Here is a 72089-nt window from a genome sequence, read left to right on the forward strand (position 1 = left end):
TGTTTTGACTTGACATAGAGAGGGATGCGATGAACAACACCAAGACACCACTGTTCTGACTTGACATAGAGAGGGATGCAATGAACTACCAGCATAATTGTAACACCTAAAAATTTGCTCCTTTTGAAATAGATGAAAAATGATTTAATTTTGTCTTTTTGTGCTCATGAAATATAGGAAAAAATAATATTTTCATTAAATTAAAATTGATCATAAGGTTTAGCAACTTGTTTGTGCATACATGCTGGTGCATTGGATTTATTGTAATGGGTGGCTTTGAACAAAGTTTAAAAAGATTTCAAATATTTTTGAAATGATTTGAAAAGGGGCTTTTTGAAAAAAAGGGAAAAATAAAAATAGAAAACCCTCTCCTCCCTTTTTGGTCCGAAGGCCTAGCCCTCTCCTCTCTCGGCCTGCTCCCTCTCCATCCCCGCCGGCCCGCTCCTCCCTTCCCTCTCTTCTACAGCCTGGCCTGCTCCCTCTGTTCCCAAGGTCGCAGCCCACTCGGCCTTCTCCACCCCGCAGGCCCAGCTCCCCTCCGCAAAGCCCAGCAAGCAGGCTGAACTCGCAAGCGCGGCTCGTGACTCCCTCCCTCTGTCTCTCTGCCAGTGCGGTCCCGCGTACTCACTCACCGACGACCCGGACCCACACGTCAGTTGTGTCCCTTACCTTCGGCCGTAGGAGAGCCGGACTCTGTCCGGGATGGAGACTCGCCGCCGCACACCTCGATTCTCCCGAGATACGGCATGTTCCCCACGCCACCTGCCCCCATAAATTGTAGCCGAGCTTGCGCCGCCCTCCCTCAACACTAGCATCGCAAGCCGCCGCACCTCTGTCCCCGACGGATCTCACCGAGTTGGGAGCCGACACCACGGCGGCCATGCTCGCCATCTGTCGTCTCTCTACCGTTCGCAAACCTCTTCCGAGCTCCGCATTGAGGTTGCGAAGCTGTCAACTCCTCTCTCTCTTTCTCTCTTGCTATCTGTTGCTCACACGCTGTTGCCGACCTTCACAGAGATCCACCGTCCGCTCCACCAAGCTTCACGCCCTTGTCGTGCCTTCATCGTCGTTCCAAATACCCTAGGTGAGTTTGCCTTCATCCGCTCTCTCGTCCCGTGCAAACCCCGAGCCTAACTGTGGCCTCCAAGGCCGAGTTCGTTCACGCCGTTGAGCTCTTGCCGTTACCCATGGAGGACCGCCACGCCAGCCCTTCTGTTCCGGCGACCGCTTCTCCCTCTCCCTCCATCTCTCTAATCTGAGCCCTCCATTTCAGATCCAAAGGCCGAGGTTGGTCGATACCCTTTCGCCGTGGCCTTTTTGCAAAAGAGTCCTTCAAGTTTCTCAAAATTACGCCCGTGGTCCAAAGTGTATTTTGAGAATACGTTTTCCTATTCTGAAAGCGTTGTTTTTTCTAGTAGATTCAAAATACGCTTTCATATTGCCACTAATCTATGTTTTAGCCATAAAATCTTCGTTTTAACTCCGATTTGATCCGTTCAAGTTGCGTTAGATTCGTAATTACGTAATCTACATGTTCATACTATTATTAAACATGTTTTTAACTTTTGAAATTTGAGGTTAGATTTAATCTATTATTTTATTAAAGGAAATCTTGTTTAATTCATAACTTTTTCGTTATAGCTCCGATTAGTGTGCTTTTTGCGTCTGTGTGTTCGTAGCAACATGTAGAATATTTTTAAAACCTTTTTACTTGCTGTTTATTATGTTTGGTGTACTGTTCTAATTGAGTTCTATTGTTTGCTTCGGGTATGATTGCATGGATGCTTGTGTGGTGCTTTATGATCATGTCCAGTCGGTGAGAAGTACGTTGGTGAAATAGAAGAAGTTGGTGATCTAGAAGAAGTCTTTTGGAGATTATAATTTAGTAGAAGAAGGATCTGAGTTTTAAGAAAAGTATAGCATGGGATCATCCTTGTTGTCCTATTCACCTTAATATCAATTTAATCATATGCATGTATCTACCTTGACAACTGTAGTAATTTTCCTAGCTATTTGATATCCTGGATTCCTTGATACATATGGGGTATTGCATTAGGTAGTATGATGCCAGTGCTCAAACTAAAGCCATGATCTTGTAACTTAACTAATGGATTATGCAATAAACACTAAAAGATGCTTTTTAGCAACATGAAACAAGGGGGCTAGAGCATTGGGCTATTTTATGGTGCTCTAGATTTCTCTCCCTAAGGACTTATTTGTAAGTGATCATCCGAGACTTACAGTACAGCTGTGAGGGCCACATGGCTCTGGCTTTAGCTCAGTATGAGGACCTTTTCTAGCTTGATAGTGGTTACCTTTATGGCGTAAGAATGGCTTGACGAATCGGGTATAGGACAACCTCTACTCTTATGTGTATAGCTGTGATGGAATTGTGTCATTCGACAGGAGGGTTCCTATGTCTGTTTGCCGAGTGAATCTAATGGCCCTAACTTGTTAGACGAACCTTTGAAAAGCTTCATAGTGAACCCTATCGACCTTCCTTGGTAGTGGGTCAAGAGGTTGGCCGCCTCGGGCGAAAGAGTAAATCACGACTCACAATAAAAGTGTACAACCTCTGCAAAGTATAAAACTGGTATATCAGCCGTGCTTACGGTCACGAGCGACCTTGAAACCTTTACAAAATAGATGATGAACACTGATGATACTGATGATGAAGATGCTCACTAATGATTACTGTTTATGCTATTCATTATTCATGTTTAACTGATCATGTGTTTATGTGGGCTTATGAATAAACTTGTTGCTACTCCATTGCTAAAACCATGACCCATTAAAAGCTAATCGCAGTTAAACCAATATCAGCCTTTTGAGCCTCATAAACCCCATGTTATATTTATTGAGTATGACATGTACTTATGCTTGCTTTATTTTTCAATTATTTGGATAAAAATCTCGGATGAGTACCAGATGGCTTGAGTTTGGAGGAATTAGGCTTGTGATCAACCAGTCAGTTGTCCCTGTGGAATTGGAGTCTTCACCCAAAAATTGAAGTTGTCTTTCCGTTGTTTGTTGTCTAAGGTTATATCTTTTATACTAAGTATGTTATATATTGAGCATTGTCTTTCGATATTACCCTTATTTGTAGCTATATGTAAGATTTGACTTTCTAGGCTCACATATGGTGTTTATCTGGTTTTATTCTTAAAATCGGGTGCTACAAAGTGGTATCAAAGCAATGCTAACTGTAGGAAGCAAGCCTAGTAGAAACTGGTTGTTCTAAGGTTTAGAATTTGCTACAAAAACCCTTGCTCTATGAACCTTGATATTTTCTTCTCTACTATATCTCTACCATTGCTATTCATCTCTACCTTTGTGCTTATTTTAAAGTCTTTGTTCTCATCTTCACTCCTTGATTTGATATGCTTTTAGAACTGTTCCTCACCACCTTCTTGCGTAATCTAGAGATGAGTCTTAGAATTAAAACCCCTAGTACAATGAGGACGATAATATCGCAAGTTGAGTCAATGATTGAGTTATGCACCTTTATTACTTTGTTGAATTGTCATGGTGCTTATGCTTCTTTTGAATCTTTGTAATGATTGCAATGATTTTGTTGGGTGTTCCCACAATTTCATTTAGTTTATAAGCCTAAGGTATAAGGATTAATGAAATAAATAGTTGGGTTATGGTTTTCTTCTGATTTTCCAATCCTGCTATATCTCTATCTTTGGAGTATAAAAAATCATAGAGAAATTATGTACAACAGTAGACTTCAACATCTTTCTCTGACTACAAGAATCACCCTGATAGCTATTTTGGTTATGGAGTTATGAAAATCACAAGATGATGCAACCGCGCTGTCTAAAATCTATAGTAGTTTCTGTTGTGTACCGGTTTCAACCACCTGAACTGCAGAATTTAGAAAAGTGTTTTATAAGGAAGTTGTGGAGAATTTGATAAGCTTTCCAATGGTACAAGCTACAACTTCATTGGATTAACAGAATGAGAGTTACAACTATTTATTGCGCTGTTGTTTTTCTGCTCGCAAGGTATTTCAGATTTCTTGTTCTTGCCCATACACAAGAGCATCACTGAGAGGTCAGAATGTCTTGATACTAATTAGCTCATCTAGAAGAAGGTGCAAGCTACCATTTTTGTGTCCCCTAGTTGATCTTTTCTTAAAAGGGTAGTCAAAGTGAAGGTGGTTTTGTAGATTCTAGCTCTCACTAGGAAGGAATCCTGCCAATTCTAATCCACCGTCACCTAATCCTCCATCTATAGAGCAGGCTTTGATGATGCAGACTCAGTTATTATAGACTATTACCCAAAGTGTGTTGAACAACCTGCATTAAGCACCACCTATTGATAAGCATGGTGAATTCATGAAGGGATACCCACCGACATTCTCTCATACAAGCGAACCACTAGAAGCTGATGACTGGCTTAGAGCTGTGGAGCGACAATTGGACATAGCTCAGTGTGATGACCATGAGAAGGTGCTTTTTGTGTCCGGCCAACTCTAGGGCGCAACACAAGACTGGTGGGAGTCTTACTGGTATGGACGTCCCAACAATGCTGGACAGATCACCTGAAAGGAGTTTAGCGAGAGCTTTAGGTCCTACCATATTCCCTTAGGTGAGGTAGAACTTAAGCAAGATGAGTTCCTCAACTTGAAGCAAGGATCTATGTTGGTGTGTGAGTATCGTAATCGGTTCACTCAATTGTCACGCTATGCTCCAAGAGAGGTGGATAGTGATGCTAAGAAGCAAAAATGCTTTTTGAAAGGACTGAATGATGGTTTGCAACTACAACTGATGACCATGGTGTATGCTGACTATTAGATGTTAGTGGACAGAGCAAATGTAATTGAGAACAAGCGTCGAGAGATGAAAGAGAAGAAGAGAAAGCTTGATGTTCGACGCTAGTTAAGAAACACTCGTCTTCATTTTGCAACACAAGCAGAATATCAGTCACGCCCTATGAATCTGCTTGGGAGTACAGATCCGGATTAGGATCAGCAACCCAATGATGAAGTGTAGCGTTTTAGTTCTCATGAGCCATGTATGTCACCTTCTACTATCACCTTGATGAATACAAATACTTCTACTAGTGAGGAAGATTATGATTGTGGTGAAATTGAACACTATAAGAACGATTGTCTTGAAAAGCTTGCTGAGTAATCAAAGCTAGAATCAACAGCAGCAGGAGCCCGAACAGAATGTCCATAAGGAGCAGGTGCAAGGAAATAAGTTAAAGTGAAACTACATTCAAGGCAGGTTGAATAATGTAGATATGATTACCACTCATGGAGCTAAGGAAGTTGTCGTGGGCTTCATTCTAGTAAACTCAGCCCCTGCCATGGTTTTGTTTGACCCCAGTGCGTCACATTCGTTCATATCTAGGGAATGTGTAGAAGATCATAAGATAACTATGCTTCCAATGAGGAAACCCCTGATACTTAACTCTCGAGGAGAAACGAAGGCAAACCGCATATGCCCAAAAGTTAGTCTTGACATAAAGGGGGTAAACTTCGAGGCAAACCCTATAGTTTTGGAGTTAATGGACATTGTTGTTATCCTTGGAAAGGGATGGTTGTCTGCTTGTAAGGGAGTGATTAAGTATGTCCAACGTTCGGTGCTTCTAATAACACCGTCAGGAGAAAGAATTGAGTATGAGGGTATTCATACCTGCACCTGAGGAATATGAGAATGACCTATTAGAAGGTGTATACTCAGAGGATGTATACCACTTAAGGGCTTCCTCATCTAGAGTAAGTATCCGTTGCTTGGTTGATAAGTTATTTGATCATCTACGAGGATGGATGCATTGATCAATATGGCTCTGCAATTCGAGCTATCCTTAGCACGGAGTCCAATCTTCAACATACCTAGGACAAGTAGGCGTTGATGACATAGGAATAAGATATATGATAACTACAGATGGTTCTACGGAGTCTCAAGAAATCCCAATGATATACTAAGCATGACAAGAAGATTTGGATTGAAGAAAGTTAATGATGTGATACTAACCCACTCAAAGATGTGAGAGAAACCCAGAGTTTTAATAATAAGATTTGGTTAGAGGTTCAAGGGAGGTTTATCCTAGATCATCAAGATATTGATAGTGTTACTGGAGAAGGTTTTAAGTTTGCTTGGATCAAAAGACCTCAGCTAAGTATTTGAGGGAGTAAAAAAAGAGAAGTTGAAGTAAAACCTATGTATTAGCTTTGCCAGATTAGGACAAGACTTTTTCTATCTACAATGATGCACCTTGTCAAGGTGTGGGAATTGTCCTTATACAAGAAGAAAAGTAGTGGCTTGTTCATTAAGTCAACTAAGGAAGCGTGAGTTGAACTATATAACATGTTATCTGGAGTTATCCATTGTGGAGCATGGAAGTGCTATCTTCTGGGGCGTAAAAGTGGCATCTAAGTGGACCACAAGAATCAAAAGGACATCTTCACTAAGATGGTTTTGAGCTTGTGACATCATTGTTGGATTGAAGCCTTCAAGGTTTTATGCCCATACACAAGAGTATCACTGAGAGGTCAGAACGTCTTGATACTAATTAGCTCATCTGGAAGAAGGTGCAAGCTACCCTTTTTTGTGTCCCCTAGTTGATCTTTTCTTAAGGGGGTAGTCAAAGTGAAGGTGGTTTTATAGATTCTAGCACTCACTAGGAAGGAATCCTGCCAATTCTAATCCACCATCACCTAATCCTCCATCTATAGAGCAGGCTTTGATGATGCAGACTCAGTTATTATAGACTATTACCCAAAGTGTGTTGAACAACCTACATCAAGCACCACCTATTGATAAGCATGGTGAATTTATGAAGGGATACCCACCGACATTCTCTCATACAAGCGAACCACTAGAAGCTGATGACTGGCTTAGAGCTGTGGAGCGACAATTGGACATAGCTCATTGTGGTGACCATGAGAAGGTGCTTTTTGTGTCCGGCCAACTCTAGGGTGCAACACAAGACTGGTGGGAGTCTTACCTGATGTAGACTAGGCCCCATCTTCCGAAAGATATGATAGCGTCGATTGGTGGAGACTCGACGTTCACGATCTAGGCTTCAAACCAAGATTGATTCAGACCCCCGCAACTGTTACACCACTACTCCGTTGGTTATCAACCACACGAACGCGATTGACCTCGCTGAGAAGACTTTCCTGAAAGCGAATCGAGAACACAAGCAAGAATAGGATGAACGCAATCTGAAATTGCAAATAAATATGAGGCTTATGAAATCAAGGAGTTCAAGTCTTTATTCGAAAGGACTAATTGCCACAGGCGAACAAGATCAAGAACTGGGGCCCTGGTTCACAGCAAGCGACCTTGGCGGCGACAGTTGCAGCAAAACGATGCCTGTTTCACGAGGAAATCAAGAACTAAACAAAACACAAACCCTAAGGAGAGGACGGCTGCTATTTATAGAGTCTTGGGTGTCACTCCCCCTGGACGCACCCCCTAATGGGCCCAAACACGATACACGGTCCAACGGACCAAAAGACGGTGTCGCGGCACCCTGGCAGATTCTGGACGCTGACTTGTTTCGACGATTCCCGTTGATTCCAAAGGTCTTTTGACGTGAAACCACTTGGATTGGCTTCCTTATCAAATTAGCTTTTCAATCATATATGGATCGTCAAAAACGGAGTCCGGATGCATCCTGGGTGACCAGTTTAAGGTAGACTGGTCCTGAAGCCCGAACCAGACTCGAACTTGAGTTGGACTGGGCTTCCACCATGAAAAAGATGAGTTGGACGCCCATGATGGACCTCCTCCTCTACTTGGCTTATATGCGATGAAGTAGTGATGTCCTCATCATCCTCCCTTTCTTGAATTGAAGTTGTCCTCGACTGAAGTAGATCGTCTCCTCCATTGGATGACAGCAACGATGGTTCCGGAAGAAGACGTTCATCTTGGCACCCCATCCTTCACAAAGGTGGCTGCCATGGTGGCTTTTCTGTTGGGAATTCATCCTCCTTCTCCTACAAAAGGTTAGTACCAACAAGAGGCATAGCACTAGGAGTAGAACCAAGTGGACATATAGGCGATGTACAAGTTAGAGCATAACATGGTTCATCATGATCAACAAGAACAGATTTAAGAGCAAATAAAACTTCTTTCATGTTACTTGATGGTTCATTTGTTGGTTTGCTAAAGTCTTTATCATAGCCTTTCTTTTTCTTTTCAGCAAGTTTATTTTCATATTGCACAATTTCAGCAGGTGATAAAGGAAGTAAAGCAATGGTCTTTCCTTTAAACATAAAAGTATATCTATTTTGCCTACCATGATGTACAACATTATTATCATATTGCCAAGGGCAACCTAACAAAAGTGAACAAGCTTGCATAGGTACGACATCAAAATCAGCATAATCATGGTATGACCCGATAGAAAATTACACACAAGCAGATTGTGTTACCTTTGCCTTACCACTATTGTTGAACCACTGAACATGGTATGAATGTGGAAGAGCACGTGTAGATAAACCAAGAGTCTTGACAAGCTCAGAACTTACCAAGTTATTGCTGCTCCCTCCATCAATTATAGCACGAATAAGGAAATTATTGACAATGAGGAACATTTGAAACAAATTATAGCGTTGTAGCTTGTCTACTGGCTCAACTTGTGTACTCAAAACACGTTGAATAAGGATTGATTTGTAGTCTGCAGTGCATGTCACACTATCAATTACCTCATCAGGATCTTCAGCACTATCCACAAATTTATCTGCATAAAGATCAGTTGCAAGTGCAAATTCATTCTTTTCATCACTAGCACTAGCATACCCACCATCATCAGTAGCAATATATGCGTGTTTGCTAGGGCATTCTTTAGCAATATGTCCTATGCCCTTGCAGCGGTGGCACACAACTTTAGAAGAGCTGCTAGAGGAAGGGGTAGCAGATCCACTGGAAGAAGGTGTGATAGGAGAATTCTTCTTTACAGGTGCTGGTGGTGTCTGCACATTAGAAAATTTACTCACCTCGGTTGGACATGAAGGAATGGATGAAGTCGCGGATGGAGTCGTGGATCACCTAGGTTGTCATCCCTGTACTTCCCTTTCAGCTTTAATAGCATAATGGTATAATTGAGAAAATCTAGTCCATTCTTTATAGTCAAGAACGTCCTGTATTTCACGACGTAAACCTCCAAAAAATCTAGAACACTTATCCATATCATCCTCTTGTATGTTACTATGTGCTAGACCAATTAAAAGCTCCTGATAATATTCCTCAACAGTTTTACTACCTTGATTTAAACATTGCAGGTTTAATCGCAGATCACGCTGATAGTATGGAGGAACAAATCTTGATTTCATTTGTCGTTTAAGTACAGTCTAGGTTTGAGGTATTTGAGCATTAGCATTAGCATTATTGCAAATATCATTCCACCAGAAAAGAGCAAAACTAGTAAACTCACTAGTAGCAAGTCTAACTCTATATTCTTCAGGTACTTGATGGGAGCTAAATTTTTTATCTACAGCCATCTCCCAATCTAAATATGCTTCAGGATCAGCAGAACCAGAAAAAGAAGGTATCTTAAACTTGGTTTTAGAGAAAGGATCATTATTACCTTGGTTGTTACCTCCCATACCACGTTGGTTAAAGTTTAACCGATTACGGTCACGTGCATCCTCAGCACATCATTGAGCTTCGGCTTTAGCCTCCGCGTCGTCATCGTCCTCATCAGAGAGATCATCATCATCATCTTCAGGACGTGGTTCAAGATGTCGTTGTTCAACATCTTCAATCCTCTTGGCCAAATTGGTGATTTGTTGAAGGATCTCATTGAACTTGTCATCAAGAATGGCACAAAGCTCATTCTTAGAAACACAGTCATTGAAATCTAAAGGTGCGTCCTCGTTTCCTTTGTCGCTGCCTCCGACTTTTCCTGACATGGTTAGTAGAAAGAAAAAGACAACGCAAATAGTATTATCCCTACCAACTACTTAGGTTGTGGACAAGGAAAAATAAGGCACTCAACTCTCAAGCGTCTTACCACGGTCTTACAAGTGTTCTTACCAAAGCAACAGGCGGTGCAATCGGTCGGTGATTGTGATACCATTGTAACTTGAGTGTAACAGTTGCAAGGCAAACCTGTACTTGGTTAGAAGAAAGTGGAGCTTGGACAGGCACAATATAGTAGCAAGGAATAACAAAATTCGCAACTGAATAGCAAAGCTGAATAAGTATCCCAAGTACTTGTCTTAGTTGCTGGCCTACTCACGTTCCAAGTACCAGATGTATCAAGTGATGTGAACAGCAAGAATATGATTAGGAACAAGGTAAAAATCAGCACACGCAAACATAGCTCAAATGGCACTCTCTATGTGCTCCTCTAGATATTGTTCCACTTTTGCCCCTCTTTCTTCTCTATTTTTGGGCTGTCGTTGTTTTTTTGGGATTCTTTGACTTTTTCTTTTTATTTTTTTGATATTTTTTCTTCACTTAGGAGCACAAAAGAAGTAACCATAGAAAATATGAGCTTAAACAAGTGAAAGACGTGGCCTGTGGAATTTCTAGAAGACGTGCTCAAAATCGACAAAGACCTTGTGACCACGAAAAGAGAATCTTGTGACCACTTTTTGACCAATCTAAAAATTTTGAACCCCGATAAAGCTAGGGATGGACGGATCCGAAATTTTTTTTTGATCGATTTTGATATATGGAACGTCGAAATCCGAGTTCGTATGCGAAAACTAGACCAGTTTTAAAAATGGACTCCGAATTAGAGGACAAAACAGGAACAATATGCGCAAAATTGGTCACGACAGCAAGGATTTGATGAAAACAGTGAAGACAAGTGTAACAAATAAGATGGCGTGGACTAGGGTTTGATGAATACAAAGGAATCACAGTAATACTTGAAGGTGTTCACGGATTATAATGAAAAACAAAGGAGAAAACACAAACTGGACTTAAAAAACGATCTAAAACCAGCAACAAGAACTTGACCTAGGGCACAAACTCAACAACACAAATCAGAGATGAACTTGCGCGGCACAATAAGGCTATAGGACAGGGAATATGTGATGATGTATATTTTTTTTTGGCTTTTTGTGGACCGTAGGTAATGCAAAAACAGTAATAATCTAAAGGGGGAAACAAAGTTATACCTAATGGGCAACAAGGTCTCTGATACCACTTGATGTAGACTAGGCTCGATCTTCCAAAAGGTATGATAGCGTCGATTGGTGGAGACTCGACGTTCACGATCTAGGCTTCGAACCAAGATTGATTCGGACCCCCGCAACCGTTACACCACTGCTCCGTTGGTTATCAACCACACGAACACAATTGACCTCGCCGCGAAGGCTTTCCTGCAAGCGAATCGAGAACACAAGCAAGAACGGGATGAACGCAATCTGAAATTGCAAATAAATATGAGGCTTATGAAATCAAGAAGGAGTTCAAGTCTTTATTCGAAAGGACTAATCGCCACAGGTGAACAAGATCAAGAACTGGGGCCCTGGTTCACAGCAAGCGGCCTTGGCGGCGACAGTTGTAGCAAAACGATGTCTGTTTCACAAGGAAATCAAGAACTAAACAAAACCCAAACCCTAAGGAGAATGATGGCTGCTATTTATAGAGTCTTGGACGTCACCCCCTTGGACGCGCCCCCTAATGGACCCAAACACGATACACGGTCCAACGGACCAAAAGACAGTGTTGCGGCACCCTGGCAGATTCTGGACGCTGACTTGTTTCGACAATTCCCGTTGATTCCGAAGGTCTTTTGACATGAAACCACTTGGATTGGCTTCCTTATCAAATTAGCTTTCCAACCATATATGGATCGTCGAAAACGGAGTCCAGATACGTCCTAGGTGGTTTAAGGCAGACTGGTCCTGGAGCCCGAACCGGACTCGAACTTGAGTTGGACTGGGCTTCCACCATAAAAAAAGATGAGTTGGACGCCCATGCTGGACCTCCTCCTCTACTTAGCTTGTATGCGATGAAGTAGTGATGTCCTCATCATTACCGGTATGGACATCCCAACAATGCTAGACAGATCACCTGAAAGGAGTTTAGCGAGAGCTTTAGGTCCTACCATATTCCCTTAGGTGAGGTAGAACTTAAGGGCCTGTTTGGAACATAGTTTTTTCATAGGAATTTTGGAGGATTTCATTCCTCTGGAAAGAAAGCATGTGACTACGTTTGGAACATAGGATTCGTAGTTTCTGTTCCGGAGGAAAGGCTTCCAGCTACGTGTGTTTCACGGGAAATAAAACATCCACCGTGACCCAAGGGAAAGCTTCTCTCTCTCGTTTTCTCTGTCGCCTCTCTCTCTCTCTGACTCCTCCCTCCTGCCATGGTGATTGAACCCTAGAGAAATTTGGCACGAACAGGTGGAGATGGCAAACCAGCAGCAGCGAATCGGCCCATCCCCACGAAATCCCCCTCTCCCTGCTTCGTCTCTCCCTACAACTCCATCGGTGCAGGGGCTTGATGTCCACCAATCTAGAGGAAGTCAAGAAATCCACGAACCAGGTAGGATTTGATGCAACTCCATGTAGTGTCGCCAGGAGAGAAGGGGGTTTGTTCCACGGCCATGCCTAGGACTACTACTTGCCTGCTTGCTCTGTGCCTTTCAACTACTTTTATTGTGCATGGGTTGCTGTCTTGCCCTTTTTGTTTTTGTCAGCCTGTGTTCCATCGATTATTATTGTTGTACATATAGGTCCTTTCCGGAATTCCGGTGGCTTGCTTCCCCTTCAAAAGTAGTTTTATTTTGCCCTTGTTTTGGATCTGGATCTGAATTTGTGGATCCGGCAACATAGGTTCTATTTAAAGATCTGATCTATGGAGTCCTTTTATCTTTTCCCTAAGTTTCTGTAATAGATGTTATTTTTGTGTGCTTGTAACTAGGAAGCACTCTCTCTAGTTACTTTTATAGCAGTTAGCACAAGGAGATAGCACTTACGTTTTGTATATTATGCCTCTAGATTTTTTTTTTCTCCTGGTAGGATCTCTAGTATCTGTTATTTAACTTATTTTAAAACTGGAATTTTCATCATGTTTGTCATAGTCACCTCAAAGAATAGAGCTAAGTGGAATCACCAGAGGAGGCTATATCTTATTGAACTCTTAAAAATCCATGATGTGCCTAGATTTTGGACACACAATGCATGGAGTAAGGATGCTTGGACTAGTATTGTGGCTCAGTTCAATCAGAAATTTTCTTTGTCGTTCTCTATTGGACAAGTGAAACAAAAGGAGTAGGATATGAAAAAAGAATTTCGTACCATAAAAGATTTCGGTGGCAGAAAGTGGTTTTGGCTAGGATTCCGATAGAATGATGGTGACGGCACCACCAGATGTTTGGGCAGCAATGGAGGCACGCAAGAATAAGGACGCTCTGTTTTGGCGAGACAAGTCATTTCCGTACTATGATGATCTGTTTGCTTTATATGATGGTGAGTTGATATGAGCCTGATTAGTTATTATTTTCACTGGATGTGATTACAGTACTTACGACCACTCTAAAATATTGTCATAATTTTTATAGGGCGTTATGCCGAAGGAAGAAGTTGTCGTGGTATGGATCATTATGCCAATAAGGCAATATCGCCTTCACAAGTTTCTCCTGATGTGCACCTGCAGTCACCTTCAGCTAGTATACCTGCTCCTGGTTCTTTCAGTTTTGATATTGAAGAGGACAGGGATGATACTAATTGGTTTGGTAATGATGCATTTACTCAAGAAACACTAGATGGACCATCTTCCATAAATATAGCACCACATGTTCCTGAACAATTTGAAGAAACTCTTCGTCACAGTGCCCGGCCATCTAGTTCAACTCTGGAGGCAGTTGATGGTAAGCGTGATAAAAGGCAAAAGACCAAGCACACTATTACAACTGAACATTTTCATGAGAAGTACTTGAAGCTGAAAAAAGAAGAGATTGAACGATTCGCTGCCATAGAGGAGAAGAAGCTAGATGATCCTTTCAATATCAAAAAATGCATCACTGTACTTGAGGGGCTTAGTGAGCTACAAACTGGAGATATGCTAAAAGCAGCAGACATCTTCAAAGACAATCCGTCAAATAGGGAAGTTTTTCTCTCATTTGGTTGTGATGCATTACGAGTAGGATGGTTGCTTAGACAAATTTAGATTACCTAAGCAAACTGATATTTTGGTACACTTTTGGTTCATGTGCATATATGCTCACATGATTAGGATTAGCATCCTGTAGTGACTGGTTTACAGTACCTGTCAGTGGTCTTTTGTAAAGTACTAAACTGCAGTACTAATAATTACCTAAGAAATTTTAGTACAAGCTAACTAGGTATGCTAATGCATAGGGATGTTTAGGATTAGCATCCTGTAGTGACTAGTTTACAGTACCTGTCACTGTCTTTTGTAAAGTACTGAACTGTAGTACAAGCTAACTAGGTATTCTAATGCCTAGGAATGTTAAGTTACATGGTAGTACATCATTATCGCTGAACTGTACGTCTTGCAATGTAATCTTCCCACATCCTGTTTGCTATGTGATCTCGCATCTCATTTCCAGCTTGTCGCAAGTTGTTAAATGCTGGCACATCATTACTATATTGGTCATCGCCTTCTGGTACATCAGGTCATGTTGCTTTGATTGATATCTGTGGTAGCACCATGTACCAAACTAGCATCTCCATTGTGTAACCGAATGAAATTGTGTGTTAAACAACAAGCTACAGAGATATCAACCTGTGTGTCTATGGCATATGCTGAAGCAGCTTTTAGTATAGGGTACCTCATTTTTAATACACCAATAGCTCTCCTCTATATGATTCCATAGTTGTGCATGCCGAAGGTTGAATAATTCCTTTGGATTTTGTGGTTTTTGACCTGCTCTTCCTTGTTCTTGTAAGTGATATCTAGTCCCACGGTATGGAGCAAGAAATTGTGGTGTATTTGCATAGCCTGCATCTACAAGGTAGAATTTACCAGGGGGGACACTAAATCCATGGTTAAGTGCATCCTGTAGAACTCTTGCATCAGAAGCAGACCCCTCCCAACCGGCATGGACATGCACAAATTTTAGATCGAAGTCACATGCAACCATCATGTTCTATGATAGACCTTGCTTTCTATTTCTATATGGTTCTTGTTTTGCAACAGGAATAGTCATTGGAATATGAGTGCCATCGATAGCTCCAATACAGTTCTGTATATATATTAATGAAGTCAATATAAAAGGCCCACTTTACATGTATTAAATATAATTAAATTGACATGAAAGTGAACTAGTTTTTTTTATTACCTGAAAGTATGGAGAAAATTTAGGCTGCCTTAATATACGATGTGGGTGTGGAGAAGGCAAGCATATGTAGTGGCATGTGAGTTGTGTAAGTGCATTGAGCACTGCTGCAAAGTGACGGCTAATTGTTTCCCCACTATGTTGGAATTGATCTTGTAATACTCGATTGCTTGCATTTTTTGATACTGCATAAAGGAATATAGCTAATTGCTCTTCCACCGAGACATACCTTGAATCAACAAGTCCTTTTTCACGCAATCTTCGAACTAGAGCTCAGAAAATCTCTCTCTCCATACGGAATCGCCTTTGGCATAAGACTTCATGCCCATTTAGTGTTTCATCAATAAATGTGGCTCCATTCCGGACTGATGTATGTATGGCTTGCCTTTGTGATGATTGGGATGAACTAGCTTCTTGTAAGGTAGGGAGTACGAAGAGAAAAAATTCCTCTTCATTTTTTGATCTACGCTGGTAGCTTGAATCCATAGAAAGAAATGCTATTGTCTGTGATGGATGGATGAGAGAATGGCAAAGTTATTATATTGCTGGACAACACACAATGCTGACCCGACAAGCTTATATATAGCAGGAGCAGCAGGGTGATGTAGCAATGCCAGGGTAAAAAAAATACAGACCAGCAACGCCACTTGCAGGGCTCCAACGGCTAACTTAGCCAACGGCTATTTCCTCCTTGCATGGGAAAACATGAATGTTCAAAATTTTCCTGCAATCCAAACAACAAACTTCAAGTATTCCTCTGTTTTAGATTCCTGCATTTTTTTTGCTTTATACTACATCCTATTCCTGTGTTTTTCTATTCCTCTATTTTCCATTCCTGCGTTCCAAATAGGCCCTAAGCAAGATGAGTTCCTCAACTTGAAGCAAGGATCTATGTCGGTGTGTGAGTATCGTAATCGGTTCACTCAATTGTCACGCTATGCTCCAAGAGAGGTGGATAGTGATGCTAAGAAGCAAAAACGCTTTTTGAAAGGACTGAATGATGGTTTGCAACTACAGCTGGTGACCGTGGTGTATGTTGACTATCAGACATTGGTGGACAGAGCAAATGTAATTGAGAACAAGCGTTGAGAGATGAAAGAGAAGAAGAGAAAGCTTGACGTTCGGCGCTAGTTAAGAAACACTCGTCTTCGTTTTGCTACACAAGCAGAATATTAGTCATGTCCTATGAATCTGCTTGGGAGTATAGATCCGGATCAGGATCAGCAACCCAATGATGAAGTGCAGCATTTTAGTTCTCATGAGCCATGTATGTCACCTTCTACTATCACCTTGATGAAGACAAATACTTCTACTAGTGAGGAAGATTATGGTTGTGGTGAAATTAAACACTATAAGAACGATTGTCTTGAAAAGCTTGCTGAGTAATCAAAGCTAGAATCTACAGCAGCAGGAGCCAGAATAGAATGTCCATAAGGAGCAGGTGCAAGGAAATAAGTTAAAGTGAAACTACATTCAAGGCAGGTTGAATAATGTAGATATGATTACCACTCATGGAGCTAAGGAAGTTGTCGTGGGGTTCATTCTAGTAAACTCAGCCCCTGCCATGGTTTTGTGTTGACCCCAGTGCGTCACATTCGTTCATATCTAGGGAATGTGTAGAAGATCATAAGATAACTATGCTTCCAATGAGGAAACCCCTGATACTTAACTCTCGAGGAGAAACGAAGGCAAACCGCATATGCCCAAAAGTTAGTCTTGACATAAAGGGGATAAACTTCGAGGCAAACCCTATAGTTTTGGAGTTAATGGACATTGTTGTTATCCTTGGAAAGGGATGGTTGTCTGCTTGTAAGGGAGTGATTAAGTATGTCCAACGTTCGGTGCTTCTAATAACACCGTCAAGAGAAAGAATTGAGTATGAGGGTATTCAACCTGCACCTGAGGAATATGAGAATGACCTATTAGAAGGTGTATACTCAGAGGATGTATACCACTTAAGGGCTTCCTCATCCAGAGTAAGTATTTGTTGCTCGGTTGATAAGTTATTTGATCATCTACGAGGAATGGATGCATTTGTCAATATGGCTCTGCAATTCGAGCTATCCTTAGCAGGGAGTCCAATCTTCAACATACCTAGGACAAGTAAGCGTTGATGACATAGGAATGAGATATCTGATAACTACAGATGGTTCTACGGAGTCTCAGGAAATCCCAATGATATACTAAGCATCTTCATTAGAATGGCTAGATTTAACGTTGGCTCACCACGCCTAACACAACCCTCCTCCTTTACCAGGGCTTGGGACCTACTATGTTGAGACAACATAGGCAGAGTTCAATGATATACTAAGCATGACAAGAAGATTTGGATTGAAGAAAGTTAATGATGTGATAGGAACCCACTCAAAGATGTGAGAGAAACCCAGAGTTTTAATAATAAGATTTGGTTAGAGGTTCAAGGAAGGTTTATCCCAGATCATCAAGATATTGATAGTGTTACTAGAGAAGGTTTTAAGTTTGCTTGGATCAAAAGACCTCAGCTAAGTATTTGAGGGAGTAAAAAAAGAGAAGTTAAAGTAAAACCTATGTATTAGCTTTGCCAGATTAGGACAAGACTTTTTCTATCTACAATGATGCACCTTGTCAAGGTGTGGAATGTGTCCTTATACAAGAAGAAAAGTAGTGGCTTGTTCATTAAGTCAACTAAGGAAGCGTGAGTTGAACTACATAACATGTTATCTGGAGTTATCCATTGTGGAGCATGGAAGTGCTATCTTTTGGGGCGTAAAAGTGACATCTAAGTGGACCACAAGAATCTAAAGGACATCAGTTTTGAGCTTGTGACATCATTGTTGGATTGAAGCCTTCAAGGTTTTATGACTTGGAAAAGTGCTATCATTTAGAGAAGCAAAAGTCGTTGCCGATACCCTTAGCAAAGGAGAGACTAGCTAAGAAGATTCGGACGACACCATGGGCTTAGAATTGTGTTTGAGAGTTGAGCAACTTGACCTAAGCATATAAAGTTATTAATATTTTGAAGTTGGTGATAGAACCTATTTTGGATCTAGAAAGTAAGGAGGCTCCGTTGGAAGGTGAATATTTTAAGAAAGAGAATTGATAGTATGGAGTAAAAAGGAAAGGTGGCCTAGTAATTGGAGTTACTTGAGGGGTGTTTGGAGTACCTATCAGAATCTTGGAATTAGTTGGACAAGTTACTTAGAGTAAGGTTAACAGGTATGCAAAGTAAAGTGGGATCCTTATCAAGAAGATGGAACTATACGAGGAAGTAAAGAAGGATCCAAAGGCAGAACGCCTACATCTCATTTATCACCATCTTCGAAATCTCGAGGACGAGATTCATCTTAACGGGGTAGAATTGTAACACCCAAAAATTTGCACCTTTTGAAATAGATGAAAAATGATTTAATTTTGCCTTTTTGTGCTCATGAAATATAGGAAAAAATAATATTTTCATTAAATTAAAATTGATCATAAGACTTAGCAACATGTTTGTATGCATTGGATTTATTGTAATGGGTGGCTTTGACCAAAGTTTAAAAAGATTTCAAATATTTTTGAAATGATTTGAAAAGGGACTTTTAAAAAAAGGCAAAAAAAAAAATAGAAAACCCTCTCCTCCCTTTTTGGCCCGAAGGCCTAGCCGTCTCCTCTCTCGGCGAGCTCCCTCTCCATCCCCGCCGGCCCGCTCCTCCCTTCCCTCTCTTCTACAGCCCAGCCTGCTCCCTTTGTTCCCAAGGTCGCAGCCCACTCGGCCTTCTCCACCCCGCAGGCCCAGCGCCCCTCAGCAAAGCCCAGCAAGCAGGCTGAAGCTCGCAAGCGTGGCTCGTGACTCCCTCCCTCTGTCTCCCTGCCAGAGCGGTCCCGCGTACTCACTCACCAACAACCTGGACCCACACGTCAGTTGTGTCCCTTAGCTTCGGCCGTAGGAGAGCCGGACTCTGTCCAGGATGGAGACCCGCCGCCGCATGCCTTGATTCTCCTGGGATACAGCGTGTTCCCCACGCCACCTGCCCCATAAATAGTAGCTGAGCTTGTGCCGCCCTCCCTCAACCCTAGCATCACAAGCCGCCGCACCTCTGCCCCCGATGGATCTTGTCGAGTTGGGAGCCGACGCCGCAGCGGCCGTGCTCGCCATCTGCCATCTCGCTGCCGTTCGCGAACCTCTTTCGAGCTCCACGTTGAGGTTATGAAGCTGTCGAGTCCTCTCTCTCTCTCTCTCTCTCTCTCTCTCTCTCTTGCTCTCTGTTGCTCACACACTGTTGCCGACCTTCACAGAGATCCATCGTCCACTCCACCAAGCTTCACGCCCTCGCTGTGCCTTCATCGTCATTCCAAATACCCTAGGTGAGTTCGCCTTCATCCGCTCACTCGTCCCGTGCAAACCCCGAGCCTAACCGTGGCCTCCAAGGTCGAGTTCGTTCACGCTGGTGAGCTCTCGCCGTTACCCATGTTGGACCGCCGCGCCGGCCCTTCTGTTTCGACGGCCGCTTCTCCCTCTCCCTCCATCCCTCTAATCTGAGCCCTCCGTTTCAGATCCAAAGGCCGAGGTTGGCCGATACCCTTTCGCCGAGGCCTTTTTGCAAAAGAGTCCTTCAAGTTTCTCAAAATTACGCCCGCGGTCCAAAGTGTATTTCTAGAATAAGTTTTTCAATTCTAAAAGCGTAGTTTCTTTCTAGTAGATTCAAAATATGCTTTCATCTATTTACAGTATTGCCACTAATCTTGTTTTAGCCATAAAATCTTCGTTTTAACTCCGATTTGATCTGTTCAAGTTGCGTTAGATTCGTAATTGCGTAATCTACATGTTCATACTATTATCAAACATGTTTTAACTTTTGAAATTCGAGGTTAGATTTAATCTATTATTTTATTAAAGGAAATCTTGTTTAATTCATAATTTTTTGTTATAGCTCTGATTAGTGTGCTTTTTGCGTCTGCGTGTTCGTAGCAACGTGTAGAACATTTTTAAAACATTTTTACTTGATGATTATTATGTTTGGTGTACTGTTCTAATTGAGTTCTATTGTTTGCTTCGGGTATGATTGCGTAGATGCTTGTGTGGTACTTTATGATCATGTCTAGTCGGTGAGAAGTACGTTGATGAAATAGAAGAAGTTGATGATCCAGAATAAGTCTTTTGGAGGTTCCAATTCTGTAGAAGATCTGAGTTTTAAGGCAAGTATAGCATGAGATTATCCTTGTTGTCCTATTCACCTTAATATCATTTTAATCATATGCATGTGTCTATCTTGACAACCGTAGTAATTTTCCTAGCTATTTTATATCCTAGATTCCTTGGTACCTATGGGATATTGCATTGGGTAGTATAATGCTAGTGCTCAAACTAAAGCCATGATCTTGTAACTTGACTAGTGAATTATGCAATAAACACTAAAAGATGCCTTTTAGCAACATGGAACAAGGGGCTAGAGCATTGGGCTATTTTATGGTGCTCTAGATTTCTCTCACTAAGGACTTATCTGTAAGTGATCATCCGGGACTTATAGTACAACTGTGAGGGCCACATGGCTCTGACTTTAGCTCAGTATGAGGATCTTTTCTAGCTTGTTAGTGGTTACCTTTATGGCGTAAGAATGGCTTGACGAATCGGGTATAGGACAACCTCTACTCTTATGTGTATAGCCGTGATGGAATTATGCCATTCGATAGGGGGTTTCCATGTCTGTTTGCCGAGTGAATCTAATGGGCCTAACTTGTTAGAAGAACCTTTGAAAAGCTTCATAGTGAACCCTGCCGACCTTCCTTGATAGTGAGTCAAGAGGTTGGCCGCCATGGGCGAAAAGGTAAATTATGACTCACAGTGAAAGTGTACAACCTCTGCAGAGTGTAAAACTGGTATATCAGTCGTGCTCACGGTTACGAGCGGCCTTAAAACCCTTACGGTATAGATGATGAACACTGATGATACAAATGATGAAGATGCTCACTAATGATTATTGTTTATGCTATTCATTATTCATGTTTATCTGATCATATGTTTATATGGGCTTGTGAATAAACTTGTTGCTACTCCATTGCTAAACCATGACTCATTAAAAGTTAATCGCAGTTAAACCAGTATCAGCCTTTTGAGCCTCATAAACCCCATGTTATATTTGTTGAGTACGACATATACTTACGTTTGCTTTATTTTTTCAATTATTTGGATAAAAATCTCGAATGGGTACCAGATGGCTAGAGTTTAGAGGAATTATGCTTGTGATGAACCAGTCAGTTGTCACTGTGGAATTGAAGTCTTCATCCGAAGATCGGAGTTGTCTTTTCGCTATTTGCTGTCTAAGGTTATATCCTTTATACTAAGTACGTTATATATTGAGCACTGTCTTTTGATATTACCCTTTTTATAGCTATACGTGAGATTTGACTTTCTGGGCTTATTTATAGCTATACGTGAGATTTAACTTTCTGAGCTCACATATGGTATGTATCTGGTTATGTTCTTAAAACCAAGTGCTACAATAATCTCTGGCATGACACCAGGTTCTCGCACCCAAGAACCCTAGCTAGAACTGAGCAGGGGAAGGAAAAGGTGGGCAGTGCATTCCCGGCGACAAGGCGGCTGGAGAAGATAGACACGGAGTGCAGAGCACCGAGTCGCCGTCGTGGATCTGCTGCAGCGCCGCCACACATCCCGCACCGTTGCTTCACCTATCACTCGGGGATTCCTTCCAAGTGGTACGACTCGAGGGTCAGTTCCTAGGCCGGGGTGAAGGGGAATCGCCAGGATAGGCCGGGGCAGAACCCGATTGGCTTAAACAAATGCGTCTACAAGGCCTTAATGTTCTACATCAGCAAAACTACGATCCGCAGCCTATCGCGTATTCTCAATCGAGAAGATGGGTATCCATATTGTCTTGGTTTACAACATGAGATCCACTACTTGTGAGTTTACAAAATGTACAAATATTGCCACTAACTGAGCTGAGAAGGAGATGGGTATTTTAACGAAAGCAATAGCGAAAGCACATGCAAGGAAGGAATTACCATGCTGTTTCAGATTAAAAGTAATTCTCACGATTCTTTTCAATGGCAACAGCATCCTCTGACATGTAGAAATTCATTATTCCAATTCCGATAGCTCTAGCCACAACGTTGCAAGACATCTGATTTTGGCTGTGGCAGAACATTCACGACAATGCCATACTGAGATGCCAGGATCACTCATCATCATGACCAGTTTTCTGCTTCTTCCATTTGTAAGCAGCTTCAAGGATCTTCACGTTTGGTGCTACAGCAACTTCATCAGGGAAAATGTAATCTATATACTCCTCATACCTGAAGGATTAAGCAAATTTCATGTCAGAAAATTTATTCCACTGCTCCAGGAAAAGAAAGGAAAAAGATATATTGCAAACTTTTCGAGAAGTGTTAAAAGGGAAAATTGAGTAAAGAGCATACGCTATAGTGGAGCCATCTTCTGTAGGGATTGGTCTCTTCCGCTTGACTCTTCTGGGCGCCTTCTTTTGCACTAAGCTGACATCCCCAAGATCACCAAAGCTCACCTCCTTATTAAGCCACTCTTCAAGAAGCATAGCTCTTTCCTCCTTCAACTCTGGGGCACTGGTTCTAAAGTAGTCGAATGCCCTTTCAAAGATAGCTGATCATCAAAACACAAAGATGTTATTTCTAGTCCACAACGAGTCAATACATGCAAAAACATATATGGTTGGACAATGTAAGATTGATCTCTAACTCATTATTTACCTCTACATTTTTGGACCCGCTCCATCTGCTGTTCCTGGTAACCAACTTCATTCTTTTTCTCCTCACTTTCACTGTCTTCACCGCCCAAGCCAGCAGAGGCCTCAAACTCAGCATAACTGATCCATACCTTCAAATGCTTTGTCCTATAAAGCAGTCTTTCATATAGTTGCCTTGTCCTCTCAAATTCATTTTCATCAATTTCAAACTGCAAGTACTCTTGTGCGTTAAAGAGCAGGACATGAGTTGGTAAGCATCCATATATATAAAAAAATCTTAAACAAATTTAGAAGTACTTACACAAAAGACAAATCAACTACAGCATCCTAGGCAAGCATGTGTAGATTGCAAAATGCAATTAAAGCAAAACAACTCATGATCACATAAACTAAGGAATTCCAAGACTGATATAGCAGGGCAAAAGTTCTTTCATAAACTAGCTCTGATAACACAGATTTCAATGTAGAAGCATTGATGAAAAGTTGTGCCAAGAAAAAAAAAGGATTTTGGTTCAGGAACAGTAAAAATGTATAGCATTTTAGCTTCAGACAAATTAATTTTAGGATGATACAACCCAATGTACAGATCTCTAAAATCCAAGAAAGGACAAAGTCTCATCATCATGGCATTGATATAGGAATGAACATGATCAACTAATATCTTACAAAGTTTTTCATGTCTGAACAATTCATGGTCAGATTCAATGCTTTCCTGTTCAATTAGAATACTACCAAGAGATGTGTTGAATTTAGGCTACAAATCCGAAACTACATTGAGCAACGATCAAACAGTCCAATGACATTTGTGACTATTCACCTCCATGGGAAAGGCATATAGAGAACAGGGGCTAAAATGACACTTAAAAATACAAGCAAACAACAAATAAATGTTTCTGTAGCCTGAATAGTTTCACAAACTTTCAGAGTGTTAGCGTTTAAACGGACTAAATGGTCACCTATTGTTTAGCTATTTATTAGGGCTAAACAGCCATTTAAACAGACTAAACAGTGATTAAACGGGATAAACGGCTGATTAAACGGACAGGGCAAGCCACTGTGTAGCGTTTACACGGCGTGTAAACGGGCTAAACGGCCGTGTAGGCGAACAGTGAGATAAAATAGGTAACATTGCAAACAAATTAGCAAATCAGACATTTGTACAGTAACTTATTCTTATCAGAAGGATGGTACCTCTTAAAGACCTCTAAAGAGCAATGGATTGTTCACAAGAAATGGGCTCTGGTGATTTTAGTAACTAGGGCAACGTACTCCCTCTGTTCCAAATTATAAGACGTTTTGGCTTTTCTAGATTCATAGCTTTTGTAGATATATGTTATGTCTAGATACAAAGTAAAAACTATGAATCTAGAAATGCCAAAACGTCTTATAATTTGGGTTGGAGGAAGTAATAGCTATTTACAACACCATTCATACTCTGTCATTTGGTTTAGGAATAATAATAAAACAAATGCACCTATTATACACCACAATACAAACCATATAATGTATGTGCATAAGCTAAGAATACAAACACAGCTCTGCAAGACAACATACCTTCCACAGAACCTCTGGCGTATCAAGGGCTGGCTGCACAATAGCAAGTTCATATATTGATCGAGCACGATCAGTCTCACTAAGGTTCTTCTCCAATTCGGCACACTTCCTCCAGACATAACAGTTTGCTGGGGACCATTCAATATATTTCTCATAAAGAGTCCTACAGCGGTCAAAGTTGCCCAGATAAAGCTCGATTTCAATATATTTCTTGAATATCTTGCCCTTTGGGGCCATTCCAATTGCATTCCCAAGAATTTTTCTTGCAGCCGTTAGATTTATCTGCCTTATCTCAAACTGGGCCGCCATGAGCCACATCTTTGCGAACGTGAATTTCTTGTGAGGAATCAACCTCAGGCATTCCTTGTAAACCTCCCTGGTCCGTTCTATATCTTGTGCGTCTAGCTCCTCATAAAGTGCATAGTTAATCCAGAGGTATATGTACCTCTGCCAATATCGCTTCTCCTCTGCAGGGGGCACATTGGCGATGGCCCTCTCGTACACCTCCCTGATCCTGTCCTTATTCCCAACACTCTCCTCTAGCCTGATATAATCAAACCATGAGTCATAGTTTAGTGGGTTCTTCCTAACCTCATCCTCGTACTGAAATCTTCTCTTGCCCACAATGGCATCCTCAATTCCCTCACGGCCACCAAATTGCTTCTCAAATGCCAGAAACTTCCTATACAGTTCCTCAGCACGACCCTTGGGCACCCTTTCCCGAGCATACTTGTATATTGCACGTGCACGCTCAACCTCACGGCACCTCTCCTCAAACTCTGCAAATGCCACAAATAACACCTCTGCATCCTCATCATCCGCAAGCAGGTCTGCTGCACGCTCATACACCCGCCGTGCCCGCTCTACTTCGCCACGCTTCATCTCAAACTTAGCATAGCAGATGAAGGTATCTGGCCGTGGGTGCTCAGCTACAAACCGCTCATAGATAGCCCTGGCACGCTCGACCTCCCCATACCGCAGCTCAAATTTGATGTAAGAATTCCAGCCAGCTGTGTCAGGTCGCCAAGACATCCAGCGCTCAAACACCTGGCGTGCATTGGCAACTGCACCAAGCAGCTCCTCCATGTGGATGTACTTGTACCAGAGCTGATCCACCCGGGGAGGAGCGACACCGCACGGTCCCAGACATTCCGGGCGTGGTTGACAAACCGGTTCCGCATCTCGAATTCGGCATACTTGAGCCAGAGCGTGTGGTCGCGGTGGGCGACGTCGAGCGCGCGCTCGTAGACGGACCGCGCACGCGCGAAGTCTCCCTGCTGCTGTTCCCACCGCGCGTACTTGACCCACGCCGAGACGCTCCACCGCACGCGGCGGATGACGTCATCGAACTTGCGGACGCGGTAATCGGAGAGCTCATGGGAGTCTGTGATCTTCTGCTTGGGCGGGCGGATCTCAGGCTCCTGCCGCTCCCTGGCCTCCCGAAGGATCTGCTCGGCCGTAATCTGGATCGACGCGGGGGTCTTGTTCTTGACTCGCGTGGCGCGGGGCAGCTTGACCTCGGTGTCGCGCTTGGTAAGGAAGCCAAGACTGGGGTGGAGGCGGACGGCGCCTTCGCCGGATCCCCGCCGGCGGCGCCGCCCCGTGTAGTGAGCGCCATGACCGGTATTAGGGTTAGGGTTTGGGTAATGGGGAGGAGGACGACGACTAGACAGGGACAACGGAATTGGGGATTGGGAGGGAGAACCTGAGAGGCGTGGTCTCCGGGAGAGACGGGCTCTGTGCCTCCTGATTGATTGGGCTTGGGCCTGCTTGAAAGTTTTTCTTTAAGGTGAAACTTTGGTTAAGATTTTTCTTTTTTTTTAGATTTAGACAAAAGAAATTTTATTGCCGACTCTACACGAGCCATAAGCATGAACCTAGGCCATCCGTATTACAATCTTAGATTTTAGTTGAATCCAGCCTTTAATCATGCGGGAGATAGCTTTGTACACGCGGGAATTCAATAGATTAGGAAAGAGTAAATTTTACTAACGGTCCTTGATCCAAGTTCTCATTTAGATCTCGATATTTTTAAATTATACATTCGGATTTTTAAACTTGTCCTAAGTTCTTATCCCAATCTGAATACTTGCAAATTGCACACATGGCTCCCTAAACTTGTGCTTCAGCTTCCTAATCTTGTGCTAAGTTCTCATCCTAATATCAATACTTGCAAAATACTCAACCAGCTTCTTAAACTTATATTACTGTACCATCCCGATCCACCCGCTCTCCCACATTGCATAGTATGTGCCCACCACACATGCGGCCACGCCACGTTGCACCGTGTTTGTTCACCCACACAGGGGGTCGGGATGTATAGCGGGAGCTAAGGCGGGATGTGCATATCTAGTGCCTGTTTAGTTGCACTTTACTTTGCAAAATTTTTCAAGATTTCTCGTCACATTAAATCTTTGGACGCATACATGAAGCATTAAATATAAATAAAAAATAAAACTAATTACACAGTTTAGACGAAATTCACGAGACGAATCTTTTAAACCTAATTAGACTATGATTGGACACTAATTACCAAATAACAACGAAAGTGCTACAGTGCCATTTCACCGAAAAATTTGCAAACTAAACACGGCCCTAGCTTTCTAGGACATGCTTTCATGACAAAAATGCCCCTACAGATATCTATATAGAAGTAAAAAAAATATATGAATTGAGTAGGGATGCAAGTCGACAACCCACTTAAAATGGCACATTTCGGACTCGTGGACAAGTCCACTTGCACTCCACTGAGAGGCCACGTACATCCTCACCATACTCGTACCATATCATATTCAGAAAATGAATATATAATTTGGATACTTCATACATATCTCCATCCATGTGATTTTTATATCTATGTACTAATGTTCCATCTTTGTGGCAGAATTTCCAGACATCACTACACTGCATCAGAAGCTGTAATAAAAGAGGCTGATTAATGTGGTTTTCTCGTAACAGTTATAAGTTTCAACTCTTAGTCCTAAGTCCTAACAGCATAAACTTCCTAATGACATATGTGAAGTTCTAACAAAGTGCATTGATATTTCTAAAAATTTGATACGAACTTCGAGGCACTAAATTAGTTCTACTACAAAGCTAAGCCTCCAAGTTGTGCTCATGACATCAAAGGGACCTTTTCTTGACCCTTCCCATCTGTTTCACACAAGAACGGTGGCCTTGATGCTTTATAGTAGAAGAACGCCATCATCCTCGACCATGCCTCCGCCGACCGGACAACTAGCACCAGAGATTAAGGTCAGACAACTTCACGACACAGTTGATCGAATGCAAGTCAAATCAGTTAAGTGTTTGTTGTGGACTCCTTCATTGGGCAGCAGTATAATATAGGAAGAAGAAGAAGAAAGGGTCGGCTGCCTCTAGTGGCTAGAAACATGCAGGAATAATAGGAATACCACAGGCTAGAATTAGTCCAAGCTAGAGGCAGCCGACCCTTTCTTCTTCTTCTTCCTATTATACTACTGCCCAATGAAGGAGTCCACAGCAGTGTTTCTCTATGATGACAACTCATACAACCAACCTTTCTCACGGTGTATTATCCTCCCCGCGTTGGTGAAGAGAATCTCAGGGAAACCAGAAACTTTCAGAGCATCCACGAGGTCAGGCTCGGCACAGGCATCTACAGCCACACACTGTAGAAAATATATGCATAGTCAGAACTTGAAACGCTCCTTGAAGCGCCAGTTACCAAGGGAATTATTGAAAGGATGTTGCAACGAACTCTATACCCTTGGTGACGGCAGATTGTGTTCCCAAAACATCTCAATTGCCTTAGTAAGCTCAACCCTCGCCATCTCATTCTCCTGCGGTCTGCAAGAATGGACATCATGCTTTGTCGAACTAACTTGGTTAAATGGGTCCTTAACAAATTCACAACCTATTCATTGATAATTGAAACAAGGCAATGCAGTAAATCCCTTGCAATTTAAACAGAAACATTCAGCATATATCAGGTCTATTCAGCTGCAATGTGCAAGCACTCATAAACCAATATGGCCTTCTAATCAGAACAGACACATCATGCAGACCTTCTAGCCATAGAGATAAATTACTTGAGAAACGAGAAAGCACTTAGCAAGAGCAAGGAATGAATCATACCTCTTATACCTGCTATGCACAAGCACAATCATCGGCCCAAAATCGGTGAACACGGAGGCATCCCAGTCCTGTGTCCTGACATCCCTCACCGGCTTGATGTAATTGTCATCCTCCCAAACAATCTCCTTGTCGCTCTGATACCCCGAGTCATCCTCCTCGGCGTCGTCCTTCTTCTCGGCCTTGATGGTGATCTTGTCGAAGAACTGGCCGAGGCTGAAGCCCATCCCATCCTCGGCGTCCTCGGGCCAGTCCGGGTCCTCCTCCTCTATCACCAGCTCGTACTTGGTCAGCAGCTCCCGCATCTTGGCCCTCCGCTCCTCCGGGTCCGTCAGCTCCGCCGTTTCAGGGACCCGATCCATCATCTCCCGTATCTTCCGGCGCAGCGTCCTCCGCTCCTCGTCCGTCATGCGATCCTGGACGTCCTCGTCATCGCTGGAGTCGGAGTCAGTGTCGCCATCGTCGCCGCGCGCACGGCCGCCCAGCACCAGCTGCACGGCCTTAGAGTCGCTCGTCCCCGCCCGCGCGCAGCCGGTGTGCACGAGCCTCCGGTGGAACGGGCGAGAAAGAGCTAGGCCGACGAGGCGCGCGTGCGAGCTCGGACAGCGGGCGTCGGGCCGCGCCGCTGCTCGCAGGCACAACGTCGAACAGGTCGCGGGCAGGGAACAGTGCAGCGGCATCGTGCTGCTGAGCGCGCACTCGCGCAGGGCGTATCCCTCACCTCTTGGTCCCGAGCCAAGCTGTGAGATTGGAGACGCCGACCACGGCCACGGGCGCGGGCGCCAGTCCAAGCCGCGGGGGCGTGAGGGCGCCGGCCGCGGTCGCGGGAGCTTGGCGGAGCGGGGAATCGTGGGCTGCGCGCGTGTGGGTAGGGACAGAGGATAAGGAAAGGGAGAAGAAAAAATATCTGATGGATGGATCCCGGTGCCTGTTGAGTTCCCAAAATTTTGCAAAATTTTTTAAGATTTTTGTCACATCAAATTTTTAGACGCATACATGAAGCATTAAATATAAATAAAAAATAAAACTAATAGTTTAGACGAAATTCACGAGACGAATCTTTTAAGCCAAATTAAATTATGATTGGACACTAATTGCCAAATAACAACGAAAGTACTATAATACCATTTTTTAAAAAATTTCGCCAATTAAGGCCCTAGTAGACGTCAACTTCTTATTCCACGTACACATACACATACACATACACATACACGTAGGCAGAGCAAAGAGGAATACTACACCAGTGAAGATCCAGGAACCAGGGCATCTCAAGAAAATGGAGCGAGTACCATGGGAGGAGCTTATCTTCGTGGGCAACAGCAATTAGGATGCGAAGGGCAGGGCGTTCATCAGCGCGCGTCGGGAAGGCTAGTAGCACAGAATTTTTTTTTAATTTTAACACTTTTTTAAAACTAATTTTAAATATAACACTATCGGTATTTTTTTAAACTAATATTTTTGGCCGCGCCTATTGTCCTGCCGTGACCAAATGCCTGTGCCGCGCCATGCATAGTGGCGTGGCAGCGGGCTGACGTAGCGACGACCGGAATCGCGACCGGTGACGTGGCAGGGCTCTGCAGCGCCCTAATCCGTGGCGCGGTAGAGCCGAATAAAACCCCGCCGTGGCCCGCGTCTGCCAGTGCCCGAGCAGCCACCGTTGCCCAAGCAGCGCAGCAAGGTCGCCAGGCCGCCGCGCCGCCGAGCACACCGGCCGCCGCGGTCGCGTTCGCCCGCGCCAGCCAGCCAGCCAGCCGCGTTCGTCCGCGCCAGCCCGCCCACGCCAGCCAGCCCGTCGTCAAGCACGGCACGGCCACCAGCCACCCGGTGCGGCCGTCGTGCCCGGTGCGGCCGTCGTGCCCGCACGTCGACGCACCACCCCTCCGGCCACGCACGGCGGCTGCCCGCCGAGGCCTGCGCCCACGCCTCCCTACCAGGTCTAGCGCGCTGCAACGAGGTACTCCCCTAATGTAGTTAGTATAGTTAATAAAGTTAGTAAAATTATTAAAGTATAGTTAGTATAGTTAGTAAAGTTAGTTAGTTTAGTGAGTATAGATAGTTTAGTTAGTAAAGTTATTGAGTCTAGTTATACATTGGATTTAGTCTAATTAGTTGTTGTAGTTAGCCTTGTATAGATGTTAATATTAGATTAGTTAGTATAGTTAGACGATTTCGACGATTTGATGAAGTTTGTTGAAATGCTTTTGTAGATGGATTGTTGTGTTAGAGTTTTATACGGAGGAAGTGTTAGAAGAGAAGATGGTGTGTTTGAGGATATGGAAGAAGAATTGGAACGGTTTGATGAACCTTATAGCTTCAACGACCTCTGTGTCCGTTTGAATGCAAAGTTTAGCGGTGATTTCACAATGAAGGGAAGGTTTGATACTGGGAAGACTAGGGCACACTATGTCCTCATGCCCTTGCGCGACCCTGCTCACTGGTCCCGCTACACTAGGGTTCTCCAAGGTTCCAATGTGCCCATGGCTAAGGTGGTGGTGGAGAATGGGTACAGGATGCCTGGTGGTCAGGACGGCCCGTCCATTGATGGTTTTAGAGGCAATGAACAAGAATTAGGGGTCGAAGGGGAAGCAACTCAGGATAATATAGATTTGGACGGTCAGTTGACGCAGGAGCAGTTTCATTTAACTGCAGTAGGCTGTATAAGCAATGACTTCGATGTGAATGAGTTCGAACGAGAAGAGGAGGAGTAGGAGGAGGAGGACAGGATCGGTGATGTAGTTAGTAGTGATTCAGACGATTCTGAGGAGGTACAGATGCTGACTAAGGAGGTACAGATGCTATGCCAATAATGGCTGATGCCATGCCAGTACCGGTTCATATTATGCCATTACCAGTACCAATTGAGGTTTTGCATGGTGTCCAGGCTCAGGGTAGATTAGTCACAAATTAGGTTGCAGATGATACCCTCCTATGATTAATGGGTCAGAATTAGCGAAGCGCAGCAGTATATTCCACCACCACCTTACACAGCGACTGAGCTTGAGCAACTAAGGTCCAAGAACGTACCTTTCAGGGGCATTATGAGCTATAGGGATGTCAGCATGACGGATATGACAGTTTATGACACCGGTCTCCAGATGTGTAGGAATTCATTGTATGACCATGTGAAAGGATCTAACAATGCCTAGAGGAGGGGTGTCGATGTTTTACCACCGATAGCCTGCCATGGGGGTACCCGGGGTAGTTTGTTTGGGCTTCAGCGTATGTAGAACTCGACGGTAAATACAAGAGATAGTCGATTTATCCTGGTTCGGGCCCTCGACCATGATCGAGTAATAGCCCTACGTCCAGTCGGCGTTAGCCTTTGCATTGTATTAATTGTAAAGTGTTGTGTTGCGTTGTCTGTTTTTTTTCTCTAGGAACTCTGCCCTCCTTTATATAGTCAGAAGGCCAGAGTCCTAGTCGGTTTACAATAAGAGTTCCTAGTAGGATTATAGAATAATACTGCTACTACTAAGATTACATGGAAAGAATCCTAGTTAGACTAGGTTTTCTCCCTTCCTTGTGAGGTATCCCGTGGGTCCCATATCGACAAGCCCCTGAGCACTTCATGGTTGAGCTCTGGAAGCCTCATCTTGTTCCTTCAGGTCTTGCCGAGCAGGAACAAGCGTCGTTCGAGTGTTTTCTTGAGTGAAACCGTGTAGCGCTTCTTGGGATCTTCGTGTGGTGTGTGCTTTTTAAAGAAAAAAGTATTCCCATCTAGGTGTAGCCCCCGAGCCTCTTGCTATTTGGAACAAGGAGCTAGAGGGTCATGTCTTGAAATTACTCTGATTCTTCGTCGAAGGGCTTCCGAGCATACACCCGGGTTCTTTATCAAAAAGAACTCGGATATAGCTCGGTCTAGGTTCTTTTTGTCATGAGTCCTTGAAGAGGTTTGCCTTAAAGAAGTCTTCTTGGTGACGTGCGCTTTTTTCAAGAAAAAAATTGCACTCACTTAGTGTAGCCCCCGAGCCTCTTGCTATTTGGAACAAGGAGCTGGAGGGTCTTGTCTTGAAATTGCTCTGATTCTTCGTCGAAGGGCTTCCGAGCATACACCCGGGTTCTTTATCAAAAAGAACTCAGATATAGCTCGGTTCGGGTTCCTTTTGTCGTGAGTCCTTGAAGAGGTTTGCCTTGAAGAAGTCTTCTTGGTGACGTGCGCTTTTTTCAAGGAAAAAAGTGCACTCACTGAGTGTAGCCCCCGAGCCTCTTACTATTTGGAACAAGGAGCTGGAGGGTCTTGTCTTGAAATTGCTCTGATTCTTTGTCGAAGGGCTTCCGAGCATACACCCAGGTTCTTTATCAAAAAGAACTCAGATATAGCTCGGTCCGGATTCCTTTTGTTGTGAGTCCTTGAAGAGGTTTGCCTTGAAGAAGTCTTCTTGGTGACGTGCGCTTTTTTCAAGGAAAAAAAGTGCACTCACTGAGTATAGCCCCCGTGCCTCTTGCTATTTGGAACAAGGAGATGGAGGGTCTTGAATCTTATGTTGTTCAAAAGAGCTAAAAACCCTCTTCTATCGCAGCCCCCGAGTGTATATACGGGTTCTTTGACCCAAAAAGAACTCGGGTGCAGGGTCTTGGCATATTCTCTGGTAGTCTGTTGTTGTCAGATGTGGTTGTATGGTAGTGGTTGAGTGTAAATGCCATTTGTTCACGAGTTGTACAGTGTTGGCATATCCTTTCGAATATGCTTGTCCTTTGAGTACTGTTCCTTCACGCCTGAGTCCTCTTTCATTGAATTCTGTCTTTTCATTGTGCCCTTTGTTATGTCTGTTTCTGTTGGTGCTCCTGGTCCATGTGCACCACTTCTTTGGTCTATAAATATCCTCCTGGTGTGCTGTTTTGATTCATCGAGCATTTTGTTGCGTGGTCTGAAATTTTCGTATCCATGAATATAATAGTTTCTAAAGTAGAGCAGCCCCCGAGCGTATCTTGTAGTTCTTGTATATCTTGTCGTAGCTGAAGGGAATCTTGTGATAGAGATTAGAGGTCGACTAATCTCGTATCGGCATTGTACCAGGAGGTTGTCAATGTTTGACCACCGATAGCCTGCCACGGGGGTACCCGGGGTAGTATGTTCGGGCTTCAGCGTATGCAGAACTCGACGGTTAACGCAAGGGACAGTCAATTTATCTTGGTTCGGGTCCTCGATCATAGATCGAGTAATAGCCCTACGTCCAGTCGACGTTAGCCTTTGCGTTGGATTGATCGTACAGTGTTGTATTGTGTTGTACAATTGTTGTCTTGAACTCCCCATCCAAGGAGCCCTGCCCTCCTTTATATAGTCAGGAGGCCAGAGTCCTAGTCGGTTTACAATGAGAGTTCCTAGTAGGATTACAGAATAATACTACCACTAAGATTACAGGGGAAGAATCCTAGTTAGGCTAGTTCTTCTCCCTTCCTTGTGGGGTATCCCGTGGGTCTCGCACCGACAAGCCCTCGAGCACTTCATGGTTGAGTTCTGGAAGCCTCGTCTTGTTCCTTCAAGTCTTGTCGAGCAGGAACAAGCATCGTCCGAGTGCTTTCTTGAGCAAAACCATGCAGCGCTTCGTGAGATCTTCGCATGGTGTGTACCTTTTTGAAGAAAAAAGTACCCCCATTTGGATGTAGCCCCCGAGCCTCTTGCTGTTTGGCACAAGGAGCTTGAGGGTCTTTTCTTGAAATCTTCCTAATTCTTCATTGAAAGGTTCTCCGGTTTCCTTGTTGAAAAGAGCTCTGATTTAGCTGTGTTCGGGTTCTTTTGTCGGAAAGAGCTCGGATATAGCTATGTCCGAGTTCTTTTATCTTGTGGCCTTGAAGTCGTCTGTCTTGAAGAAGTGTTCTGAGCGACGTGCACTTTTTTGATGGAAAAAGTGCACTCACTGAGTGTAGCCCCCGAGCCTCTTGCTATTTGGAACAAAAAGTTGGAGGGTCTTGAATCTGAGTTGTTCGAAAGAACTGTATACCTCTCCTTTTGCAGCCCCTGAGCATATATCCGGGTTGTTTTGTTCAGGAAAAACTCGGATATAGAGTCTTGGCGTATTCTCTGGTAGTCTGCTGTTGTCAGATGTAGTTGTATGGTGGTGGTTGAGTGTAAATGCCTTTTGTTCATGGGTTGTACTGTGTTGGTATATTCTTCCGAATATGCTCGTCTTCGAGTACTGTTTCCTCTCGCCTGAGTCTTCCATTATTGAGCCCTGTCTTTTCACTATGTCCTTTATTAGGCTTATTTCGTTGGTACTCCTAGTCCATGTGCACCACTCCTTTGATCTATAAATACCCTCCCGGAGTGCTTGTTTTCATCCATTGAACATTTTGTTGAAACCTTCGTAGTTATGAATATGGTAGTTTGTGAAGTAGAGCAGCCCCCGGGCATGTTTTGTAGTTCTTGTGTGTCTTGTCGTAGCTGGAGGAAGTCTTGTGATAGGGATTAGAGGTAGGCTAATCCCACAGCAGCAATGTACCAGGATGTACGTGGCAGTAGTTGGAGGACGTCTTGTGATGTGGGCTTCGTTCCTTCATCTGGCAGTTCTGGGTTGATCCTCGCCGCTTGTCTTGAGACTGTCCAGTGCAGATCAACATCATATCCAGCATCACATCGAACTTGGGTAGACAGATGCCTGCCGGCCTTCTCTGCTCCATGTTGTCCCGCCGTTCTGCTAATTTCTGCCTTGGGTGCACTGCGTCCGTCCTTTGAAGAAAACAGTGTAGCCGAGTGCGGTTTGTTCTACCGAGTAGCGATTTGGGACACATAGTCATTCCAGAGCCTAGCCGTGTCCGGGTTCCTCTTTGCTACTTTGCTTTTCGTGGTACCGAGTTCATTGGGTCTTGTAAGATTTGTAATCTTCTATTTCTGAAGTCGCTTGTAATGGAAAGAATCTTGTCTTCTGAGTTGTCATTTATTTTTCTGCTATAGCCCTAGTTGTTCATGAGATTCCTGAGTTCTTTCCGTAAGAACCGAGTTCTTATGTTCCTTGTGAGGTAGCCCTTCTTTTCTTCATGGTTGACGGGTTGTTTTTTGCAGTAATCTGATAACTCCACCGTAGTGCGGGATGGATAAGTCTGAAATTTGCCCGTTGAATTGTACCGTTGTGTGGATTTGTGCCCTCCGTCATTTTAGCTGTGTCAGTAAATAGACCGTTGCATTCTCACACGGTGCTTTAACGGGCCTGGTGGGCCATTTTTATCGCTGTAAAATCTATTTAAAGACCCTTCATCTTCTTTTTCTTTACTACCCTTCTCTTGCCTTGAAACCCTAGCTTTCAGAAATCCGCCGTCGCCATTGCCGCCGCCATCTTAGCGCCGCCATCCAAACCTTCTCTTCCCCTAGTTCCTTCTTGCCTCCATTAGTACATGGGTAGGAAGAAAGCTGCGAGCAAGTCCCAGGCAACCTTTGTGGACAAGGAGTCGTCTCTTTTCGTGATCGAGAACCAGGAGTTCATGGCCATGAGGGCTGCCCTGAAAGCTTGGCTGGCTCCGACAACAACTGAAGACCAGCTCCGCGAGCTTGCTAGCGATGGTCTGATCCAGAGCAAGGGCATTGCTGAATGGAGAGTCCCAGGCGAGCATCAGGTCCCTGCTCTAGGTCCTGGTGAGATCATCCTTTTCGTCTCTTTTATCCATGCCGGTCTTTGCCTTCCTACTTCCGCCTTCCTTCATCAATTTCTTGGTTATTTTGGGGTTAGTCTGAACCATCTAACTCCCAATGCCGTCCTCCATCTTTCTATTTTCATACATCTCTGTGAAGCTTTCCTTGGAATTCCTCCTTCTCTCTCTTTTCCGTCACTTCTTTCGTCTGAAGCCTCAACCCCGCCGTGAAGATACCAACGTTCTTGGCGGCTGTGGGATTTAGTTTCGCCAGGGTCTGAAAAGCAAGTTCTTTGACTATGACCTGGTTGATTCTGTGAGGGATTGGCGCGCTGATTGGTTCTATGCCGCCAATTTGATTCCTTCTCTTGCTGTGCATTCTAGATCTGGTCCCTCGGTTAACGACCGGTGGGAAAAGAACTCCCTGACTCCAGTCGAGCTCCAGGCGATCCAGCCATTCCTTGAGCAGATAAGCACTCTAAAATAGCAGGGCTTGACTAGTTTCAGAATCGTCTCAAGTTTTCTTCACCGTCATGTCCAGCCTCTGAAGGAGCGAGAGAACTTTGGCTTCGAGTACTCTGGGGCTGAGGATCCTTCGCGAATGGTCCCTACTCTTGAGTTGACTGATGAGGAGGTTCTCGAGCATCTCCAGAAGATGCTAAAGGGGGCAAGCGTTGTCCCGCTTACTGTCTCTGAGTTCTCTGCCAACAACCCGCCTCCAGCTGTGAGTAGTTTTCTCTTCATGCGGGTACTTTCTGTATTTCTTTTGTTGTATCCATTTTTGCTTAATTTTCCTTGTCTTGTTGTTTTATTCTTTCCATAGGAATTGGGGCACAACTTTGTTGACCTGATCCCTCTTGATGCCCCCTGCCGTGGTGAATATTGGGGAGAACCTTGCTGGGGCTTCTGTAACCAGTAAGTTCCCAATCACCACTGTGTTTCCTGGAGTTTCTTCCAGAGTTGTTGATGTATATGAAGAATATGTTCCTCATCCAGTCCCTCGAGGTCCTCGTAGTGTCTCGAAGAGGGGGCGAGCGGATGGTTCTTCATCTGGTTTACCTGCTTCCAAGAAGTCTCGCCAGCCAAGTACTCGTCTAGGTACTCCAGTTGTAGCTAGCATGCTCTTAGGTGAGCATATTAATACACTCTGTCCCTTTGTCTTCTTGTTTTTGTCTTGAATCGAGTACTTTTGTTCTTTTTTTAGCTGGTACTATGGTGGCCTTGGTCGAGACTAAGGAAGAAGAGGGCGATGATGCACCCCTTATCACGCGGCGGTGAGTTATATTCTTGTTCTGCTGCTGCTGAATCCCTCCTCTTTGTTTTGACTTTGGTCTTGATCTTTTTGTAGTAAGCGGTTGTCGGGCACTAGTTCTTCTAAGGCTCCTGCACTAGGTTCTTCTATGGCTCCGGTGCTGAGTTCTTCCGTAGCTCTAGTACCGGGTTCTTCTGGGGCTCTGGTACTGGCTATACCGCTCCTGCCGCCTAGTGGCAGGGATGTTTTTGCTGCCGTGGTTCCTCCTGCGAGGTCTTCTTTTTGTTTTGCAAAGAAGAAGGTAGCTAGGTGAGTGGATTCTGGTTTCGTCTCTTTGCTTCTGTTCTCCTTTTCTCTGGTTCTCATTGGCGAGTTCTTTTATCAACTTTCAGGCCTTTGTCTTCTCTCATCTCTCCATCGACTTCTTGCTAGCCCTCTATTGTGCCACCGAGTACTAAGCCTCAGGACTCACAGCGCACTATTAGTGAAGTGGTTGTGGGGGTGACAAGGCCTTCTGGTGACGATGCTGCTGCTGTCTTGGTTGCCCCGGAGGTGACCGTGGCCATTGCGGTGGACTTATCTAGGGAGGCAGCTGAGACTTCCCATGATGTGTCTTTGGCCTTGTCTTCTCTGCATCAGCCATCTTCTTCGTCCGCTCCTCTTTCTGCTAAAGATGTGGTTCATCAATTTGATGCCACTCATCGGTTGTCAGAGTTGACAGCTTCTTGGGGAGAGTTCGCGACCTTTGCGACTTCTTTTGGAGAAAAACTCCAAGTAAGTTTTCTGAAGTTGTTTCTTTGGGTTTTCGTCTTTCTCCTGTTCTTATGCCTTTTTTCTCTCTTTCTTTTTGTTCAGTCCTCTCGGGACCATACCGGCTTCTTCTTCTCGTCGGAAACCGAGAAGAAGTTGTCTTCTAAGTTGAGCGCCCTGAAGGCAGAGCTGGGTCTCTGCCATGCCGAGATGGAGGCTGAGCGTCAAATGCATCAGAATGAGGAACAAGGTCTTCATGCTCGGGTTGTTGAGGCCGAGAAGCAGGGGGATGCCGCTATCCAGGAGGCCTTAAAGAATTCGGAGGCCATGAAGAACTTGGAGGCTGTGAAGAAGGAGTGCAACGGTATTGCGGGTTCTTTTTGTGTCCTTCCGCATTCAAACTCTCCTCTCTGCTGACTTGTTGTTTGTTGCCTTGTCCAGCTCTCCAGGTCAAAAAGCAGAAGCTCTCGGAGGGCGTTGATGAAATGAAGACTCTTGTTCGTACGAGTCACAACAAGGCTGAGGAGGTAATTACTCATGCTGAGGAGGAACTTGTGCTTGCTAAGTTGATTAGGCGTGGAGCTGATAGAGATCTTGTGCAGGCCCAAAAAACTATTGAAGACTTGTTTGGCAAGTTGGCGACGGCTACTGAAAACTGGAAAGCTTTGTGGAAATCCTTTTGTTCGGTAGCCGACGTTCTCCGAACTCCAGCGGATGATGGGCAATCTTGGGCTCAATTGATTCCTCGAATTCTAACTCGTTTCTAAGAGTTCGTGAAGAGGTGCACCCAACTATGTACCAAGAATGTCCTGGCCTAGGTTCGAGGTCTTGCTCCAGTGGCTCCTTTGTCTAAGATAGTAGAGGAAGCTGACAGTCAAGAATACATTGATGCCGTTGAGAGGATGGAGCCTGAGGTTGAAGACTTAGCTAGTAGAATAGTAGATAATCTTAATATTGTTATCTCTTCTCCTGATGATGACGTTTGATGTATTTGACCTTTATTCCCGTGCCTTGTAATATGACATTATACTTCTTTTTGAATGAAGATTTTTTTTGATGCCTTCTTTGCCTAGATGCCTTGTTTATTCCTTGGGTGATTTGTCCAATTGGTCAGAATTACTTGACTTGCCGAGTACTTTGTCTTGTAAACAATTCTGCGCGCTATCTTAACAAACTTTCTTGATTTGTCAAGTACTTTTCTGTCCCATGTAAACAACTTGTTATATAGATCTTTGTGTTGACAACCTTTCTTGATCTGTCGAGTGCTTGTCTGGCCTTCTTTTGTGTCATGTAAACAACTCGTTATATGTAGATCTTTGTGTTCTTGGGTATTTGTGCCATGTAAACAACTCATTATATGTAGATCTTTGTGTTCTTGGGTATCTCTAGTGTAGCCCCCAAGCCTCTTGCTATTTGGAACAAGTAGCTGGAGGGTCTTGTCTTGAAATTGTTGTGGTCTATGCTCAGGCTTAGTTTCAGTCGTTTTGCTTTTTGTTTTGGGTGTTAGCTTGTTAGCTACCCTCATCGGCGGGCTCAAGCGTCTTTTCAGCTATTTTGCTCTCGGCCAAGATGCTCCGGCGTCTTTTCAGCCATTTTGCTTTTTAGAAACAACTCGGGGAAAGCCATGATGAGACATATGATTGTCGAGAAAGAATCATCTTTATTGATCATTAATATTGATATGTCGTAATGGTACATATGTTTTTGGTGGGCGCTATCTTTGTTGATCATGAACGTTGATCTCTGGTGTCTTGTATACATATTTTCCCTTGAGTTGTTTTCATGCGTAGAATCTTCATAGCTGACTGATGTGCCATGTATTGTTGACTTCTTTTCCGTCTTTAGTTATGAGCTTGTATGTGCCCAGTCCAATGACTTTTTTGACGATAAAAGGACCTTCCCATGGACTGAGTAGTTTGTGGCGTCCGTCGATTTTTTGTATTCTTCTTAGTACTAGGTCTCCGACTTGTTATGATCGAGACTGGGTATTCTTGTTGTAGTGGCACCTTAGTCCTTGGAGGTATCTTGCTGATTGTAGGGTAGCGTTTATTCTAACTTCTTCTGTACTATCGAGTTCTAATCTTCTGGTGTGTTCTGCTTCTCCTTCGTCATACTGTTCTATCCTTAGTGACGTCCAAATCAAGTCGGCAGGTAGTACGGCTTCTGATCCATAAACTAGGAAGAAAGGCGAGTATCCGGTGGCTCTGTTTATTTGAGTTCGTAGCCCCCATACTACTTTGGGTAATTCTTCAATCCATTTTGATCCATAGTCTGCTAGCTCTTCATATAGTCTTGGTTTCAATCCAGCTAGTATGAGTCCATTAGCCCTTTCTACCTGTCTGTTGGCTTCTGGATGTGCGACTGATGCGTAATCTATGCTGAAGCCACAATCCTGTGCCCAACTTTTGAATTCTGTAGCTGTGAAGAGAGAACCCAAGTCTATGATGATTCGATTGGGCATGCCGAAGTGGTGCATAATGTCTTGGATGAACTCAACTACTTTGGTTGCGCTATATTTTGCGAGTGGTTTGTATTCGATCCACTTGGTGAACTTGTCGATTGATACAAAGATGTACTCAAAACCGCCCTTTGCTTTCTTGAGAGGTCCTACTTGATCCAGCCCCCAGCAGGAGAAAGGCCAAGCGGGTGGGATGTAGATGAGGTTGTGGGCTGGCACATGAGCCTGTCTTGCGAACATTTGACAACTTTTGCATCTTCTGACGAGTTCTTTTGCGTCTTTCAAAGCGGTTGGCCAGTAGAAACCAGTGCAAAATGCTTTGCCGACTAGTGTTATTGAAGCGATGTGATTTCCACAGCAACCTGAGTGTATTTCATCTAGGATTTGTTTGCCTTCTTCAAATGAGACGCATTTTAGGAGTACTCCTAATGATGCGGCTCTTCTGTATAGCTTGTCTCCTACTAGGACGTAATTCTTGCTTCTGCGAACGACTCGTGTGGCTTCCTGTTTTTCCGCTGGCAACTTATTTTCTTTGATGTAATCAATAAAAACCTGGGTCCATGAAGTGGTGATTACCAAGATCTGGGTGCCTTTGGCTGAGATTTGAGGGATTATTTCACCGGGTTGTTTGATAGAGGGGGTTGATAACTCCTCTATGAACACACCGGGTGGGACCTCTGCCCTATCTGATCCAAGCTTGGCAAGGACATCTGCTGCAATGTTGGAATCCCATAGGACATGTAGAATTTCTAATCCTTGGAAATGTTTTTTGAGTTTTTGGATTTCAGCACAGTAAGCACCCATGTTTTCTTTGGTGCAATCCCAATCTTTGTTGACTTGGTTGATGACTACTACCGAATCGCCATATACGAGTAATCGCTTGATTCCGAGGGTAATTGCCACTCGTAGCCCGTGGATGAGAGCTTCATATTCTGCTTCATTGTTGGTAGCTTGCCATAATATCTGAAGGACATACTTGAGTTGTTTTCCGTCCAGGTCGTAAGAGTAGATTCTTTGATTATGATTTGGTTGATTCTGTGAGGGATTAGCGTGCCGACTGGTTTTATGCCGCCGATATGATCCCTCCTCTTGCTGTCCATTCTTCTTCTGGTCCCGTGGTTAACGACCGATGGGAGAATAATCCCATGACAGTGGATGAGCTCCAGGCAATCAAGCCATTTTTGGATAGGATATGTGTTCTGAAACAGCAAGGCTTGACTGGCTTTGGTATCATCTCCAGTTTTCTTCGTCGCCGTGTTCAACCACTGAAGGAGCGAGAAAACTATGGTTTTGAATACTCTGGAGTGGAGGACCCTTCTCGTATGGTCCCTGCCCTTGAGTTGACTAGTGAGGAGGTGCTCGAGCGCCTTCAGAAGATGTTGAAGGGAGTGAGCGTCATCCCGCATACTGTCCCTGAGTACTGTGCTAACAACCCACCTCCTGCTGTGAGTTGTTTTTCCTTATGCTGGTACTTTTCGTATTTCCTTTGCTGTCTCCACTTTTTGCTTAATAGTTCTCATCTAGTTGTTTTACTCTTTTATAGGAATTGGGGCATAATTTTGTTGACCCGATCCCCCTTGACGACTGCCCCGCCATTGTGGAGCTTGGGGAGAATCTTGCTGGGGCATCTTTAACCAGTAAGTTTCAAACCACTACGATGTTTCCTGATGTTTCTTCCGCAATTCTTGACACATATGTAGAGTATGTTCCTCGTCCAGTTCCTCGAGCTCCCCGTAGTGTCGGAAAAAGGGGGTGAGCAGATTGTTCTTCTTCCAGTTTGTCTGCCGCCAAGAAGTCTCGTCAATCGAGTACTCGTCCAAGTACTCAAGTTATAGGTAGCGTGCTCCTAGGTGAGCATATTGATATGTTTTGTCTTTTTGTTGTTTGCTTTTGCCTCTTAACCGAGTACTTTTCTTCTTTTACAGATGGCGCTGTGGCTGCCATGCTTGAGAGTGAGGAAGAGGAGGATGATGATGCGGCCCTTGTTACGCGTCGGTGAGTTGTTTTCCTGTTTTTTTGCTGTTGAATACTTCTTTTTGTTCTGACTTTGACCTTGTTCTCTTGTAGCAAGCGGTCGTCGACCTTGAGTTCTTCTAGAGCTCCGGTTCCGACCACGCCACTCCCGTTGTAAGGTGGCGGTGATAGTTTTGCTTCTATAGTTCCCCCTCTAAGGTCTTCTGTTGGTCTTAGGGGTTTTATGAAGAAGAAGATAGCTAAGTGAGTGAATTCTGGTTATTTTTCTCTGCTTCTGTTTTCCCCTTCTCTGATTCATATTCTTATCGTCGATTTTCTTTATCATCTTGCAGGCCTTCGCCTTCCCTCAACCCTCAGTCGACTTCTTTTCAGTCTTCTAGTGCACCCCTGCGTTCTGAGTCTCTGGACTCGGAATGTGCGGTCGGCGAGGTTGTCGTGAGGGTGACAGGGTTCTCCGGTGATCCTGATTTGCTGACTCCGGAGGTGACCATGGCCGCGGTGGCGGAGCCATCTGTTAAGGTAGCTGGGGCTTCCCAGGGTATGGCTCTGGTCTTGTCTTCTTTGCCTTAGCCGGCTTCTCCCTCTGCTCCTCTTCCTAGTGGCGTTCAGCGTCTAGATGATGATGTGGTGCAACAATTCGATGCCACTCATCGGTTGTCAGAGCTGACCGCAGCCTGGGGGACCTTCGTGACTTCTTTTGGTGAAAAACTCTAGGTAAGTCTTTTATGAAGTTCTTTCTTTGGATGTTCGTCTTTCTTCTGTTCTTATGTCTTGTTTTTCTCTTTCTCTTTTTGCTCAGTCTTTTTCTTGGGATCATACCGGCTTCTTTTTCTCGTCTGAAGCCGAGAAAAAGTTGTCTTCTGAGGTTAGTGCTCTAAAAACAGAGCTTGATCACTATTGAGTCGAGATGGAGACCGAGCGTCAAATGCACCAAAAGGAGGAGAAAGCTCTCCGTGCCTAGGTGGTTGAGGTAGGAAAGCAGAGGGATGCAGCTGTGGAGGCCATGAAGAATGAGTGCAATGGTATTGCAGGTTCTTTTTGTTTCCTCTTATATTCGAATTTTCCTTTCTGATGACTTGTTTTTGGTGCCTGGTTTAGCTCTCCGAGTTGAAAAGCAAAAGCTTTTGGAGGGTATTGAGAAAATGAAGACACTCGCTCGCAATAACCACAATAGGGCTGAAGAGGTAATTATTCGTGCTGAGGAAGAACTCGCGCTTGCCAAGTTGATTAGGCGTGGAGCTGACAGGGATCTTGTGCAGGCCTAAAAAATAGTTGAAGTCTTGACTGGTAAGTTGGCGACTGCTACTGAGAACTGGAATGCTTTGTGGAAATCATTTCGGTCAGTAGCTGATCTTCTCCGGACTCCGTCAGATGACGGTCAATCTTAGGCTCAGTTTATTCCCCAAGTTCTGACCCATTTCCAGGAGTTCATGAAGAGATGCACCCAACTATGTACCAAAAATGTTCTTGCTCAGGTCTTGGTTCTTGCTCCAGAGATGCCCCTATCCAAGATTGCGGAGGAAGCCGAGAGTCAAGAATATCTTGATGCTATTGAAAAGATGGAGCCTGAGGTCGAAGATTTGGCTAGGAGGATTGTAGACAATCTTAATATTGATATTTCTTCTCCTGATGGCGATGCTTGATGTATTTTGACTTTAGTACTCCAGCCTCTGTAATAAGGATATTTATACTTCTTTTTTGAATGAAAATCCTTTATTTTTTGTTGATGTCTTCTTTGCCTGGATGTCTTTGATTTAGTCAAGTGTTTGTCATGCTTTTGACCACACTGTGTAAACAAGTCAGTATTTGTAGATCATTGTCTTGACAAACTTTCTTGATTTGTCAAGTGCTTGTCTAGCTACCATATGCGCCGTGTAAACAACTCAGTTTTAGTAGATCGTTGTCTTGACAAACTTTCTTGATTTGTCGAGTGCTTGTCTGGCTTTCATATGTGCCGTGTAAACAACTTGGTATTTGTAGATCATTGTCTTGACAAACTTTCTTGATTTGTCGAGTGCTTGTCTGGCTTTCATATGCGCCGTGTAAACAACTCAGTATTTGTAGATCATTGTCTTGACAAACTTTCTTGACTTGTCGAGTGCTTGTCTGGCTTTGTTCTAGTTGTAGAAACGTCTTAGGATTGGTTCGGGTGTTAGCTTATTAGCTACCCTCATCGGCGGGCTCAAGCATCTTTTGAGCTCTTTTGCTCTCAGCCAGTATGCTTAGGTGTGATTTTAGCCATTTTGCTTTTTGGATCGGGTGTCAGCTTATTAGCTACCCTCATCGGCGGGCTCAAGCATCTTTTCAGCTCTTTTGCTCTTAGCCGGTATGCTCAGGCGTGATTTCAGCCATTTTGCTTTTTGGATCGGGTGTCAGCTTATTAGCTACCCTCATCGGCGGGCTCAAGCATCTTTTTAGCTCTTTTGCTCTCAGCCGGTATGCTCAGGCATGATTTTAGCTATTTTGCTTTTTGGATCGGGTGTCAGCTTATTAGCTACCCTCATCGGCGGGCTCAAGCATCTTTTCAGCTCTTTTGCTCTCAGTCGGTATGCTCAGGCATGATTTCAGCCATTTTGCTTTTTGGATCGGGTGTCAGCTTATTAGCTACCCTCATCGGCGGGCTCAAGCATCATTTCTGCTCTTTTGCTCTCAGCCGGTATGCTCAGGCGTGATTTCAGCCATTTTGCTTTTTGGATCGGGTGTCAGCTTATTAGCTACCCTCATCGGCGGGCTCAAGCATCTTTTCAGCTCTTTTGCTCTCAGCCGGTATTCTTAGTGAAAACAACTCAGGAAGATTCGTAATAAGATATCTGTTGTCGAGGAGAACCATCTTTATTGATCATGATCGTTTACATGGTTATTCAAAACAACTGGGGGAAATCCATAGTAATACACGTATTGTCACGGAACACCATCTTTATTGATCATGAACGTTGATCTCTTGTGGCTTGTACGTGTATTCTTTCTTGATTTGTTTTTCACGCGTAGAATGTTCTTAGTTGGCTGATGTGCCATGTATTGTTGACTTCTTTTCCATCTTTATTTATCAACTTGTACGTGCCTGGTCCGGTGACTTTTGTGACAATGAAAGGACCTTCCCATGGACTGAGTAGTTTATGGCGTCCGTCAGTTTTTTGTATTCTTCTTAGTACTAGATCTCCGATTTGGAGTGATCGAGGTTGGGTATTCTTGTTGTAGTGGCGTCTTAAACCTTGGAGGTATCTGGCTGATTGAAGGGTAGCATTTACTCTGATTTCTTTCATACTGTTGAGTTCTAATCTCCGGGTGTGTTCTGCTTCTCCTTTGTCGTATTGTTCTATCCTTGGTGACATCCAGATTAAGTCGGCCGATAGTACTGCTTCTGATCCATAAACTAGGAAGAAAGGTGAGTATCCGGTGGCTCTGCTTATTTGAGTCCGTAGCCCCCATACTACATTGGGCAATTCTTCAATCCATTTGGATCCATAGTCCACTAGTTCTTCGTATAATCTTGGTTTTAATCCGGCTAGTATAAGTCCATTAGCCCTTTCCACCTGTCCGTTGGCTTCTGGATGTGCGACCGATGCGTAATCTATGCTAAAACCGCAATCCTGTGCCCAACTTTGGAATTCTATAGCTGTAAAGGGAGAACCCAAATCTGTTATGATTCGATTGGGCATGCCGAAGCGGTGTATAATGTCTTAGATGAACTCTACTGCTTTGGCTGCGCTGTATTTTGCGAGTGGTTTGTATTCAATCCACTTGGTGAACTTGTCAATTGCTACGAAGATGTACTCGAAACCGCCTTTTGCTTTCTTGAGAGGTCCTACTTGATCTAGCCCCCAGTAGGAGAAAGGCCAAGGGGGAGGGATGCAGATGAGATTATGAGCTTGTACATGAGCTTGTCTTGCGAACATTTGACAACCTTTGCATTTTCTGATGAGTTCTTCTGCGTCTTTCAAAGCGGTTGGCCAGTAGAATCCGGTGTGGAATGCTTTGCCGACTAGTGTTCTTGAAGCGGCATGATTCCCACAGCACCCTGAGTATATTTCAACTAAGATCTCTTTGCCTTCTTCAAACGAGACACATTTTAGGAGTACTCCTGATGATGCGGCTCTTCTGTATAGCTTGTCCCCTACTAGGACGTAGTTCTTGCTTCTGCGAACAACTCGGGTAGCTTCTGCTTTATCTGCTGGTAACTTATTCTCTTTGATATAATCGATGAAAACTTGGGTCCATGAGGTGGTGATTACCAAAATCTGGGTGCCTTTTGTTGGGAGTTCAGGGGTTATCTCACTGGGTTATTTGATAGAGGGAGCTGATAACTCCTCTATGAATACACCGGGTGGGACCTTTGCCCTGTCCGATCCAAGCTTGGCGAGGTGTGGTAGAACCTCCTAAATTATAGGACCCACATGCACTTGTCACTGTCCAACGACCTTTGACAACTATGCATATGTTCCTAGTAACTTAAGAAGTCTATCGGGTGTCCTCGGGGAACCCCGAATCATCCACGATTTCCGAGCAGGATCACATTACAGAGTCATTGCAGTATTACAACATTTATTCAAATATATACATCAGAGTAAAATAGCGGAAGTCTTACGATAACTTAGTTTACAAACCAGTTATTTCAAACCTTACAAACTAAGTTCAGTAATTATTACAAACCATAGTAGTAGTGGAGTGGCATAATTAACATAAACATAACACACAAAATAAGCATCCTGCCTAAGGATCACACATTCACTTATCGTCATCGACAGGAACAACAGTCATGCAGCAAGGTCCAAAACAGACCTGCTCATGAGGCTCACCTACAACAAGGGTCAACGAACACTGAGTACAAAAGTACTCAACAAGACTTAACTGAAATAAAAACTGAGAAGACTCAGGAATGCAGGCTCAGGGATTCAAGGTTTGGCTTTAGCAATAATCAAAGTTCTTTTTGCATAAAAGCTCTTTACAAAATTTCAATATTTCAATATTTAAACTTCATAAGAACAATATATGAATCTGCCATGATCCGTAATGAGATCATGAACTTCATATCAAACTCTTTCTCAAATCCAGCTCAAGTTTCAGTTATTAACTACGATGATGAACAGTGAGTTGAGTCTCCATAACCGAGGAGCAACGACCATTCGAACCGATTCAAACCCAGCTGGGGATTCCAGACCACACGACATATGCAGGTCCCCAACTTACATATATCAACCTACCCTCGGATCTTCTAAAACAAGAACGGGTCCACGCCACCCGAGAATATAGTACTCCACCAATCCGGCCCATTGCCACGTGGGTACATGCTATTCCCGCCATCTCTCCACTCCCAGTGCGCGAGTAGCCATTCTCGTAATAGAATAGCCGAGTTAAGGCTTACTGGAGTATGTGGTTAGTACTACAAAGTCTCATCTCATGCAATTCAACAACGGACGGACCTTAATCGACACAGGTGGAAAGAAGCCGCTCACAAGACCTCCATGTCTTGTGGCTCTCACACACCGAGTCCGCCTAGTCTAGATTTATTACTTCACATGCTCATATTTCATGATAACATAAGTAACCAAAGATCCATTTAAAACTCACAGGTGACAAGTAATCACCCGACTAAGCATGACTAAGCATAACTAGACATTTACGAATAAAACAGGTAATCAAGATAGATATGGAAAAACAAGGTTGGTGATGCACCAATTAGGTTTCCACTTGACTCCTAATCACTTAATGCAGTATATAAAAGCAAAAGCGATAAAATTTGTAAAACACAAGGTAGGGTTAAATGCATCCGGGACTTGCCTTCGTTGATGGAAAAGTTAGGTTCCTGCGACGTTCCACAAGTATCTAATCCGACCTCAACAGACGGATTAACCTCCTCTATAACTTGATTAACTACCACGTGCTCACCTTCGTTCACTACACGTAGTAACAATGCCATGTTTAACATGATGCGGAATACGAAACATGATGCTTGATGATGGATGTAAAATTAACAAATCGAATACAACTTTCCTTCGCGGTACAGTTGCAAGTGAAACGAACTAGATCTTTTTCGTAACACATACATCAATTGCCAAGGATCATTACCAACTAATGATTCTAGGTCATCACTCAATCCAAAATTTCACACAAAACCTAAATTATTAAAGGTTACTATTTGCTTTTATGAATTAATTATTTAATTCAAAATTATGAAATAAATCAACTTATTCCAATTGTGCACAAAATTTTTGTAAATGTTCATCACATGATAACTAAGTGGCAAAACAATTTTCATAATTTTTGGATAATTAATTCAGCCTAGAAAAATCATGGAAACCCATTTATTAATTAATTGAGCAATTTTTATCACATTCAAAAAGTATTGTAAATCAATATTTCATATTGTCCTAAATAAAATTCATCACAGAGAGGTCACACAAAAATTTTCATAATTTTTGGAGCTCTAAATAAATCTACACAAAAATAACAAAAATAGACACTATTCATTCAATTCTGAAAAAGGAAAAATCATTTTCAAACTGCTGAGTCACTGACATCGGGTCCCACTTGTCATCTTCAACCTCTAGCTTTGTCCATGACTGCGATGGCGCTGATCGACGCTTCCTCGCCGACGGTGAGACCAACAGCGACAGCGAAGACACCAACAAATCACCATGACTAGGCGCATCGATTGAAGGCACTAGCTCAAGCGATTACAGCATGATTCAAGGCTGACGCCGGCCATGGCGGATGCAACAGCACAGCGGCGCTACGCCGACAATAGGAGACCGGTAGCAGTCAAACAAAGGGTCCAGGAAGCATCAGTAGCTCACCCCGAATGTGTTGAAGCAAAGAGCGAGACCGGAGAAGCAACGGTGACGCAGTTCGACGTCCACGGTGGTCACGGCGAAGCAAAGCTCGTCGATGGCGGTGTTTCGGCGATTGTAGTGGGCAGAACAACCAAGCAACAAGGGATTAAGCACCACGGCATCGAGACGGAGCTGTAGGTACACAAAGCAAGGGCAACGGCTCACCGGAGAGCGCTGGCCACGACGGCGCAGCCACGACACAAAAGTTACCGGCCGCGAGGAAGAAAAGTGGCTAGCGATGATTCCCGGCGAAATCAGACGACCACAGTTGGATGGCTAGGTGCGCAAGGAGTAGGCCAAGCTATTGGGCGCTTTGCTGCGATGGCACAAGCGCTGGTTCGACGACGAGGGCTCGCCGGAGATGAGCAAGGGCGACGGGAAAAAACAGAGCAGCGCAGGGAAGGTCGACGACGGCGTCTGAGCTTTATAGAGCGGCCGAGAGAGCAAGGAGGCAACATGCAGTGGCCTTCTCCCCGCCAGCGCGAAGCCAAGGGTGGCCACAGGCACGTCTGGAACCGAGCAGAAGGTCACCGGCGGTGGGGCGGTGGTCGTGACACTGTTCACCATATTTACAGAAATGCCATTCGTTTTAAAATCCAAATTACTCCCAAATTTGTATAACAACTCAAAAATCTCCAAAAATAAAAGTTGCTCAAAATCTAAAGTTCTACAACTTTTCTTTTATAACCATCCCCTAATTCGGTCTACATTTTGAAATGAACTTTTGAATTCAAATAGGGGACACTTAACGTATTACGCCTTTTCAAATTACTTCAATTTTTTCATAACAACTTTGAAAACTCCAAAAACAAACTTTGTATAACTTGACAAGCTCTACACTTTTGCTTTTAGGCTCAACCCCAAAATATGCTTAGATTTTGAAATGAGTTTTCAGGGTACGATTTAAATGCTGAAAATCAGGGTTTTCTTGAAAATTCAAATCCAAACCAAATTTTGAACTTGATTCAAATAATACAATTCAACACATACCACATAAAGGTAAACTTGTTTTAGTGTATGCATATCAAAATTTTCACTAAATGCCAAATGCTTTGCAATGCATATGATGACATGGCAGGTTTTAGTATTTAAACACTTGAGGTGTTACAATCCTTCCCCCTAAAAGAAATCTCGTCCCGAGATTCAAAGCCATAGGGTAAGTAATGGAAAAGGAAACGTGTCAGTCCAAAAACATCCAAAACTTGTCCATAAAACAGCTGAGGTCCCTTTACAAAACACAACTTGCAACAACCGAGCTCAACTAACGTTACTCTATAATGACGCAAGAAACTCTAGAAATTTTTCTAACAAGTAATCTTCGGATTCCCAAGTAACTTCTTCTTCGAAATGTTGATTCCATTGTATCTTGTAGAACTTGATTGTCCTCCTTCGAGTAACATGATCTTTCTGATCCAGAACTCAGATAGGATATTCGGAATAGGTCAAATCAGGTTCAAGTTCCACTCCTTCAACCTCAACATTCTGATCAGGCACTCGGAGACACTTCTTTAATTGAGAAACATGGAATACATCATGCACGACTGAGATATGTTCTAGTAGTTTCAAGCGATATGCCACTTTTCCATACCTCTCTAAAATTTGAAATGGCCCAATATATCGAGGTGCCAACTTGCCTTTTACACCAAAACGGGTAACTCCCTTCATTGGTGATACCTTTAGATATACAAAATCTCCTTTGTTAAACACCAATGGTCTACGTCGTTTATCTGCATAACTCTTTTGTCGAGACTGAGCTATCTTCAAATTACTTTGTATTTGCCTAACCTTGTCTTCTGTTTCTTTCACAAGGTCAACTCCAAAGAATCTTCTCTCTCCGGGCTCAGACCAACTCAGTGATGTTCTGCATCTACGACCATATAGTGCTTCAAATGGAGCCATTCTAATGCTCTCTTGATAACTATTATTGTATGAGAACTCAGCCAAAGGCAGACATTTGTCCAACTTCTTGGAATAGTTAAGGACACAACACCTTAACATATCTTCAAGTACTTGATTGACCCTTTCAGTCTGACCATCGATTTGTGGATAATAAGCTGTACTATACAGTAGTTTGGTACCTAACAAAGTATGCAAGTGTTTCCAAAAGCTAGAGACAAACTGTGTACCCCGATCTGACACTATGGTCCTTGGTACTCCATGTAGACTCATGATTCTTGCTAGATACATCTTGGCATACAGGATAGTAGGATATATACCCATATTGAATCAAAACCTTTTGATGTCTTAGGTAGACCAACAATAAAGTCCATGCTAATATCCTCCCACTTCCAAGCTAGAATAGGTAATGGCTGTAACTCTCCAGCAGATCTCAAATGTATAGCTTTCACCTTTTGACAAGTATCACACTTGGCTATATACCGGGCAATTTCTATCTTCATTTTGGTCCACCAAAACCTTTGTTTCAAGTCATGGTACATCTTATTACTTCCCGGATGAATTGATAACCTAGTGGCATGGGCTTCTTCAAGAATTGACTGTCACAACTCCGAAACCTTTGGTACCACTAAGCGATCCTTGAACCATAACACACCTTCATCATCTACTTTGAAGCATTCCGCTTTCCCATTCTTGATTCTTTCTTTGATATGGACTATACCCTTGTTTTCTTTCTGAGCAGCAATAATCTGATCTTGAATAGTGGCTTCAACAGTTATATTGGTCAAACTACCTTGTTGAATTACCTCTATACTCAACTTTTCCATCTCTTGGCATAAAGTCAAACCCATTGTTCTTACTATCAGACAATTGCAATGGCTCTTTCGACTGAGGGCATCTGCAACTACATTTGCTTTACCAGGATGGTAATGTACTTCCAAGTCATAATCCTTAATCAATTCTAACCATCTTCTCTGTCGCATGTTCAATTCTAACCAAGCAGGTAATGCTGCCAAATCTTCAGAGCATGGACAACTGCTGCTAACTCTAGATCATGAGTGGGATAGTGCTCTTCATGTTGCTTGAGTTGTTTGGAAGCAGAGGCAATGACTCGGCCTTCTTGCATCAATACACATCCAATGCCAATACTCGAAGCATCACAATAAACATCAAATGACTTCTCGATATCAGGTTGGGCTAATACTGGTGCAGTGGTTAACAATCTCTTCAAAGTCTGGAAAGCTTCTTCACATTCAGATGACCAGACAAACTTGGCTTGGTTCTTCAACAACCCAGTGATGGACTTGGATACTCTAGAGAAATCTGGAATAAAACGACGGTAATACCCCGCCATTCCTAGAAAACTCCGAACCTGATGAATAGTGGTTGGCGGTTTCCAATCAAGCACATCCTTAACTTTGCTTGGATCAATAGCAACTCCTTCAGCTGATAAGACATGTCCAAGAAATTGTACTTCCTTAAGCCAGAAGTCACACTTACTAAATTTGGCATATAGTTGATGTTCTCTTAAGCAGGTCAGGACAATTCTGAGATGTTCCGCATGTTCCTTCTTGTTCTTGGAATAAACTTGGATGTCGTCAATAAACATCACCACAAACTTGTCTAGCTTAGGCATGAACACTGAATTCATTAGATACATGAAATGAGCTGGGGCATTTGTCAAACCAAAAGACATTACCAAGTATTCATATAATCCATATCTCGTGGTAATTGCCATTTTGGGAATATCTTCAGGTTTAATCTTGATTTGGTGATAGCCTGACCTTAAATCAATCTTGGAGAAAACTTTGGCTTCGGCCAGTTGATCAAAAAGCAAGTCTATCTGAGGTAAGGGATACTTATTCTTAATGGTCACTTTATTCAACGGATGATAGTCAACACATAACCTCAGGGTCTCATCTTTCTTTTTCACAAAAATCGCAAGACATCCCTAAGGTGATGAACTAGGTTGAATAAATCCTTTCTCAATAAACTCTTGCAACTGAGTCTTCAACTCGGCTAATTCCTTGGGAGGCATCCTATAAGCTCTTTGAGAGATCAGAGCTGTTCCAGGCTTTAACTCTATGTTAAACTGAACATCCCTATCTGGTGGTAGACCGAGTAAATCCTCAGGAAAAACATCAGGGAATTCACAAACTATCAGGATATCTCTAATCTCCTTAACAAAAGTTGCACAAACTCTTTCCACTGATCTCCGTAAGGTTGGAAGTTGGATAAGAAGCTGAGAACTACTATCAGGCAAACTCACCCTTATTGTCGTATTCAAAGCATCTATAACAGCCTTATGCTGATACATCCAATTCATTCCCAAGATCACATCTATATCTTGATCCTTGAGAATAATCATGGTAGTGGGAAAAATATGCCCACCCAGGTTTATGGGTACCTAGTATACCATTTCCTTAGTACATAGACATCCCTCGGACGACTGTATAAAGAAACTTTTCTTTGTTTCCCCAATTGGAATTGCATGCTTTACGACAAAGGTTCTATTGATGAATGAATGAGATGCACCAGAATCAAAAAGCATAACAGCAGGGTGATCAGCGACAGGAAACATACCCATCATCACTGGCTCTCCTTCCAGAATTTCTCCAGCTTAAATATAGAACACCCGTCCTATCTTCCTTTCATCTTTGCCCTTCTGAGCATTCTGATTGTGGTTCTTGTTCTGTGCTTGACCCTATTGTTGATTAGCAGGGGCCTTCTGATAATTTTGATTAGCCTGCCTAGGATACGGACATTCCCTAGAGAAATGATCGGTCCTTCCACAATTGTAACATAGATAATTGTGACCCTAGGATGTTGGAGCATTGCCACCAGAAGCATTTGTCTGTTGGGAATTCGGGTAGGTTATAGCAGGATGGACATTTGACTATTGCTCGGCTTGGAATTGCGGCGGACGATAAGGAGGACGATAATGGTTGACTGGATGATAGATTATCTTTTGCCTCTTTTGATTTCCACCAAAAGATCCAGACGGCACACTCTTCTTTTTCTTGATCTCCTTATGCTGCCGATACTTTTCCTCAGAAGCAATTGCAATATTCACTGCCTCATGATAAGTAACATTGGCACATGCAGTCATCATTGTCTGTAATTTGGTATTCAGTCCCCTCATGAACCATTTCTTTTTCTTGGCATCTGTATTGACATGTTCAGATGCATACTATGACAGGTGATTGAATCTACCCACATATTGCATAACCGTTTGATCCCCTTGCTTCAAAGCAAGGAACTCATCCAGCTTCATGGCCATCACCCCTTCTGGAATATAATGAGCTCTGAAGGCAGTACGGAACTCAGCCCAAGTTATTGGAATGCCAGCTGGTTGCATAGCCACTAGATTTGCCCACCAGACACCTGCTGCACCTCTAAGTTGCTGGGCAACAAACATAGGTTTCTACATCTCTGTGCATTTAATAAGATCAAATTTCTGCTCCATGGTCCGAAGCCAATTATCAGCCTCTAGTGGTTCATCTACCTTAGTGAACACTGGGGGTCTTGTATCTATAAAATCAACATACGTAGCCTCCTGCCTGTTATGATTGCGGCCATGGTTTCCTTGCACCATATTCTGATTACTCTGAGCTATCTCTCGAAGCAATCGAGCATTTTCTACGGTCACATGGACCAGTGCTGCTATAGCATCAGCTAAAGTTGGTGGAACTGGTGGTGGATCGGGAACACCACCCTCTTCATGCGAAGAACCAGGAATATCCGAAGCACAAGTATAAGGCATCTGTTCATAACAAACCAAACTTTACTCACAAGCTTTTATTGAGATATAAAAGAGCTCACTGCAAACATATTACATTGGGTTTACTTATTTAAGCACAAACCCGCACCTAAACAAGACTACTTAACTTAACTAGATCTCCTATTTTACAACTCTACTCTTCTCCTCGACCACATCAAACCTCGTGATCGATATCCATTCCAGAAACATTTCCGCCTTCATTATCACTTTCATCAACCATCACTAATTCTTCTGGATCTTCTTCTTCTTCTTCCTCTTCAAGTTCATCATCATCAGCAATGATGACACCGGGGTCCATTGCATCAGCTTGAGGTTCATGATTTGGATCCAAGAGGTTGCTCAGCCTATGGACTTCTTCATGCAAAGTAGTATTATGTTCTTCTAAATCTTCTACATAAAATTCTAGTTCATGCGTTCTAGCTCTAGCTATATCTTCCCTATGCCAAGCCTCATTTCTCCCTTCCACCATACGAACTAACATACGCTCGTAGTTCTTATGAGCGGTGATGCTACACTTCAGTTGCTCCTTTAACTTGCCTAGCCAGATAGTATCCAAGGCTCTATCCCTAGTAGCCTATGCTAACTCTGTTGAAAGCCTCTGTATCTCTACCTAGGGATCAGGCCTAGAGCTGCTACTGCTAGCACCGTCATTTCTAGGGGCAAGCTGGTGATGAGGAACTCCTTTAGGTCCAACGGACTTACGGGGCGTTACCTTGGTGCGAGCCATACTGTAGGAAGCAAGATTAATCCAATTAAGACCATCAGATCAAAATCTAAAGAGCAGCCAGGATGGATTACATAACTCAACCCAAACTCACTACCCAACCCAGACTCAAGGTGAAGGAAGTAACAAGTGAATTAATCATGATGCATGAATCGTTCTTACGAACAAAAACATCAAAGCTTATAAGGTACATAACCACAGTTATTTTTATATAGGGCATAATAAGATTACTACTCCACCACACAAACCCTTTTTAATCAATTAAGAAATGGTGAGAATGAAATAAGATAAGCCAGAAGCAATTTGGACCAAATTAACAAGTTATATCTATTTGTCCCAAATCATTTTGAAGTTTTTGTAAAACAATACAACAAAGACTTTGTAACGATCTCTCTGATACCATTCTATGGCAGAACCTCCTAAATTATAGAACCCACATGCACTTGTCACTGTCCAACGACCTTTGACAACTATGCATATGTTCCTGGTAACTTAAGAAGTCTGTCGGGTGTCCTCGGGGAACCCCAAATCATCCACGATTTCTGAGCAGGATCACATTACAGAGTCATTGCAGTATTACAACATTTATTCAAATATATACATCAGAGTAAAATAGTGGAAGTCTTATGATAACTTAGTTTACAAACCAGTTGTTTCAAACCTTACAAACTAAGTTCAGTAATTATTACAAACCATAGTAGTAGTGGAGTGGCATAATTAACATAAACATAACACACAAAATAAGTATCCTGCCCAAGGATCACACATTCACTTATCGTCATCGACAGGAACAACAGTCATGCAGCAAGGTCCAAAATAGACCTGCTTATGAGGCTCACCTGCAACAAGGGTCAACAAACCCTGAGTATAAAAGTACTCAACAAGACTTAACCGAAATAAAAACTGAGAAGACTTAGGAATGCAGGCTCAGGGATACAAGGTTTGGCTTTAGCAATAATCAAAGTTCTTTTTGCGTAAAAGCTCTTTACAAAATTTCAATATTTCAATATTTAAACTTCATAAGAACAATATATGAATCTGCCATGATCCATAATGAGATCATGAACTTCATATCAAACTCTTTCTCAAATCCAGCTCAAGTTTCAGTTATTAACTACGATGATGAACAGTGAGTTGAGTCTCCATAACCGAGGAGCAACGATGATTCGAACCGATTCAAACCCAGCTGGGGATTCCAGACCACACGACATATGCAGGTCCTCGACTTACATATATCAACCTACCCCTGGATCTTCTAAAATAAGAACGGGTCCACGCCACCCGAGAAGACAGTACTCCACCAATCCGGCCTATTGCCACGTGGGTACATGCTATTCCCGCCATCTCTCCACTCCCAGTGCGCGAGTAGCCATTCTCATAATAGAATAGCCGAGTTAAGGCTTACCAGAGTATGTGGTTAGTACTACAAAGTCTCATCTCATGCAATTCAACAACGGACGGACCTTAATCGACACAGGTGGAAAGAAGCCGCTCACAAGACCTCCATGTCTTGTGGCTCTCACATACCGAGTCCGCCCGGTCTAGATTTATTACTTCACATGCTCATATTTCATGATAACACAAGTAACCAAAGATCCATTTAAAACTCACAGGTGACAGGTAATCACCCGACTAAGCATGACTAAGCATAACTAGACATTTACGAATAAAACAGGTAATCAAGGTAGATATGGAAAAACAAGGTTAGTGATGCACCAATTAGGTTTCCACTTGACTCCTAATCACTTAATGCAGTATATAAAAGCAAAAGCGATAAAATTTGTAAAACACAAGGTAGGGTTAAATGCATCCGGGGCTTGCCTTCGTTGACGGAAAAGTTAGGTTCCTACGACGTTCCACAAGTATCCGATCCGACCTCAACAGACGGATTAACCTCCTCCGCAACTTGATTAACTACCACGTGCTCACCTTTGTTCACTACACGTAGTAACAATGCCATGTTTAACATGATGCGGAATACGGAACATGATGCTTGATGATGGATGTAAAATTAACAAATCGAATACAACTTTCCTTCGTGGTACAGTTGCAAGTCAAACGAACTAGATCTTTTTCGTAACACATACATCAATTGTCAAGGATCATTACCAACTAATGATTCAAGGTCATCACTCAATCCAAAATTTCAAACAAAACCTAAATTATTAAAGGTTACTATTTGCTTTTATGAATTAATTATTTAATTCAAAATTATGAAATAAATAAACTTATTCCAATTGAGCTCAAAATTTTTGTAAATGTTCATCACATGATAACTAAGTGGCAAAACAATTTTCATATTTTTTGGATAATTAATTAAGCCTAGAAAAATCATGGAAACCCATTTATTAATTAATTGAGCAATTTTTATCACATTCAAAAAGTACTGTAAATGAATATTTCATATTTTTCGTAAATAATATTCATCATAGAGAGGTCACACAAAAATTTTCATAATTTTTGGAGCTCTAAATAAATCTACACAAAAATAACAAAAATAGACACTATTCATTCAATTCTGAAAAAGGAAAAATCATTTTCAAACTGCTGAGTCACTGACATCGGGTCCCACTTGTCATCTTCAACCTCTAGCTTTGACCACGACTGCGACGGCGCTGACCGACGCTTCCTCGCCGACGGTGAGACCAACAGCGACAGCGAAGACACCAACACAATCACCATGACTAGGCGCATCGATTAAAGGCACTAGCTCAAGCGATTACAGCATAATTCAAGGCTGACGCCGGCCATGGCGGATGCGACAGCATGGCGGCGCTACGCCGGCAACAGGAGACCGGTAGTAGTCAAACAAAGGGTCTAGGAAGCATCAGTAGCTCACCCCGAACGTGTTGAAGCAAAGAGCGATACCGGAGAAGCAACGGTGACGCGGTTCGACGTCCATGGTGGTCACAGCGAAGCAAAGCTCGTCGGTGGCAGTGTTCTGGCGACTGTAGTGGGCAAAACGACTAAGCAACAAGGGATTAAGCACCATGGCATCGAGACAGAGCTGTAGGTACACAAAGCAAGGGCAACGGCTCACCGGAGAGCGCTGGCCACGACGGCGCAGCCACGACAGAGAAGTTACCGGCCGCGAGGAAGAAAAGTGGCTAGCGACGATTCCCAGTGAAATCAGACGACCACAGTTGGATGGCTAGGCACGCAAGGAGTAGGCGAAGCTATTGGGTGCTTTACTATGATAGCACATGCGCTGGTTCAACGACGACGGCTCACCGGAGATGAGCAAGGGCGACAGGAAAAAACAGAGCAGCGAAGGGAAGGTCGACGACGGCGTCTGAGCTTTATAGAGCGGCCGAGAGAGCAAGGAGGCGACACGCAGTGGCCTTCTCCACGCCAGCACGAAGCCAAGGGCGGCCACAGGCGCATCTGTAACCGAGCAGAAGGTCGCCGGCGGTGGGGCGGTGGTCGTGACACTGTTCACCATATTTACAGAAATGCCATTCATTTTAAAATCGAAATTACTCCCAAATTTATATAACAACTCAAAAATCTCCAAATATAAAAGTTGCTCAAAATCTAAAGTTCTACAACTTTGCTTTTATAACCATCCCCTAATTCGGTCTACATTTTGAAATGAACTTTTGAATTCAAATAGGGGACACTTAACGAATTACGCCTTTTCAAATTACTTCAAATTTTTCATAACAACTTTGAAAACTCCAAAAACAAACTTTGTATAACTTGACAAGCTCTACACTTTTGATTTTAGGCTCAACCCCAAAATGTTCTTAGATTTTGAAAATGAGTTTTTAGGGTAGGATTTAAATGCTGAAAATCAGGGTTTTCTTGAAAATTCAAATCCAAACCAAATTTTGAACTTGATTCAAACAATACAATTCAACACATACCACATAAAAGTAAACTTGTTTTAGTGTATGCATGTCAAAATTTTCACTAAATGCCAAATGCTTTGCAATGCATATGATGACATGGCAGATTTTAGTATTTAAACACCCGAGGTGTTACACGAGGACATCTGCTGCAATATTAGAATCGCGCAGAACATGTAGAATTTCCAATCCTTGAAAATGTTTTTCGAGATTTCATATTTCAGCATAGTAAGCGTCCATATTTTCTTTGGTGCAGTCCTAATCTTTGTTGACTTGGTTGATGACTACTGCCGAATCGCCATATACGAGTAATCGCTTGATTCCGAGGGTAATTGCTACTCGGAGTCCATGGATGAGGGCTTCGTATTCTGCTTCGTTGTTTGTGGCTTGCCATAGTATCTAAAGGACATACTTGAGTTGTTTTCCGTCTGGAGAAATGAAGAGAACGCCTACACCGGCTCCACCTAGTTTGAGTGATCCATCAAAGTACATCTTCCAATGGTCAAGGATGGTATTTGGCATGGGTTGTTGAATCTCTATCCACTCGGCCACAAAATTGGCAAAGGCTTGAGATTTGATTACCTTCCGTGGGGTGAAATCGATATTCAGAACACCAAGTTCAACTACCCACTTAGATATGCGCCCTGTTGCATCTTTATTGTGTAGGATGTCTCCGAGTGGGAAATCTGTCACCACGGTAATCTTGTGGCTTTCAAAATAGTGGCGAAGCTTGTGTGAAGTGATCAGAAGGACGTAGAGTAGTTTTTGCACATGCGGGTACCGAATTTTTTATTCTGACAGTACCTCGCTGATGTAGTATACGGGTCGTTGTACTTTATATACGCGCCCTTCTTCTTCTCTTTCTACGGCTATCGCTGTGCTGATCATAGTAGAAGTTGCCGCAATGTACAGCATCATGTCTTCATATTTCTTTGGAGGTGTGAGAACGGGTGAGGTTGTGAGGTATGTCTTGAGTCTTTTGAAAACTTCGTTGGCTTCTTCTGTCCATTCAAACTTGTTTGTCTTCTTTAGTAGTTTAAAGAAAGGTAACCCTTTTTCACCGAGTCTTGATATGAAGCGATTGAGGGCTGCCATGCAGCCTGTTAGTTTCTGCACATCCTTGACACTTTGAGGTGGGCCCATCTCTATTATGGCTCGAATTTGCTTGGCACTGGCTTTGATTCCATGATGACTGACCAAGAAACCTAGTAGTTGTCCTGAAGGAACTCCGAATACACACTTGCTTGGGTTCAATTTCCACCTCCACCTCTTTAGGTTTTCGAAGGTTTGCCTTAAGTCTTCAATTAGTGTGTCCGGGTTCTTTGTTTTTACTACTACGTCATCCACATATGCTTCTATGTTTTCGCTAATCTGATCACCAAGGCACATTTGGATAGCTCTTTGGTATGTGGCACCAGCATTCTTGAGTCCAAACTATATGGTCTTGTAGCAGTAGGCGCCGAATGGAGTGATGAAAGATGTCTTGCTCTGGTCTTGTTCTTTTAATGCAATCTGGTGATATCCTGAAGAGCAATCAAGAAAGGATAATAGGGCAGATCCTGCTATCGAATCAAGTATCTGGTCAATGTGTGGTAGCCCAAATGGATCTTTCGGGCAGTGTTTGTTGAGATCTATGTAGTCTACGCATATGCGCTACTCTTCCATATTCTTTTTTTTGTACTAGAACTGGGTTTGCCAGCCAATCTAGATGAAGGATTTCTCTAATGAATCTGGCTGCCATTAGCTTTGTGATTTTCTTTTTGATTGCTGCCTTCTTATCGGGTGAGAATTGTCGTAGCCGTTGCTTTACAGGCTTTGATCCTTCATTGACATCGATTATGTGCTCAGCCAACTCTCTTAGAACACCTGGCATGTCGGCTAACTTCCAAGCAAAGATATCTTTGTTGTCCCGAAGAAAGTTGGTGAGCGTGAGTTCCTATTTTGCCAGGAGGTGGGTGCTGATGGTTGCCGTTTTGGAGGGATCACCGGTGCCCAGGTCGATTTGCTTGACGTCGGCTTCTTTTGGTGGTGCGAGGATGCTGGGCTTTTTAGCCGGTATCTCTAGTTCGTCTGGGCTCATTTCTACGGCAATAGTGGCTATTCTTTTCTACCATCGGTGGCTTGTGCCTTGGCTGCAATTTGAATTGCCTGAACATCGTAGTCAAAAGCATGCTTCAAATCACTTCGAAGGGAAAGGACACCATTAGGCCCTGGCATCTTAAGCAATAGGTACGCGGTATTGCCATGAATTTTGCTAGTGCTGGGCGCCCGAGGATTGCTTGATATGATGAATCAAAGTCTGCAACTTCAAACTTGATGAACTCTGTTCGGTAGTTTGAGGGAGTGCCAAAAGTAACCGGTAGAGTGATTTGTCCAAGTGGCATAGCTGCCTTGCTAGGTACTATTCCATAAAAAGGGGTGCTTGTTGGTGTAATCATCCCATCGAGTTGTAGTCCCATCTTCCTTAGCGTGTCTAAAAAGATAATGTTGAGTCCGGCTCCTCCGTCGATTAGTACTTTAGTGACAGTCATGCCAGCGATAGTTGGATCTAGAACCAGTGGGTAATGGCCCGCGTTCCCTACGCTAGTCCATTAGTCTTCTCTTGAAAATTGGATTGGATACTATGACCAGTTGAGATATCTTGGAGTGGCCGATTCTGCTGCCATGATGGTTCGTAGAGCTAGCTTTTCTTGATGCTTACTTCTGGAATCTAGAGCTCCAGCGAAGATTACTGCTACTGTCCCCCTGGATTTTTGGAATCCCTTTCCTTCATGGTTGTTTTCATCTTTTTTCTGATTGTCTTCCTTAGTGTTTACCTTATTATCCTTTCTCGTGTATCGCTCGTTGAATGTGTAGCGGTTTCTAGTGGTGTGATTTCCTTTATGATGCAAAATGCAACGCATATTTTCAATGTCGTCATACCCTCTAGGTTTGGAAAACTTTCTTGATTTATCACCCATCGCCACGGTGTTGTCTGGTCCACGTTTTCTTTCCTAATGTCTGATGTTTTGATGATTTCGCTTGTCCGAGTTGTCTTGATTGTTTTTATCCGGGAACCTTTCTCGTGTCTTCTCCTCTGCAGTAATCATCTTTTCTACTGTGCATCTGAATTCTTCATTGCTTCTCGGGTTTTCTTTGCAGAAGTCTTGAAATTGCCATCTAGCCATAATTCCGTGAGAGAAGGCTTCGATTACTTCTCGTTTGGTGATGTCATGTACTTGGGCACGTAGTTCACCAAATCATCAATAGTAATTTCTGAGAGTTTCGCCTAATTTCTGCTTGAGTCCTTTTAATTCTATGTGGGTGATGGGGTGCGTAATGATACCTGTGAAATTTCCACAGAAAACTCTTTGCAAGTCTTCCCAATTTCTGATTGACCCTGGATTTAATTTGTCAAACCATTGGAGGGGCATGGTTTCCAGTGCCATGGGAAAAAATAAGGTGTTGATATCGTCGTCTCCTCTAGCTAGTTCAATCGACTGTGAGTAAATTCTGAGCCATTGCTTTGGTTCGGTCTTGCCATCATACTTAGAGTGGTTGGACGGCTTGAACTTGTGAGGCAGTCGTATTGAAGCAAGTCTGTTTGCAAAACAGGGTAATCTATCGTGCATTCCCCCTTCTTTGTATTCCGATTCGGCACCTCCTTCCTACCAACTGTCGTCTTGGTGAGAGTGGTCCTACGGGGATGTCTGAATAGGTGCTTCGCTTCTGATCTTCCTTGGTTGTTCGATTCGGTAATTTTGACTATGGTCCCTTCTACTTTCTTTGTTGTGACTTCCGCTTGGCCCAAGTCTCTCGAAAGCGGACTTCTTTTGGTTTTGATCTTCCTTCCTATGAGATGTTGACCTAGCAGGCAGTCTTGAGTGGGCTCTTCCATCATACGTCCTTAGGGCTACTGACTGGAGGAGGTCTCGGAGCTATTCCTATTTTTCACTGGGAAGTGATGTCGCGCCGAGTTCTTCTAGTGCTTCTCGGATTCTACTATAGGGTGTATTCACCGTGCGTCTTTCTTCGACTTCTTATTTTGATTTTCTTCTATCATACTTAGACAGGTCTGACTCATATTTAATCCAAGCTTCCTTGTGCTGCCTAGCATGGCGTTGGCGTCCTTGTTTGAATTTGTTTCTTCTTTCTCTGGCTTGCCTCTGACTCTCGGTCTCACCATCATGCCCCTGGATAAAGGGTGATATGTTGGACTTAGATTCGTCCAATGATCTGATGTTGGGTGCTTCTGGGGGGACCAGAGGTGATCGAGGATGGTGAACCATGAATACTTCTCGTGTGTGAATTGTTCTGTTATTGGTGTTGGTTTCCACACTGTCGGAGTTGTTGATGATTTTAGTATAGGCTTCAAGGTCGCAGATCGAGTCTCCTTCTTGGTAGGGTCGAATTGTTGTAGCCGTCGTGCCGACTAGTTGGGTACCGCTGTCTTCAGGAATAGAACCTGGCCAGTGGACGATGTAGTCTTGATATGTTATAGTTAGTACGAGGCCTTCCTGAGCTCCTTTTAGTGGCATTCTCAGCATCGGATCGAGGGATCCTTTGGGCAGTGCCTGATAAGATTTTGCCATGTTGTGGAGTCCGAACAGAAAGGGTTCTGACTTCTTGAAAGAACTCTGAGTATACTCCAAGTTGTATTCTTGATAGGCCGAGGCCGTGTTCTGGAGCCCCGCCGTAAAAGAACTCGGTTTCCTGAAAGAACTCGGGTAAGACTCTATCTCGGATGCGGAGCCTGAGTTTGAGTCAGATGCACAAAGCCATGAAATCTGAGTTGGATCGGACATCACGAGCTGCGTGAATCTTCCGGTGAGTTGATCTATCATAGTCGCCGAAATAAAAAGGTCTTCATGGTGATCCAAATCTTTGAGGGGATGGCTTTGGACCTTGCCATCGTTGCCTGCCTTGCAGATCCATGAACCGAAGATGAAGGTTGATCCTGTCGAGAAGATCATGTTGTCGAGGTCCATCGAGCTCTCGGATGCAAATTCGTTGAAAGCCCCTACCTGGCGCACTAGCTATCGATGTTTCACCACCGATAGCCTGCCACGGGGGTACCCAGGGCAGTTTGTTCGGGCTTCAGCGTATGCAGAACTCGACGGTAAATGCAAGAGATAGTCGATTTATCCTGGTTTGGGCCCTCGACCGTGATTGAGTAATAGCCCTATGTCCAGTCGGTGTTAGCCTTTGCGTTGTATTGATTGTAAAGTGTTGTGTTGCGTTGTCTATTTTTTTTCCTCTAGGAACTCCGCCCTCCTTTATATAGTCAGAAGGCCAGAGTCCTAGTCAATTTACAATGAGAGTTCCTAGTAGGATTACAAAATAATACTGCTACTACTAAGATCATATGGGAAGAATCCTAGTTAGACTAGGTCTTCTCCCTTCCTTGTGAGGTATCCCATGGGTCCCGTATCGACTGGGGGTGAATAGGCGTATCTAAAAATTTACTACAAATGCTAAGTTCAAATCTATCAGTCAATGTCAGAAGTCCCGGCGTTTGGGTCGGAACTCCCGATGTTGTCAGAAGTTCCGGCGCAAACGTCAGCAGTTCCAATGCCTACATGAACTACAAAAGCAATGCCAAATTTAACTTTGCGGATAAATAATCTTACAACCTCACTCCCTAGTGGTTTGGTGAAGATGTTGGGTCACTCCCTTGACGTCGTAATGCCTCCAAACCGTAGATCGAGTCCAAACCCTAAAATGAAGTTTGGGAGAGAAAAAGACAAACACATACAAGTAATCTCTAGCAATCACAACAACAAGCACATGGGACACAAGGATTTATCCCGAGGTTTGGCAACCCCACTAAGGAGCTCCTACGTCCTTGTTGTTGAGGCGACCACCAAGGTTGGAGTCTTTTTCACCTCCTTGCCTCTCTCAAAGCGACCACAAAGGTCACTTGAGCTTTCCACTAAGAAATCAAAGGGTGATACAAACTTCACAAGGCTCTTCTGTAAGATGGAAGCTCTTGGGCAATGCCTAGCTGGCTAGGGGCAAAGCCCCAAGAGTAATAGATGCAAAATCAACCAGCTCGACAAAAAAATCAAGTGCTCAAGCTTTCCAAAGTGATACTCTCACTTAATCCACTCCCCTTTCACTCAAAACCCTAAGGGAATCGAAGATTAGAGCAAAGGGGGGAAGGAGAGGGGTGCTTTAGTTGCTTGGGAGCTGTTTAGCACGAAGTGGGTCAGCTGTGAAATGAGTCCGTAATGGTTAGAAGTAAAGAGAGGGGTATATATACCCCAAGTGAAAATCTAGCTGTTCCGATCTACGTCGGATGTTCTGACGCAGATCTTAGGACTTCCGACGATAACAGAAGGGACTGTTCACACAGAATCAGAAGTCCACATGTGCAAGTTAATGTCGAAACTCCTGGCAAACGTCAGGACTTTCGATGGTTGGAAGTTTCGACATACGTCGGGACTTCCGACGTGCACAGTTAAACAGCTAGTGAAGCTCTAGGTGTTGGGACTCCCGACAAGCTTCGAGACTTCCGACAGTCGGAAGTTTCGACGTACGTCGAGACTTCCGATGAGCACAGATAGCCAGACAGTCAGAACCACCGATGCCGGGACTCCCGGCTTGGGTCAAGACTTTCAACTGTCGGAAGTTCCGACTCACGTCGGGACTTCCGACATCCACAGTCACCGCGTAGGCTAAGTGACTGGGAGTCAGCACTTCCGGCAAGAGTCGTGACTTTCGACTGTCGGGAGTTATGGCTTACGTCGGGACTTCTGACACCGACAGACATAGAAAAATAATCTACGTGCTCATAGAGTGCTAGAGTGTCTCTCTTTTGATTTAATTATTATGCTTGAGCACTCTATCTTCCTCAGACCAACTAAATTTGCATCCCTCTTTATAGTGCGGCGGATCCTAAACTCAAAAGCAAAAATAAAACCTTTGGAGAGCGCTTTGAGTTCGTCCACCTTTACAACTTCAAAAATTGAGTTATACCATTTCATCTTTATCAACTCTTTGATTCTTTCATGGGACTAATAGCTGCAACGTATCTCATTAAGATCATATTAGTCCCTAATTTGGATGTCATCAATACACCAAAACCCACATAGGGGGCAAATGCACTTTCAATCTCCCCCTTTTTGGTAATTGATGACAACCAACTTAGGCTTTTTATAAAAATGAAAAATGTAAATATTTTGAACCCCAAAATTTATGAAGAGCTCCCCCTTGATGTATGCATGAATTTGAATATTAATTAGAATCATCTATACATGATTTGCATACCTCAAGACAAAAGCTCCCCCTAAATTTTACAATCCGTGGGGTGCAACAAGTGTGTGTGAACAAATATATAACCGTGAAAAGAAAATGCAATATGACATGTTATTTCACACAACAAATAAAAGAATACGATGGCCAAGATTTCAAAGTAGAAATTTGAAGCAACACATGGCCATCAACATACAAGCACCATTACAAGTAGAGACAAGCACAAGTTAATAAGCTAGATAGATAATCATGACTTGTCCTACAATCATTCATCACAAACATATATAGATATTTGTCCATCACAAAGTGGCCACCACACGACAAAGTGCTTACATGCTAAGGGTTTTTAAAAGTCTCCAAACAAAATAATCAACTAACTTATTACAAGATATCAAAGCCTAACACTCCTCCTTTGTCAACAAGTGCCAAAAGGGGTAGGCCGCATGAAAAAAGCAACTACTCATCCTCATAGTCATCATCCGCATCTTGGTCACCATCCAAAGCACCATCATCGTCTTCATCATCATCCTCGTCTATGTATTCCTCATATTCTTCAGTCGCCTTCCCCTTGCCATGCGGGCAAGAAGTGGCATCATCTTCGTAGGCCGCACAAGCCTCATCATATAGAGCCAATGGATCACGGGGAGGCACAAACGGTGGTGGAGGAGAAGAGACAATCCCTGCGTGTTGTTCCAACCGATATAGCCTCTCTTGCATATCATGCTCACGTTGAGCACTAGCACAACACTGTCCAAACATGTATGTTATTAGGAACTTGAACTTATTGGGCTTCTTTCTAGAGGAGTACGAAGAGAGGGGCTTGGCACTAGAAGAGCAAGCAGCAACAGCAGGTGTTGAAGTGCCATGGCGAGAGTGAGAACCCGCAACACCTTTCCCTCTAGCTTTGGCAGCATCAGCTTTCTCCCTCAGTTCTCTAGCAGCAATGATGGAGGTCTTGTTGGATATCTTGAGGAGCTTTTGCTGAGTGTCATAGGGAAATCGGATGCCAGATACTTGCTCAATGACATGCATAATGTATGGTGCATAGGAAAGATGCTTCATGGATCCTTGAAAGCATCATGTATCTTGTTCCAAATGTATCTACTGATGGAAAACTTCTGAAACTCATCTCCAACTCGCTAAAGCACCTTCTGTGAATCATCACGAAGGAAGGTGGAATCACCTACCTTGGGATACAAGATCTATCGCAGGATGTTGTTTAGAACATAATAGTAGGGCTTCAGAAACACTGTCTGTCCATTAGTTGTGTGTCCATCAAGATACATATGTTGGTACTCCTCCAAAGCAACATCCTCAAACTTAGTCAATTCAGTTGTAGTGTGGTCGCTATGACTCAAACCAAGTAGGCAAGAGAAAGTGATGAAGTCCACCTTATAATGCTTGCCTTCAGTAGTCTAATGAACAATGTCAATAGCACCTATAGGGTCTCGCTCATGATGATAGGAAGCATAAAACTGACAGATAAGCTCATTGTTTCAATGCTTCCTAAACTCTAGCAGGTAGGACAGCCCCATTGAGTGTATATCCCAAACCATCTACTCTAGCTCAGGTTCCTTGTACTTTCCAAGAGAGTATGCATCAATGCACTTCATCTGAAGGACCGGTGGCTCCCTCTTCTTCAAAAACTTCTGATATAGAATAGAATCATAAAAGTCAAAATGGAAGGGGTGCTAGAAATGATACTCAAGTCGTAGATCCTTCTCGTCCTCAGCATAAAGGTTCCTGCCCCTCTAGGACCTGATGTCCTTAACCCGGTGACAATAGTCCACTGGAAGAGGAGTCCATCCACCAGCAGGATTCGGAGCCATGGGGGCTCCCGCATGATTGGCGATACACCCGTGAATAGAACAAGCTGAGAGACGAACCTCGGACCGTGAGTCGGGGTGCGAGTTGGTAGAGCAACAATGGTGCATCCAGCACGGTCAAGTGCTTCCTCTTCTTCATCAACAATCGGCATATCCCCAACAAAGGCCAGAGCAGGAGGAGGAGTGGCAGCCGATGACCCTTGATCGACACGACGACGGGCAGCACGGGAACCACCAGCACCACCACGCTGATATGATGCCTTGGTGCGACCAGACGGTCTGGGGACAGCGGCACAGTCCTAGTTCTTCTTGGAATGCTTCTCCTGATGATGTGAAGGACTACCACCGTCCATGACTACGAAGAACACAAAGTGGAACTTAAGAAATAATACAAGGAGAAACGAACGAACATCGAGAAGTGAAGAAACAAGAATGGAGTGGTCACCCTAGGGTCAGGAGTCCCGGCCGTAGTCGGGACTTCTGTCAGCCGGAAGTTCCGACCTAATGTCGGGAGTTCCAATGGTCAGAACCTCCGACGACCTCCGGGACCTCCGACGCCCAAGGTGACCATCCCATTCATGGGGCTTCAAATCGCGACACACATTCATACAAGCGAGATAGAGAAGTAGAGAGGAAGAAGGAATAGAGGCAAAACACAAGGTACATTGGAGTTAGGGTTAGGACGCCACGGTAGTACCTTGAATCAGGAAAGGAGGAGACGAAGAAAATGAGATCGTAGTCGACGAACAAATCCACGAGCGCGAGCACCTCCACCAATAGAAACTCCACCACCAATCCGACGAAGAAGACCAAGACACGAGCGGTGGAATGGGGGCGGGGAGGTCAGGACTGCCGGTAAGGCCTCCAGTGGTGCAAAGAGAAGAAGTGGGGGTTGGAGCACCAAGCAGGCCGGAACCGCGGGCGGGTGGGGGGGGGGGCGATGCGGCGGCGGCGGCGGCGAGGAGCAGCGAGAGCGGCACGAGGAGACACAAGGGCAGCACAAGGAGAGTTGAGGGCGACGGGAGTGCGGGGTGGAACAAAATAACCACAGTAAATGGATAGGGCTGGGTAAAAATGAATCGGTAACCGACGCAGCACGGTCAAAAAGTCAGATCTGCATCGAGACTCCTGGTGTACATCGGGACTTCCGATAGTCGGGAGTTCCGGCGTGAGCCGGGACTTCCGACCGTCTGGAGTTCCGACCTACATCGGGACTTCCGACGCAAGGAAACTAAAAAAACCCTCAAACTTGAACTCACTACACCAAGTGGGGCAAAAATTTGATGGACACTAACATTTTCACAAGTGACTAGATTTCATTCAACCAACACAAAGCAATAGTCACTCATGAAAATTATAAAATAGATTTTGAAAGTGTCACACAATGTTTTCTTAATTCATTTCTCTTAACTAGATCAAACAAAATGTGTGTGCAAGAGATCAAGCCATGTTACGAGAATCAATGATATTTAGTTCACTCCTCAAAGCACAAAATCTTGACTCATCTAGGGGCTTTGTGAAGATATTGGCTAATTGCTTTTCGGTGCTCACATGGTGAATGGCGATATCTCCTTTGGCTTCATGGTCTCTCAAAAAATGATGCCGAATGTCTATGTGGTTTGTTCGAGAGTGGTTTACAGGGTTGTTTGCCAACTTAATGGCACTCTCGTTGTCACACAAAAATGGAATCTTGGTTAACTCACATCCAAAGTCTTTTAGTGTTTGCTTCATCCAAAGTAGTTGGGCACAACAAGCACCGACCGCCACATACTCAGCCTCGGCGGTGGACAAAGCAACGGAATTTTGCTTCTTAGAGCTCCAAGACACCAAGGATCGACTAATAAATTGGCAAGTCCCAGTAGTACGCTTTCAGGTTACTTTGCAACCAGCATAATCCAAATCAGAATGGCCAAGTAACTCAAAAGTGGAGCCCTTAGGATACCACAAGCCAAGATTAGGAGTGTGCACTAAATACTAAAAAATTCTCTTAACGACCATCAAATGACATTCTTTCGGATTAGCTTGAAATCTTGCACACATGCACATACTAAGCATAATATCAGGCCTAGATGCACAAAGGTAAAGAAGTGATACAATCATGGAGCGATATACCTTTTGATCGATGTCCTTTCCTCCTTGATCAAGATCAAGATGTCCTTTGGTTGGCATGGGTGTCTTGATGGGCTTGGCCTTGTCCAAGTTAAACTTGTTCAACATGTCGTTGGTGTACTTGGTTTGACTTATGAACGTGCCATCCTTGAGTTGCTTGATTTGAAATCTAAGAAAGAACTTCAACTCTCCCATCATGGACATCTCGAACCTACTTGTCATAATCCTACTAAATTCCTCACAAAAAGCCACATTAGTACTACCAAATATTATATCATCGACATATATTTAGCAAACAAAGATATCATTATTGACTTTGCGAGTAAATAAAGTAGCATCGGCCTTTCCTATCTCAAAACCTTGTTTGAGTAGGAAATCCTTTAAGCAATCATACCAAGCTCTAGGGGCTTGTTTGAGCCCATAGAGCGCCTTGTCAAGCTTATAGACGTGGTTTGGATACTTGGGGTCTTCAAAGCCTGGTGGTTGCTCTACATACACCAACTCGGATAGGGGGCCATTGAGAAATGCACTCTTCACGTCCATTTGATATAGCTTGAAGTCATGATGGGCGGCATAGGCAAGTAGAATACAAATTGATTCTAGCCTAGCCACCGATGCATAAGTCTCCCCAAAATCCAAGCCTTCAATTTGAGTGAATCCTTGAGCCACCAACCTTGCCTTGTTCCTTGTTACCACACCATGCTCATCTTGCTTGTTGTGGAAGACCCACTTGGTTCCAATCATGTTTTGCTTGGGTCTTTCCACCAAGGACCAGACTTCATTCTGAGTGAAGTTGTTCAACTCCTCTTGTATGGCTATCATCCAATCTAGATCATCAAGTGCCTCTTCCACCCTATGAGGTTCCAAAGGAGAAACAAACAAGTAATATTCACAAAAACTTGCTAAACAGGAATGTGTAGTTACCCCTCATCGAATGCTCCCCAATATGTTATCAACGGGATGATCCCGTTGAATGGATTGATGCACTCTAGGATGTGGCACTTGAGTTGATCTTTGGATAGGGCCATCATCATCATCATCATGGTCATGATTGATTGGAGGATCACAATCATGAGCTTGTGGAGGGTTGACTTCACTTCTTTCTTCATTGTTGAGTTGTGGTTGAGCTTGCTCATTGTTGACACCGTCTTCATGAGAATGACCTTGTGCTTCATTTGATCTCCCATCTTGATTATTTCTTGTTGCGGAAGCTTCACCATGTTCATTAGATGAAACATGATGAATGG

The 72089-nt window shown here is 43.5% G+C and overlaps 2 protein-coding genes and 2 pseudogenes across 2 annotated transcripts; 1 reads left to right on the forward strand and 3 right to left on the reverse strand.

Moving 5' to 3' along the window:
* The first annotated feature begins 13104 nt into the window (after nucleotides 1-13104).
* LOC136514114 (uncharacterized) lies at nucleotides 13105-14222 on the forward strand. Its single transcript, XM_066508097.1, has 2 exons — nucleotides 13105-13396; nucleotides 13489-14222. Exons 1-2 carry the CDS (start codon nucleotides 13276-13278, stop codon nucleotides 14094-14096), a joined length of 729 nt encoding a protein of 242 aa, XP_066364194.1. The 5' UTR covers nucleotides 13105-13275; the 3' UTR covers nucleotides 14097-14222.
* Nucleotides 14223-14356: 134 nt separating this feature from the next.
* LOC136514112 (uncharacterized) lies at nucleotides 14357-15829 on the reverse strand (annotated as a pseudogene).
* Nucleotides 15830-21701: 5872 nt separating this feature from the next.
* Nucleotides 21702-26812, reverse strand: LOC136513430 (uncharacterized; annotated as a pseudogene).
* Nucleotides 26813-27280: 468 nt separating this feature from the next.
* Nucleotides 27281-29513, reverse strand: LOC136512648 (thioredoxin-like fold domain-containing protein MRL7L homolog, chloroplastic). The gene is made up of 4 exons (XM_066506607.1): nucleotides 28602-29513; nucleotides 28232-28313; nucleotides 28024-28135; nucleotides 27281-27722 (listed from the first exon to the last, which is right to left on the reverse strand). The coding sequence occupies exons 1-4, from the start codon at nucleotides 29276-29278 to the stop codon at nucleotides 27601-27603; spliced, it is 993 nt and encodes a 330-aa protein (XP_066362704.1). The 5' UTR covers nucleotides 29279-29513; the 3' UTR covers nucleotides 27281-27600.
* Nucleotides 29514-72089: the final 42576 nt, after the last annotated feature.

Source organism: Miscanthus floridulus, chromosome 16 (genome assembly GCF_019320115.1).
Source record: "Miscanthus floridulus cultivar M001 chromosome 16, ASM1932011v1, whole genome shotgun sequence".
Taxonomy (NCBI): domain Eukaryota; kingdom Viridiplantae; phylum Streptophyta; class Magnoliopsida; order Poales; family Poaceae; genus Miscanthus; species Miscanthus floridulus.

What these genes read in the sequence shown, in the direction of transcription:
- LOC136514114 (XM_066508097.1), top strand. Translation starts at nt 13,276, where the DNA reads ATGATGGTGACGGCACCACCAGATGTTTGGGCAGCAATGGAGGCACGC. An exon ending in TCTGTTTGCTTTATATGATG is followed by an intron (nt 13,397 to 13,488) that starts GTGAGTTGATAT and finishes TAATTTTTATAG; the next exon opens with GGCGTTATGCCGAAGGAAGA.
- LOC136512648 (XM_066506607.1), bottom strand. Translation starts at nt 29,278, where the DNA reads ATGCCGCTGCACTGTTCCCTGCCCGCGACCTGTTCGACGTTGTGCCTG. An exon ending in ACAATCTGCCGTCACCAAGG is followed by an intron (nt 28,136 to 28,231) that starts GTATAGAGTTCG and finishes TATTTTCTACAG; the next exon opens with TGTGTGGCTGTAGATGCCTG. An exon ending in GATAATACACCGTGAGAAAG is followed by an intron (nt 27,723 to 28,023) that starts GTTGGTTGTATG and finishes CTCTGGTGCTAG; the next exon opens with TTGTCCGGTCGGCGGAGGCA.